At 32.9% G+C, this 71,490-nt stretch overlaps 6 protein-coding genes and 1 long non-coding RNA gene across 8 annotated transcripts; 3 read left to right on the top strand and 4 right to left on the bottom strand.

Moving 5' to 3' along the window:
- The first annotated feature begins 28,434 nt into the window (after nucleotides 1-28,434).
- On the top strand, nucleotides 28,435-30,456 carry LOC108482292 (pirin-like protein). The gene is made up of 6 exons (XM_017785415.2): nucleotides 28,435-28,770; nucleotides 28,866-28,915; nucleotides 29,029-29,067; nucleotides 29,160-29,188; nucleotides 29,358-29,524; nucleotides 29,778-30,456. The coding sequence occupies exons 1-6, from the start codon at nucleotides 28,448-28,450 to the stop codon at nucleotides 30,280-30,282; spliced, it is 1,113 nt and encodes a 370-aa protein (XP_017640904.2). The 5' UTR covers nucleotides 28,435-28,447; the 3' UTR covers nucleotides 30,283-30,456.
- Nucleotides 30,457-33,178: 2,722 nt separating this feature from the next.
- LOC108480423 (beta-1,2-xylosyltransferase) lies at nucleotides 33,179-36,292 on the top strand. 2 transcript variants are annotated; one of them, XM_017783420.2, is made up of 3 exons: nucleotides 33,179-33,974; nucleotides 34,464-34,613; nucleotides 35,214-36,292. In XM_017783420.2, exons 1-3 carry the CDS (start codon nucleotides 33,228-33,230, stop codon nucleotides 35,937-35,939), a joined length of 1,623 nt encoding a protein of 540 aa, XP_017638909.2. In that variant the 5' UTR covers nucleotides 33,179-33,227; the 3' UTR covers nucleotides 35,940-36,292. The 2 variants fall into 2 exon arrangements, with proteins under 2 accessions (XP_017638909.2, XP_017638910.2); XM_017783421.2 differs by lacking the exon at nucleotides 34,464-34,613 and having other exon boundaries at nucleotides 33,181-33,974.
- A 3,990-nt stretch (nucleotides 36,293-40,282) lies between these two features.
- Nucleotides 40,283-42,228, bottom strand: LOC108480556 (40S ribosomal protein S8-like). Its single transcript, XM_017783592.2, has 5 exons — nucleotides 42,079-42,228; nucleotides 41,899-41,971; nucleotides 41,153-41,489; nucleotides 40,775-40,944; nucleotides 40,283-40,601 (listed from the first exon to the last, which is right to left on the bottom strand). Exons 1-5 carry the CDS (start codon nucleotides 42,080-42,082, stop codon nucleotides 40,526-40,528), a joined length of 660 nt encoding a protein of 219 aa, XP_017639081.1. The 5' UTR covers nucleotides 42,083-42,228; the 3' UTR covers nucleotides 40,283-40,525.
- A 664-nt stretch (nucleotides 42,229-42,892) lies between these two features.
- LOC128294202 (uncharacterized) lies at nucleotides 42,893-43,674 on the bottom strand. The gene is made up of 2 exons (XR_008284506.1): nucleotides 43,524-43,674; nucleotides 42,893-43,441 (listed from the first exon to the last, which is right to left on the bottom strand). It is a non-coding gene; the product is annotated as an uncharacterized LOC128294202 (long non-coding RNA).
- Nucleotides 43,675-43,739: 65 nt separating this feature from the next.
- Nucleotides 43,740-45,805, top strand: LOC108480553 (probable cytokinin riboside 5'-monophosphate phosphoribohydrolase LOGL10). Its single transcript, XM_017783589.2, has 4 exons — nucleotides 43,740-44,196; nucleotides 44,663-44,791; nucleotides 44,918-45,102; nucleotides 45,181-45,805. The coding sequence occupies exons 1-4, from the start codon at nucleotides 43,984-43,986 to the stop codon at nucleotides 45,581-45,583; spliced, it is 930 nt and encodes a 309-aa protein (XP_017639078.1). The 5' UTR covers nucleotides 43,740-43,983; the 3' UTR covers nucleotides 45,584-45,805.
- A 16-nt stretch (nucleotides 45,806-45,821) lies between these two features.
- LOC108480554 (uncharacterized) lies at nucleotides 45,822-47,001 on the bottom strand. Its single transcript, XM_017783590.2, has 3 exons — nucleotides 46,751-47,001; nucleotides 46,568-46,643; nucleotides 45,822-46,472 (listed from the first exon to the last, which is right to left on the bottom strand). Exons 1-3 carry the CDS (start codon nucleotides 46,772-46,774, stop codon nucleotides 46,072-46,074), a joined length of 501 nt encoding a protein of 166 aa, XP_017639079.1. The 5' UTR covers nucleotides 46,775-47,001; the 3' UTR covers nucleotides 45,822-46,071.
- Nucleotides 47,002-50,084: 3,083 nt separating this feature from the next.
- Nucleotides 50,085-51,865, bottom strand: LOC108480801 (chloroplastic import inner membrane translocase subunit TIM22-2). The gene is made up of 5 exons (XM_017783905.2): nucleotides 51,458-51,865; nucleotides 50,925-50,989; nucleotides 50,766-50,838; nucleotides 50,627-50,680; nucleotides 50,085-50,542 (listed from the first exon to the last, which is right to left on the bottom strand). Exons 1-5 carry the CDS (start codon nucleotides 51,639-51,641, stop codon nucleotides 50,289-50,291), a joined length of 630 nt encoding a protein of 209 aa, XP_017639394.1. The 5' UTR covers nucleotides 51,642-51,865; the 3' UTR covers nucleotides 50,085-50,288.
- Between the last annotated feature and the right edge of the window lie 19,625 nt (nucleotides 51,866-71,490).

Genomic DNA, 71,490 nt, shown 5'->3' with positions numbered 1-71,490 from the left:
TCAAAATGAGTAAGATGAAAATAGGTGCCCCAAATATCGCAGCATGAGCTTCTCTGCACAAACTTCTCGAGGACCATTTTGAGCCTGATATGTGTTTAAGAGATCCAGAGTACTTTGTTAATGCCCTAAGATATAACGTTCTTCCTTTTGAGAAGACCCTACCATCACATGTTTAATCTTCAATCAAAATTTGAGCTGCCATTTTTCGGGTTTTCAATTCAAAACCCCTTTGGTCTCAAGGCCCCCTTTGCGGGTTTTCGTCTTGGCCTTTCATTTTTTAATCCAAATTCATAGGATTGGGCAAGTTTTTTCCACCCATCTCAGTTAAAATTAGCGTTTCTCCAAAAAATGCTTTCTTTACGACATAAGGCCCTTCCCAATTTGGCATCCATTTCCCTCTGAAATCCTTTTGTATAGGAAGGATCTTTTTTAATACCAAGTTTCCCTCATGGAATTTTCTTAGGCAAACCTTCTTGTCACAAGTTCGCATCATTTGTTTTTGGTACATTTGACCATGATAGATAGCCCTTAGCCTCTTTTCTTTGATTAAGTTCAACTGATCATATCGAGACTGGATCCATTCTACTTCATCTCACATTCGTTCTGAAAAAATTCGGAGGGAAGGAATCTTGACTTTAATGGGCAAAATCACTTCCATTCCATAAACCAAAAAGAAAGGCGTTGCCCCGGTGAAGGTTCTGACAGACGTTGATAGGTATAGGTGCAAACGGTAACTTCTCATGCCAATCTTTATAAGTCTCAATCATTTTCCCCACGATATTCTTTAATGTTTTTATTGGCTGCCTCCATTGCACCATTCATTTTTGGACGATATGGTGATGAGTTATGGTGTTAAATCTTGAATTGACTACAGACCTCCGCTATCGTGCTGTTGTTCAAGTTCAATACATTGTCAGATATAATCCTTTCTAGCATCCCATACCAACATATGATCTCTTTCTTCAATAATTTTTTGACTGCCGACTTGGTGACATTGGTATATAAAGTGGCTTCTACCCACTTGGTGAAGTAATAGATGACCATGAAGATGAATCGATGCCCATTGGAAGCTTTTGGCGATATTGGCTCAATGACATCCATGCCTCACATAGAGAAATGCCATGGATAAGTCATAACATGAAGAGGTGAAGGAGGCAAATGAATTTTATCTCCATAAATTTGGCACTTATGGCATCTCTTGGCATAATTGGTACAATCTCCTTCCATAGTGGATAAATAATATTCAAATCTCATGATTTTCCTGGTCATTATAAAACCATTAGCATGTGTTCCGCAAACACCCTCGTGAACTTCTTCCAAGATTCTTTTAGCCTCAACAGCGTCTACACATCTTAGTAGCACCTGATCTTTTCTTCTTTTGTATAACATATCCCCATCTAAGACATAGTCACTGGTCAGTCTTCTCAACATCTTTTTATCATTCTTGGTTGCTTGGTTAGGGTATTCACGATTCTTCACATATCGCAGTATATCATGATACCAAGGGTGATCGTCATTTTCTTCTTTCTCAACATTGTAACAATGAGCCGGGGCCTTATAAATACTCATCTGGATAGGTTTTACATCCTCTTATTTGTTCACTTTGATTATGGACGCTAAAGTAGCTAAGGTGTCAGTCATCTGGTTTTCATCTCGTGGAAGATAGCAAAAGGTGATGTCATCAAATTCCTCAATTAATTCAAGAACTAACCTTCGATAATTGATCAATTTAGGGTTTCTCGTCTCTTATTCACCTTTGAATTAATAGATCACGAATACAGAATCTCCATATTCCTCTAGTACTTTGATCTTACGTTCTATGGCTGCATGAATGCCCATGATGCATGCTTCATATTCTACTATATTATTCATGCAATCAAAATCCAATTTACTAGTAAAGGGATAATGGTCTTCGTTTGGGGATACTAGGATTGCCCCAATTCCGTTACCCACAGCGTTTGAGGCTCCGTCAAAGTTTAGCTTCCAAGGATACCTTTCTAGAGAGTCTTCTTCAGTGGTTGCAACATACATTAGATCTTTATTCGGGAAATCAAAGTTCAAAGGCTCGTAATATTCTAGAGCTTTACTTGCCAGAAAAATATGTGATTGCACTCCCTTTTATAGCCTTTTGATTCACATAGACTATATCAAATTCAGAAAGTAGAATTTGCCACCGGACTATCCTTCCATTCAAAGCAGTCGACTCCATCATGTACTTTAGAGGGTCCAGTTTTGAGATGAGCCAAGTTGTTTGGTTCAACATATACTGTCTCAGTCTTTGGGTTGTCCAAATCAAGACGCAACACAACTTATCAATTGGTGAATATCTTATTTCACATTCAATGAATTTCTTACTGAGATAGTATATTGCTCTTTCTTTTCTTCCTGACTCATCATGTTGACAAAATATGCTTCCCATAGAATTCCCGGATACTGCCAAGTACAATATTAGCGGCTTATCTGGACTAGGTGGCATTAGTGCTGGTATTGGACATGTAATGTTTAACCTTGTCAAAAGTTTTCTGGCACTCCTCATCCCATACACCAGGATTGTGTTTCTGAAGAAGACGAAATATGGTAACACATTTCTCCTTTAATTGTGAAATGAAACGAGCGATGTAATTTAACCTTTCTAAAAAACCTCGAACTTCTTTTTGGGTACGTGGCAGAGGTAGCTCCTGTATAGTCTTGACTTTATCCAGGTCGATCTCAATCCCCTTTTCACTGACCACGAATCCTAATAATTTTCCCGATTTAGCCCCAAAGGTACATTTTGTTGGATTGAACTTTAGCTGAAATTTTATCAACCTTAAGAACAATTTCCTTAAGACTTGCACATGCTTCTTTTCTGTTTTGGATTTTGCAATCATGTTGTCGACATAAACTTCAATTTCTTTGCGCATTTTGTTATGAAACAAGGTTACCATGGCTCTTTGATACGTTGCTCCCATATTTTTTAGTCCAAATGGCATAACCTTATAGCAAAATGTTCCCCACATGGTCACAAATGTGGTTTTCTCCATGTCTTCAAGCTGTATGTTTACCTGGTTGTATCTCGAGAAACCATCCATGAAGGAAAACAGTAAGTAAACTACCGTGTTGTCCACTAATGTTTCAATATGCGGCAACGGGAAATTATCCTTCAGGATGGCTTTGTTTAAATCTCTGTAGTCCAAAAACATTCGTACTTTCCCATCTTTTTTTGGGACGGGGACAATATTGGCTACCTATTCTGAGTATTTAACCACTTGTAAGAAACCAGCATCGAATTTTTTTTTAACCTCTTCTTTTATTTTCAGCAAAACATCAGGCCTCATCCTTTGAAGCTTCTATTGAACTGGCTTATACTCCTCCTTTATGAGGAGCCGATGTACCACAATATCAGTACTTATCCTAGGCATGTCTTGATATGACTATGTGAAGACATCCTTGAATTCTTGGTGTAACTCAATAAGATCTCGCTCTGTCTCTACGGCAATGCAAGATCCAATCTTCACCTCTCTTTCATCTCCTAAGCTCACAATTTTCACTACCTCTTTGTAAGACAGGATTTGTTCCTCATCTTGTTTTACCATCCTCAACAAATCAGGAGATAGGTTACAGTTTCGATAATCTTCAAAATCCTGAGAATCCTCCATACTCATATCTTACTCAATAGGAGACTCTGAGTCATAGCAACGTCGCTCATATCATTGATATATGGAGACCTATTATAGGGATGAAGGAAGATTTAAAAAACAAAAGAATCTAAGAATAATTATCTGTATGGTATGGTTATGAATGAAATGGAATGATTAAAAGAATATTTGCTCGAGATGATACCTAAAAATGCATTTTATTGAAATAAAGATGTTTGGACATAAGCCTATTTTACAAAAGGATTCTTATTGCTCCAAGGTTTAGAGCAATAAGCGTGTTTTGAACATTACTCTAAATTAGCTCTAAAAACTACAGAAATCTCTTCCACGATCCAATTGTTCAAAACACTTCCAAGTACATAGGGGCAGATGCTTGATAAATTTTCTCCTCCAATTTCTTCTTCGGATATGGCGTTGATGTTCAGATTTCCTAACATTTCTTCTGCGGTTTCTTTTCTTGACATCTTTCATTTAGAGTGACTAGTTCCTCTTGACATGAAAGTTCTCGATATATAGGGAAAAGCTATCGGTTCCCATTTGACTTCTTCCCCACTTAATCACATTCTTCTCTTTTCTTGCTTCTTTTTCAACTCTTTCTTTCTTTGCTTCGCATCTTGCTTATATCCCAAGCCAAAGTAATCTCGTTTGTCCATCAGAATTGGTACCTCGACTCTCCCTTGGAGGTATTTCCCGAGTCCCCTTCCAGGCAAGGCTCCTTTTTCCAACTGTCAGTTGTAGGCCTATCCTCGTAGTTTTGGATATTTTGTGTAACACTGCTAACCCGTATTCATCGTTGAAACAAGGTTTCAGATCATTACCAAAACTTTCAAAACATTTGACAAATAATTTATGTAAATTACTATTCATTTATCGAGATAATTCAAAATTTCCTTTAGTTGAACCAATACGAGCATTAGAATCGAATCGAGACTTAATCGGGAACTTTAAGAATTTTTTGCAAAATTACAAAAATTTTCCAAGGTGTAGGGCTCACACGCCTATGTGGTCCAAGGGACACGCCCTTGCTAGAAACCGTGTTCGACCCTGTGTAACTCTCTGACTTGTGCACACGGCTATGCCATACGCCTATGTGCTAGGTCGTGTGGTTAATTATTTAATTCGAAATTAGGTACAGGTTTCACACGGCCAAGACACACGCCCGTGTTCTAGGACGTGTAGCACACACGGCTGAGACACATGCCCGTGTGTTAAATTCTGAGCATTCTGTTTCTCAAAATTTAGGTGCAGGGGACACACGGCCTAACCACATGCCCATGTTACCGTGTGTCACACACGGTCTAGTCACACGCTGGTGTGGACAAAATGAAGCCATTTCTAGCTTCATTTCTCACCCAGAATTTCACCCAATGCCTGCACTTGAGACACACAACCAATACCAACCATTCCAAGCATTCAAATTTAACAAACTTCATCATTCAATAAGGTACATCATTACATGTATACATGTTTATAATCTTACATTGGATTAACTAGGCATTAACATCATTTAATCACATGTACTTAACATAACACATATGAATATATATATATATATATATATATATATATCATAATAACCTACTTAATCATACCAAAATAAGCCATTACTAGCCATTCCAATGGCTAGGTTACAAAACATCATTATCAAGCTACTAATGGTCAAGTTGTACTATACATGCCATTGTACTAAAATGATTTTACTAAGTATACCCAAAATGACTAGTTGATAGTGTGATGATGCTCTAGTGATCTCCAACCTTCGTGAGCTTCCGAGCACTATAAAACAAGGGAAAAATAAATGGAGTAAGCATTGCATGCTTAGTAAGTTCATATAACGGAAACTAAACTTACCAATCCTATTTATTAAATCTAAGCATACAATATCATGTTTTCCATCCATTTGGCTAAATTGTCTAAACACATACATTCAATCAAACATGTTAGTCACCAAAAATCTTCATATTAATTAAGTAAACATAGATGAGTTCATCATACAATAGTCCTTCAAGTCATTATCATTTCATTTCATAATTTTTATGCCATGTCAAGAGTTTTGTGTTCGTCGAATCATTAAAATTCTGATGGATACTCAAGTAGTACATTTGAGGTGTACAATTCCATAATCCCTCAATTCTTATTCAAGAGTACCCATTAGGACACTTAATCAAGGAACACACTCTCGAGCCACATATCGTACAACAGGATTACCAATCCAGGCTAAATCCTTTATATAACGAATGCTCAAAGAGTTCAATTAGGGTTACTAATCTAGTCAAAACCCTAATCATAACATATACTCGAGAGGTATTATATCAGGATTACCCGTCCGGGCTAAATCCTTTCTATAACAATGTCAATAGGATTACTCGTCCGAGCTAAATCCCGTCCGTAACAAATGCAAGACCTTATTCGTTTCGGCAAAGCGCATATATTGATTGGAATTCAATATTCAATCGGAACTTAACCCATTTTCACCATATCAAGCATGTATTAAATTTCTCATTATAGCACTCAAATAATGTACATCAATATAAGTCACATTCCATACAACACAACATTCAATTAAACATGTTTACATGCCCGATTAAGTTACATGAACTTACCTCGATACTTGTTCGTGTATATAATCTATTAATCTGAAATCTTTTTTTTTCTTCGGTCTAACCTCGAATTAGTGTTGTCCGGATCTATATAAATGAATTTAACCATCAATTTCACACATTTCATATTTAAATGGACTCAATTTACATCCTAAGCAGAATTACCATTTTATCCCTAACTTTTCCATAAATTTTGATTTCGTCCCTAGGCTTGGAAAATAAAACTTGTGCAATTTACTCCCTATTCCAAGCCTAACCAAAATCCCATTACAAATTTTACAGCACATGTATTCATAAAAATTAAGATTTTTTTCATAAATTTCACAAGTTTACATTTTAGTCCCTAAATCATGTTTTCATCAAAAATCACTTTGTAAAAGTTGTTTATCTATCAACAACCTTCCATTTTCTACCATAAATTTCTAATTTTCAGCATATACATCCTTGACCCATTTTTCATACTTTGATAACTTTTCAAATTAATCTCTCAAATAGAGAGATTAAGCTATCCCAATTAAGCCTTGGAAGTTTCCTTTCTCTCTCCTAGGGTTTCCATAGAATTTTAGGTTGAAGATGATAAAAATAAGATGATATTTTCTTTTCATCTTTTAATTAATTAAGTATTTTATAATTTCCAATTTAGTCCTTGCCCGTTTTCTATATTTCCATGGATGAGTTATCAAAAAAAATCCATATACTTTTCTTTAATGGTCTAATTACCATATAAGGACCTCTAGTTTTGAATTCCATAGCTATTTGATCCTTATAGCTAATAGAATTCAACTTTTTCATTTTATGCGATTTAGTCTTTCTCGTAATTAAACACTTAATCTATAAAATTTTCATATCAACATTTTTACACGAAATGCCTATTATAATACGGACCATCTCATAAAATAAAAGTAAATTTATTTCTGATTCGGATTTGTGGTCCCGAAACCACTGTTCTGATTTCACTGAAAAATGGGTTGTTACATTTTGGGCACTGGTTTTTTGTTTCCTTCAACAATGAATGTTGCATTCATAAATTCAAGCGATCAAAAGAAACATTCTATTGCCTCATCATCCGCTCCTATGTATGGTGCGTCACTGGTTACGTGTAACGCCCCCTTTACCCGAGACCGTCGCTGGAGTCGAGCACGAGGTATTACTAAACTTATTTGAGCACTTAAACAAATTCAAACAATTTATATCACACTTTCCAGACAAGCTGTCCAACTGTGTCATAGTTGCTAAATAATTCATATCTCGAGTTATAAAACTCGAAATCCAAATCCGTAAATTTTCTCTGAATTTATACTCATATATCTACTTACCAATTTTTTTCTAGAATTTTTGGTCAAGCCAATTAGTACAGTTTATTATTTAAAGTCTCCCCTATTTCAGGGTTTGACTACTCTGACCTTTTTGTATTACGAATCAGATATCTCTCTGTACAGAGCTTCAATGACTATAACGTTTGTCTATAATAAAACTAGACTCAATAAGGAATCTGTACATATAAAGTATGACTTCTAATTATCTTTGTAAAATTTATGGTGAATTTCCAAAGTCAGAACAGGGGATCCAGAAATTGCTCTGGCCCTGTTTCACAAAAATTTAAACATCTAATAAAATATAGCTCATATACCTTTTTTTCTTCTTCCATATGAAAATAGACTCATCGAGATTCGATTCCATAATTTATTCATTATTTAATTCCATTTCTACTATTTTTAGTGATTTTCAAAGCCAAACTACTGCTACTTACGAAAACTATTTTAGTACAAATATTGTTAACTAGTTTATAACATCTTTACTTCAATTCATTCAAACTCTATACATGCCATATAAATCTTCAAACATAAAACAAAAGCTACCGGAATTGATCGGATAGTGTGCTTTGTTGTGTTGATCCGATCTACCCACTTCACTTCAAGTCAATCTACATAAAATATTAAACACACACAAGTAAGCTTATTGAAGCTTAGTAAGTTCATAGGTTAAAAGTAATGCTTACCAAACATAATATTTCCAAACAATACCAAAACATTTACTAAAGTTTCCTGCGATTCACAACCATTGTTATAATAATTCACATAGTTGAGCTCAACAAGAACAACTACTCAATCTCTTCCATTTGGATCACTTCTCTTTTATTTCTTATAATCAAATTAGGAAGCGGCTTACGAAATTGAGTACGTCGTTGCTCAATGCCACGATTCACAACTCAGTATGGTTTTCCTCATTGAAATACCATACCTACATTTTCAACTCGGTATGGGAAATGCCATACCTACATTTCTTAACTCGGTATGGATTTGATAATACCATACCTACATTTCACATTTCGGTATGGATAATACCATACCTACATTTCACAACTCAGTATGGATGATACCATACCTACATTTCACACTTTGCCATGGAACAACCATGGTCTTATCCAATCAATTCATCACACGTCACGATCTGACGTACTCAATCCTGCGTTTTCCTAATTTGCATTTCCACATTTATTCTTTCATTAACAAAATCTACACAATCCCACAACAAATTCGTATATAATAACACATTATATACTTCAATCATTCACAAATAAACATCTAATTTCAACCATATGAACTTACCCGGCTAATTTGTAGAAGATATTGAAATTTTGGGACTATTCATAACTTTTTCTTTTCCTCGTTCTTCTTTGGATTCTTGATCTATAATATAAAATATTTCTACCCATTAGCATTTATTTGATTTCTATTTCACTTCACAATTTATGCTGTTCAAATTTCAAAATTACACTTTTACCCCAAAATTTACAATTTTCACAATTTAGTCCATACTCAATTCACCCATCAATTGAACTAATTTTTCTCAATTAACACTTTATTTTATCATTATAAACTATTTCAAAACCTTTTATATTCTGAATTTCAACAGCAACCTTCAATTCACAACTTTTTCACAATTAGGTCCTAAATATCATTTCCTATCAAAATCACTTAATAAAACCACCTTAATATGAAATTAGAACTTAAATTTCATAATAATTCATCATAAAATTCCCTTATCCATCCAGGGTAACTTCCAATTTCACCCATAAAATCAAAAACTAATGAATTCTACAAGTGGACCTAATTGTAAAAGTCATAAAAACATAAAATTATCAAGAAAAAGCAAAATTAGACTCACATGATGTAAAAATATGAAAACCAGCTTTCTCCAGACCTTCTATGGCGTTTTGGCTGAGAAATTATGAAGAAAATGTCTAGATTTTTCAATTACATCATTATTTAACTATTAACTTTTATCTATTTCCAATTTTGCCCTTGTTCACATTGTTTTCTTGCTTATTTCATACCCAAACCGTCCAGCCATTAACCTTTGGGTCTAATTGCTCTTTAAATCCATCTTTTAAATACTTAAGCTATTTACTCACAATTTAACAAATTTTGTGCTATTTTCAATTTAATCCTTTTCAATTAATTAGCCATCCAAGCGTTAAAATTTTCTAACTAAACTTTAATACTAACTCAATGACACTCCATAAATATTTATAAAATATTTATAGCTCGATTTTCAACTTTGAGGTCTCGATACCTCATTTTTGACCCGTTTGACCTAATAAATTCTTTTAATTCACTAATTTCACCATTTCACAAATTCTTCTAAATTCTTACTTGACTCATAAATATTAAATTACTATCTTGTTCAATCTTATTTGTCAAATTTAGTGATCTCAAATCACCATTTCCGACACCACTGAAAATTAGGCCGTTACATTACGGATGCAATAATAGCTTCTTCCGCGTTTATTGTAAACAGTCGACCCTCTGTCACCAACTTTAGCTTTTGGTGTAGTGACGACGGCACTACAAAGCTGAGTGAATCCAAGGCCTCTCTAATAATCAGTTATAAGAGAGCTTGATATCCATCACCAAGAAGTCTACCTCATATGTGTTCGGACCAATTAAAAGAGGTATCTCAATCCTTCCAATCACTCTCATTTCTGTACCATCGAATGCTCTCACTATGTTTTGGCATGTCTTCATATGAGAGCTATCCATAAGCAACCTATTCAGTGTGGATAAAGGCAAGACATTCAGTGCTAATCCATTGTCAATTAACACCCCTAGGAATGTATATCCATCGCAGTGGGTGGTGATGTGCAGAGCCTTTTTAGATCGCATGCCCCTTGGCAGTATTTCATCGTCATTTAAAAAGATGAAATTATCAGTGCTTATGTTATTAACTAGACAATCTAGCTTGTTTACAGAGATATCATCAGCGACATAAGTTTCATTTAACACTTTTATCAATAGGCTATGATGTGTCTTTGAGCTTAAGAGTAAAGCTAGCACTGATATGCGAGCTGGTTGTTTGTGTAGCTGTTCTACAACACTATACTTACTATGCTTTAAGAATTTAAAGAATTCTTTAACCTCTTTCTCAGCTACCGGCTCATTAACAGGTGATTGAAGTTTGGTTGTCTTTTCTTTCTTTTGTTCAACCATCAAGGCTTTTTCATTTACGGGCTCAGATCTTACATTTGATGGATCATAGCGCCTCCCACTACTCGTGTAAAAACCTACATTCTAGCCCTCTTCTGAAGTGTTAGCCGGGTTTTTTTCCCCCGCGATCGTCGCATTACAGTTATAATTCCATCAAACCCTTTTGTTGTCTTTGTAGGGAAAAGCTACAGCTTTCTGAATTATGACCCTTAGTGCCATTTGTACTCCCACTTCATTACTTCTTGGTCGTGAAATAATCACCACCGGGTGCCTTGTGGACTTTCTCCATTGATTCTTCTTCTGAAGCATAAAAATCTTCTCCTACTAAACCCTTGACATTCTCATAAAATTCAATTTCCTTATTATCTATCAGATTTTGCACCAGGGCCCTAAACTCAATGCACTCTTGGATCTCACATTCTTCATCATGGAACTCACAGTAGTTCCTCACTTCTCTGAGTCTCTCCTCTAAATCTTGCACGATTAATCCTCCCTCTACCATCTTTTTTCAAACCCATCTTAGTGGGGTTTTTATTTCCATCATATCAATCTTGGTTCTCTTACCTCCACTCTTAATTATCTCGTTTACCCCTTGATCTGAATGACTGGGTAACGGATTTCCTGCCACATTAGGTCCCTATGGGTTATCAAACCTTACAATTCCCATCTTAATGTACCTTTCAATCAATTTTTTTAAATGCGGTGTAGTTCTCAATTGAGTGCCTCGCTATCCCCGCATAGTACTCACATTGAGCGTTCGCGTCATACCATTTGGAAACGGAAGTTGCATGGGTTTTAAGTCGAATGGAGATACCACATGTGCATTGAACAAACTCAGATATAGCTCCCTATATATCATCGAGATAGGCGTGAATTGGAGTCTTTCTGTGTTTGGCATTGGGTTGGATTCTTGCATTAGGGGCCCCTGATGGTTGGTAGTTACGGCTCTTAGCTGGCTTACAGTGATCGATTTGGAATACCCTTTATTATATTAGCTCGCGTTATTCACTCTATTTCTTCTTCCTTGGGGCTGATCTTTTGGCGTTTTCCCCTACATCTATCTTCCCACTTCTCACTGCATTTTCAATCATTTTACCGGACATTACTATATCTAAGAAGCTCTTGGTAGCGCTTCCTAACATATGGTTAATGAACGGGGCTTTTAGAGTATTGATGAGTTGTTTCTTTCTCTAAAAGAGGTGGCTGGACTTGCGTTGCCAACTCTCTCTATCTTTGGGCATACTGCCTGAAGCTTTCACTTTGTTTTTTTTCCTTATTCTACAGTGTAATTCTATTAGGTGTCATATCTGTTACATGGATGTATTGCTTTATGAAAGCTTATGCCAAGTCTTTCTATGAGTTGATTTTCGCACGGCTCAACTGGTTGTACCACTTAGCAGCTGACCCAATTAGACTATCCTGGAAGCAGTGGATTAATAATTGGTCATTATTGACGTATCCCGTCATCCTTCGACAGAACATTGTGATATGAGCTGCAGGACAACTAGTCCCATTATACTTTTCAAACTTTGGAGTCTTGAATTTTGGAGGGAGTACTAGATCTGGGACCAAACTCAAATCTTTAGCATCAATCTCGCAATGGTAATCAGCATTTTCCATTGCTCTGAATTTTTCTTCCAACCACCTGCACCGATCTTCTAGTTGTTTTGGTAGTTCTACCTTTACTTTATCCATTTTTGTCATATCGACTAAATCCGGAACAACCAGGTTGGTTGGGTTATCCCTTGGATTGGAACCCAGACCTGTTGGGTAGCTTATCAGTGCTGAGGTACCAGCTTGATACTGTTGGAGTCTGATGGTGACGGATACCCTTCGTGGGTACGCATCCGGTTGGGCCTGGGCATTTATCAGGGTAAAACTTAGGGGATAGGCAGAGTCTTCATTGTCATCCCCTGAGTTGACCACAGTGCTATTTCCTTTTTCAATTCCTCCAGCCAGTAACTGCGTCAATTGGCTTAACATACTTCTTTGAGATCCCTGTATTTGATCTCTCATGTCCTGTTGTACTTTCGCTAACTGTTCTTGCAGTTGTGCTTGCAACTGATCTTGCATATCTTTTTGAATTTGTTCTAGCCTTTCTAATATTTGATCCATTACTTTGGTTTTGCCACGAGTACTGTAACGATGTTCAGTTGGTAGATTCTTGTTGGTTTCTAGAGTAACTATCATAATTTTGATTAATTAGGGTATTTTTATGAAACCTAATGCATATGATGAAATATAATGTAGATGAATGCATGATAAACAGTAAATTATACATATTTTTACCCCATGTTTAATACATTTTATAGATGATTTCTCATTAGAATTGGTGAATTCGATGCTCCTAATGCTTTAATTTCATGTTTTGTACTCAGGAGAGCACCAAGAGTCAAAAGGAGCCAAAAACGAGCCAAAAAGGGACAAAACAGACCAAATCGAGCAGATGACAAGGCTTAAGCCTTGCCATATGGGTAGCTCACACGCCCGTGTCTTTCGAGGGTGTTGACCAAAGCTTTCACGATTCACACGGCCTGGCCATTGACCCACACGGCCGTGTGCAATTTAACGGATCGAACACGGCCTGGCAATTATGTCACACGACCGTGTCACATGGGCGTGTCCCTATTGAGCCCAAGTTAAGTCCAATTCGGAAAAGGCCACTTTGGAGGGTTTCTAGGCATTCCAAAGCCTATAAATACGTACTAGAAGAGGAGAAAATGAGAGACGGAGAAGGGGGAAAAGAATTACCCCAAGGAAGCCGATTGATCCATCTCAGAAGCCAGATTCATTATCAAGACTGAAGATCTCTCCTTAATTTCCCTTCAGGAGTTTTTGGTTTTCTTTATGTTTTATATTCTGTATTCTTCTGAGATGTTTTCTTATTTAGTTATGAACTAAATCCCCTAAACACCCAAGGGGAATGAAACCTAAGACGAATCTTGTTATTATTTTCTGAATCATATGATAAATATTTAACTTATTTTTAATTATGTGTTCTTAATTCTTGTTTTGATATCACAGGATACTGATTCAAGGCACGCTGTTATTCAGAGGAGGAATAGACCCTATTTAAAAGTTCATTTGCCATAATTAAGCGGAGTTGATTGCGCGCCTAGAAATAGGGTGACAAGATTTTGCCGGATTAAGGTAAAACCTAATAAGAGGATCTATATATCGAGTTAATGCAACCCTAGAGCGTTAATTAGAGAAAAGTCTGGTGTAGAGTAGCATCAATGTTGTCAAATCATTGAAAACACTGTTGCTCGAATCGGGTGAGGCGCTTAGAGATGTCAGCATATGCAGATACCACATGAACTGGACGAGAGGGTGATGGTGGCTGAGTCGGTGGGTCCTCGTGCTATGGGGGACATCATCTATAGATCCTTATTTATTATTTTATGTTTTAAATTTTTATTGAAACTATTTTTTATTTTTATTAGATTTTAGAAAGTTTATTTTTATTTTATTATTAATTTCAGTTATTTCTTTTTAAGTAATTATTCTTCCTAGTATCCTCTAAAAAGTTTCTGATCTTATCACAGTTATATAGAGCTTTTAAGCTCATCATCACATAGGAACTAAAACTCTACCGGAAAAGGTTCTCCACGACTGCTATGTCCTACTCAACCACGACCATAGCCACCACTAGATATAATATTCTTTTGGCGCAGGACTTATGGCCTAATGAACCTCTACGACTGCCAGAGTATCCTCATCTATTCTTAAACCAATCACTCTCCAAAACTCTAAGTTCGAGGAATTCATCATACAGGAAGTTTCACTTCTCTCCCTATCTTATTTTTATTATCAAACATCTATCTTCGTACATTGAGGGCAATAACATCTATCTTTGTACATTGACGGCAATGTACATCTTAAGTGTGGGGGTATTTATTTCACTATCAGAAAAAAATCCCTGAATAGTCACCTTGTTCTCATGAAAAACTCTCATATCATATTTAGGATAAATTTTAATTGATTATGATTTTGATTGATATATCTTGAATTAAAACATAGGGATTTGTGCATTGGTTAATCAAACTTTAAGATATTAGAGAATCAAGCATGATAAGTTGATTTTTAAGAAATTAAAATTATAGGTTGTTTCCCCAAGTCTAGGTATTACTTTGAATTAGAATTCATGAGTCTAAACATCAAAAAGCCATAATTTTTGTGAGATTTTTGAGCCTTTTGAGCATCTATTCATCCTTTTATGCTCACTTTTATTATTGCTTTGAGTACGTCAGTATTGAACTCTTATTCTAGAACTTGCTTGATTATGCACGTGGAGACCACACCATTTGATTTGATATGTCAAAATGATTAAGGCACTTAGGATTAACCCACTCATGCCATGAAAAGCCTACCTCCACGATTAACCCCTAGTAAACCCCCTTAAGCCTAACAAGCCATTCCTTGTATTACTCTTAATATTAACCATTAACCTATTATTATTGAAATCCTCCAAATTAATTTGATCCTTATTTTTGTCGAGATCTGAGTTGGAAAAGTTGCTTAGCTATGTTTTTCTTATTTATTTAACTTGTTCTTTAAAAAAAAAACTATGTATACATATTAGTAATTCCATATTCTGAGAAGAAGCTCTGTTGTACGCAAGTGAAGGTTAACTCTTTTTCTAGTTAGGAAATTTTTCAATTCAATATCGATTCTAACCCTTTCTTTCAGCTTGTGACCACACCCCCTAACCAAGCCTCATTGCAACCTCTAAAAACCTTTTGATTGATGTATCATCTTAAATTATAATGGTGGAGATTTGATTTTCATGCAAGCTTATGGTAATGACTTTTCATTATTGACTATTGAGTGCTTCATTTATTATCCTTAAACACCCCGAGTGATTTGAGTAAATCTTTAGTGAGGATGTGAAACTCTGTGATATTCTGAATTAAATGTAATCACTTAAATGGGAGGAGACACCCACGTTTGCATGAATAAAATACTCAACTTGGAATGTATGAACCTTTCATGTTCTTTTAATTAAATTCTCAATGTACGATTACCTATGGATTAATTTGAGATATTATTGATAGAAATTATAAGTTGAGAAGGATTTATTCTGACTATGAGTTGAGAATTTTGCTTGAGGTCAAGCAAATGCTTAAGTGTGGGGGTATTTGATAAACCGTAAATTATACATATTTTTACCCCATGTTTAATGCATTTTATAGATGATTTATCATTATAATTGGTGAATTTGATGCTCCTAATGCTTTAATTTCATGTTGTGTACTCAGGAGAGCACCAAGAGTCAAAAGGAGTCAAAACTGAGCTAAAAAGGGACAAAACAGACCAAATCGAAAAGATGACATAGCTTAAACCTTTCCACACGGGCAGCTCACACGCCCGTGTCTTTCGAGGGTGTCAACCAAGGTTTTCATGATTCACATGGCCTGGCTATTGACCCACACGGCCGTGTGCAATTTAACGGATCGAACACGGCCTGGCAATCACGTCACACGGCCTTGTCACACAGGCGTGTCCCTATTGAGCCCAAGTTAAGTCCAATTCGAAAAAGGCCACTTTGGAGGGTTTCTAGGCATTCCAAAGCCTATAAATACTACTAGAAGAGGAGAAAATGAGAGACGGAGAAGGGGGTAAGGAATTACCCTAATGAAGCCGATTGATCTATCTCAGAAGCCGGATTTATCATCAAGACTAAAGATCTCTCCTCAATTTCCCTTCAGGAGTTTTGGGTTTTCTTTATGTTTTGTATTATGTATTCCTCTGATATGTTTTCTTATTTAGTTATGAACTAAATCCCCTAAATACCTAAGGGGAATGAAACCTAAGACGAATCTTGTTATTATTTTTTGAATCGTATGATAAATATTTAACTTGTTCTTAATTATGTGTTCTTAATTCTTGTTTTGATATCCCAGGATACTGATTCAAGACATGCTCTTATTCAGAGGAGGAATAGACCCTGTTTAAGAGTACATTTGCCATAATTAAGCGGAGTTGATTGCGCGCCTAGAAATAGGGTGACAAGATTTTGCCAGATTAGGGTGAAACCTAATAAGGGGATCCATAGATCAAGTTAATGCAACCCTAGAGCGTTAATTAGAAAAAAGTCTTGATTATTCAATCTAGGGATTAGACGTTATTAGTCTTGAATAGGGATAATAACATAATTTAGGGATCTCTACGGAACAAGTTGAATGAATAAATTGTCCGATTTGGAGTCAGAATAACAAGTAAAGTCTAGGTGGATTTTTTCTTAGGTATTGTCTCAAGTCAATCGATTTTTTAAAAAGCAATTCCCGAATTCTTTTCTCTGTGCGTTCTTAGTTTAAATAATTAGTTAATTAAAACAAAACCCCTTTATTCTTAGGCTAGATAATAAAAAGATAGTTAATACTAGTACTTTTGGTTCCCTTAGGTATGATATCCCGGTCTTGCCGTTACTATACTATTGTTCGATAGGTACGCTTTCCTTTTCGTCGTGATAATAGTTAGTCTAGGTCTGATCTTCATTATAAATATTTATTACTTGTTACGAATCACGCGATCAATGCAAAAAGAGACATTGATTCTGATTCAATTCTATTAGAACAACTTTACTAGAAAACAAATTTCTTTACATAAAATGGATTACATATATGACTTTGCCCTAATACTCAAAACCTTAACTTTCTTAAGAAGCCAAGCTAATTCTCGGCCCCGGTCTAATTCTGATTCGTATATTCAACTCAAAAAGTTGGCTTGAACTGCTAGGGTTTGCAAATGATCGGCCATCTCTTGTATTTGAGTCACGGCTTCACCCATGATGGGATCTCTATCCCTAACCTGACTTTGAGAATGGTGGAGTTGCTCTTTCCAGTGTTTATTATTTACTTCAATAAACTTAACTCGAAGTTCATAATTTTACAATGCGGTCTCGAGCTCTCCTATCTTTCCTATCAGTTCTTCGATTTTACTAAAGCTTGCTTTCAACTTAATTACAGAGTTGCAACTACGATATTGGTGCAGCGACCTCTCTAATTCTGCTACCTGAGCTCTTAATCCTGCCTTTTCATTTCGGCTTTCCAATAGGTTTCTTTCTAGAGCATTTTCTCAAACTTGAGCATCTTGGAATTTTTTTCCCATTGATCGGCTCTACTCTTTTCTTCTTTGATTTCTTGTCACCATTGTTTTGATTTTTTTCCAACCTGACAGTCCTCATCGACAAGCGCAACTTCTTATAATTCATTTTTAGACTGTCCAAGCCTTTCTCAGCCTTATTCTTACCTTTTCTCAATTTATTGGCCTCTAGCTTTTGGACGTCGACGTCTAATCCTAGTTGCATCTTTTCCTTCTCCAATTGTTCTATCTTCTTTTCTAGCTCCAAATTCCTCTTTTTAAAATCTTGCTTGATCATCTCTAGCTCAGATGAGATCACTTGTAGGTGTTCTTTTATCGGTTGAGTGTTTTCTTGACTTGGCATAAGGATGTTGTCATTGACTCTCTTATTCCTCCACCAATCATATTCAGGGGTTATCAAGGGACTTGCAGTAAATCTTTTCATTCTGTCGGTTTAATTCCAAGCGTTCGATATTTCACGAACCTTTTTCTTGTAGTTATCACCCTTGTGTGCAAACTCACACTGAGCTAATTCTTGTGTTATCGGTATGAACTACCTCGATCTATATTGTATCAATATGAGTAGAGGTTCATATCCAATAGCTCCCAATATCCCAAGTAGAGGAACCCAGTCAAATTCCCCACATCGATACAAAATCTCATCAAGGATTATCTAAGTTGACGTCTTCGTTTTAGAGATTCTACAGAATCGCCATCCATTTTTCTTCTGAAATATTGTCTTGCCTTAGTGTAGCCGCTAATTCTTTTAATGGAGAGTAGTTCTCAGAGAATACTTGATAAGAAACTTTTTCTGCCTTCCAAAAGTGGCTATGAAACCATGCTAATAAGAGTTGCGCACACCCAATGAAACTTCATTCACCTGCTCTTTGACATGCACTTAAAGATCTAAAGGTTTCAGCCAAGATTGCCGGGACAGGTGTGACCCTTTTGTCAAGCCGGTCAAATAAATTTGAAACTACTTTATCTAAGTGCCCTAGTGCTTTGAAGAAGATTACTAACTCGTAGATACTCAAGGCGAAGACATCGACCATTTTCTTTGTGTCTAGATGTGCCAAAATCAAATCTCGCAAACTTCTCCAATGGATATATTTACTATATCATTTTTGCTTGATCTGGGCCGTGACCCATTGCTCACTCATCCCTGTGATACTCATTAGCTTCTTTAAGAAAGTTGAGACATTGACGACTCTAGAATGAGTTTTGTCGGCTTAAATCCTCGGGCATCAAAGTAAAGTTACACACTCCTCCACAGTAGGTACTAAATCTACCTTTCCAAAGGTGAAGCAGCAATAGGCGAGATTCCAATACTGGGCAAGTGCTCGAAACAAATACTTATCCACCTTAACATCGAGTAAATAAGGCAGATCACGATAATTACAGTAAACTACCTGCTTGATCTCATCATCCCATTGGTTCCATATCTCTTTCAACTCTTGAAGATTATTCTAAGTCACGCTGATGCGAATGAAATCTCACAATTCTGAGACATACTCTTTTGTCAGACTATCACCTTTCTCTAGTTGCGTTTTCTCGGACCATATTCGGACAACCACATTATCTTCCACTTTATCAAGAAATCCATTTTCCATGGCAAGCTCTCTATTTAGTAACTGAACGTGAATCAATGCCTTTTTTATGATGAAAATGTCATGCAATCACAGTTAAAATAAAGCAAGTAAATACATTTCATACCAAGCTAAAATTCAAAGCAAACAAGAAATAATAAATAGAGAACCTATTCGGGTGACGACTAGGGTTCGATGTAGTTCTACCTAGGGTAGGCTTTTAGGGCTCATTATATGTGGTTCGGTTCTAAAGTAAGGGTACCTGAACCAATAGATTCCTCAATCCTCACCCATTATAGGCTCATACGAGCCGAGTTCAGTTCAAGGAAATACATTTCCCTATAGCTATAGGGAGATGAAAATCTCACGAAGACATAGGTACGAATGTATCCCGAAAGCGATCCACTATCCTATATAGAGGTGAAAACCTCACGAAGGAATAGTTTCTCACTCCACTTAAAAGGGTATAATTGACCGGTTATATAATGTAATATGCGAAAATATATCCAAAAACTCGAACCAATAAAGCAAACATATCAAAATGATGAAGACCATAAAAATGAAATACAATGAAAGGATCGTAAATTTAAACCAAATTATCAATTTTTGACAAAAAGATAAGAAGTAATCAACTTGTGGCTTGACTCTCTTATTTTGTCCCCAGCGGAGTCGCCAAACTGTCGAAACCCTTTTTTTTTGGAAATCGTTTTTTTAGTTGAAAAAAAATGAAAATAAAAATGGGAGTCGCCACCAATCATTTTTATGAGGTGTGATTGGGTCACCTCATAATTTGATCGTTTTAATAAACAGTTTTGATTTACTAAAACAACAATTTTGGTCTAAAAAATTCAAGAAAATGGGTTCGGGAGTCGGTTACGTACGAGGAAGGACTAGCACCTTCGTAATGCCCAAAATTGGTACCTAATTGATTAATTAATGTCTTAGTGTCGAAAGTTGAAAACTTGGGAAGAGTTTAAAATATGATCCCTCTTTGTATTAATGTTAATTTTACTAAAAAAAATTCATGAATAAATCGAAACGAATATTAAAGACCCTCTAGTCTCAAGATAACAAAATGTCACATCCCGTAAGTTAGGACGCGACACCTTGAGTCCTTGAGAATAAGCTTGTCTTTTATTTTTTATTTAAATCTCATGTATTTTAATTTTAAAAGGATATTCGGTCATTTAGGTTCAACGAGAAAAATCGAAACCCTGTAAGTTAGGGTACGACTTCTAGAATCTCAAAATACGGAACATTGCCTTATTTTGAATTTTTTTTGAATAATAACAAGTGTAATATTTAAAAGATATGTATTTCTCTTATTCAAGGTATAGTATAAAACGATCTATTATGGATAAATATGTTTAAACGCGATTTTTGGCGTGATTTTAACGAAATGAGATAAAATGGTGATGTAGAAAATGGAACGATGATATACAAATGAAATGTCGCGTCAATAAATGACAATAATATAAATTACTAATAGAACATTTCATAATGCACATAATATATACTATTTTAATACTAATATGAACAATCAAAGAAAAAATAAATAATAAATTAAATAATAATAATGATAAAATATGCACATGAAATGACAATACCATTTTTAAATATAATAAAGACAAATAAATAAATAAATACATAATTGAATATTGAGGAAAATAGTTTATAAAATATTGAAAATAAAGGACCAAATTAAAATGTAAATGAAATTTGGAGTGCAATTTGTAATAAGGTACATAAATGTATAATAATGGATGGCAAAACAAAATAAACAAATAGATACCAAAAAAAAGAAAATAAGAAAACTGTTTAAATAATAATAATAATAATAATAATAATAATAATAATAATAATAATAATAGGCTAACAAGTAAATACATAGGGAATTAAAATGAATAAAGGACCCAATTGTCACTCAAATCAAATTAACAGGATAAATTAAGATAAAATAAATAAATGGCGGACTAAAATGAAAAGTGCGAAAACCAACGAGGACTAAATGGGCAAATAACCCGATCCTTATGACATACGTCCCTTCTCTAGGAGATCAGCGAACCAAGGACCAAATTGAAACGCATAGAAAGCATGTGGTAAAATTTCTAAAAATTAAAAGAAAAGGATTTGGACCCAATTGTAAACCATTCGAAAAGTGAAAGGACTAGGGTTGAAATTATACCCTAGTCTAAAAACACGCGAACATTGAGGCTTTGGGTGGAGTCAGATGCGGGTTGGCCAAAATGACGCCGTTTTGGCCTATTGTAGCCAGCCCTAAACGACGTCATTTAATGGGGCTTATAGAAGTTAATTTAAAAAAAAATCATTCTCTTCCCATTTAAAAAAAAAAGCTGAGAAACTCTCTCAGTTTCTCTCAAAACCCCTAGGCCGCTGTCCACGGTGGTCGAAAAATAATTAAAAAATTTCTTTTTTAGCTCTTCGTCTTCCCGAACCTAGATTTGGGAGAATATTCCCCAAAAGTCCCTCAAAAATAAAAAAGAAAACCCAAAACTCTTGGTTTTTGGGGTTTCGAAAACCCTAAAAAAATCACCAAATCCTCCATCCGCGGTAGTGAAGTACAAACGTCCGATGAGTTTTTTAAAATCTCTCTCTTTTCCTTTTTGTACTTTTATAAAATGAAAATAAAATGAGTATTAAAATCGCCTTTCTTGAAGTTTTTGTTTTTTGTTTTTATTGCTTTTCAGTGTATTTTTTCTTTTTAAAAAAATGAATAACAGATAAAAAAAAAAGAAGCAAAATCACCTATTTTCTGTTTTTTGATTCTCTAGTGCGTGTAAAAAAAAATACATGGTCTGTTATGGCATCTTTTATAGCCGAAGTTACAAGATTCCTTTTGTTTTTTGGCTTTTGTTTGCTACTGCTCTTTTGTTTTTTTCTTTGTTTTTCTCTACTGCCTTGTGTGTTTGTTCTTTTTTGCAAGTGACAGTGGCAGAAGGCGAGGTCAACAGTGGTCGTAGAGGGGCGTCAGAGGCACGACTGCCGACGTGGCACGATGAGCAGCGCTAAAGGACCTTTAGGGTTTCAAGGTTTCTAAATTAGTTTAGGTTATGGGCTTTAGACTTTGGGTTAGGGCTTTTTTGTTTTGAGCTGTTTAGGCTTGATATTTTTTTTTAAATGGATCCTTTTTAATTTGGACTTTAAAATCCTTATTTTATTATTTGGTTTATTTTTATCTGGGCCGAATAAAATTGGCCCATTACACTAACATTATTAGATTATTCTATAAAGAGTTACTGCAAAAATTCTTTGTAGAAATTGAGTTTCTTGTTATTCATTGCTCAGTGCTTAGTAGACTATTCTCGTCGATGCAAAATGCAAATAGTCATTGGCTTTATTGTATCCTCGAGCTTAATTTGCTTGAAATTTTTTTGCACACTGAAGATAGGTGGGGGCGAATATAACTTTAAAGATAGTGGTTTGATACACGCCTTTGAGCCTTGTCTTATTTTTTCTTTTTTTGTTCGTTCGAGATTTTCCTTATCGAAGATTTGTACTAACAATAGACTATAATAAAATATGTAGTATTACATAATATTATAATATTTAATTATTAATGCATATATATAAACTATTAATATATTATATATGATATGATATAATATAGTAAAAGGATTAATTTTCAAATGTACGGAGAGAATAGTTATTTAGAACATATTTCAACCAATATAATAATAAACAACAATATATAATAATTAATATATTATACATTACTTTTATACTATGTGATATAATATTATATAATGTAATAATATATCTTAAAACTATTAATATATATATATGACTACTAATTGGTCCAAAATCAAAATTGAATTTACCATCCGATTTACTTGAATTAGCTCAATGTGATTGATTAAGTCGGTTTTAACAACTAACTATAATAGATGATATACTATTATTATATTATAGATTATACTTAAAGATATAGTATCAATAGTTATTTGTAATTTGCTATATTATAATACATGTCTATAAATAGTAATATATAAATTATTATTAAAAAATTAACATTTTAATAAAATATTATTTTTATCAAATTAGATTTTGAATTGGGTTTTAACTTTTATAAATTGTATTTGAGTATTGAGTTTAATTTCATTTCATTTTGTACTTGAGATTTGCGGTATAAATAATTTATTTTTTCTTTGGATAATAATAAATATATTGTTTGAGTTTGGGCTTAGTATAATATATTTAAGTTTTAGAATAAATATTTTAGAATATAAGTATTAAGTTTATAAATTTAATAAAAAAGTTATTCAATTAATCAATATAATATTTCTTTTTGTATAATTAAGGTTTCCTCTCGTCCATTTTACGGTCCATAAAGATTAACCCTTTCAAGATATGTGGTTGTACCTTCCAAAAATATAGCTTTCAAGATTCAAACTTTGCAATGTGTCTTACCACTTCATACAACATTGTTAGTGTCAATATAATATAATAATAAATAATAAAAGATATCTTAGTCAAATCAAATACGTATCATATAATAATAAATTTTACATCTAATTAGCAATTTAATTATTTTATATAAAAGAATTCTATTATATATATATATATATATTATGTTTTTAAGACAAATATGAATTGAGTTGTTATCATATAAAACAAAATGAATTATTAAATTTAAATTTAAAATATTTATAATTTTTAGGTTTCATCAGTTTTTTTTTTTTTAAAACTCGGATCAGGTTCTAAGATTTAAATTCTTTTGAGTTGGAAATTTTTGTTAGTTTAAATTTTTTTAGATTAGTAAAATTTAAAATAGTGAGTAGAGTATAAATGAAATAATAACATCATCATCGTTTTGTAATCATAAAGCATCATAGCGAAACATGCTGTCATTATTTAGGTGTTTAGAAAATCTATTGTTAGAAAGTCTTACACGTTGTTATGTTGGCTTACAGACAATTTACTTGTTAAACTTTACAACTATAATTAACTTCTTCCTTGTATTAAGGTTCTGACTTGACTTTTCATTTCTTTTTTTAATTTCTCTACTTATCCAATTTATAATAATATCAATAATAAACCCAAAGCAGATTTTTGGTATTCTGTCATGCTTTTGTGTTAATGATGTCATTACACTTTTGAACCTATGACTAAAAAGTCCAAAAACAATATGTATAATGATTTTCCTTGTCCTCCAGCTTTACAAAAAATTCATTTTAGCCCTTCATTCAATTTTTCTCCTTTAAACTTACATTCTTTTGTCAAATCACCAAAAATAGATGAAAAATTTAACATTTGTTAATTTTGCTAACGTGACATATATGTAGATGGCTATACGGATAACATATTATCATTTAATTAATTTTTTAAATTTTAAAATTTTTAAAATTTTAATAATTCTAATTTTTTTGAATTTTTAAATTTAACGATTGTATCCATATCAAAAAGTTAAAAATATTAACTTTTAAATCTATTTTTAAATGATTTAATAATAAACAAATAAAATTAAAAATTAAAAGATAAAAAAATTAGATAAAAATTAAAATAATATTTTTATAAAATTAGAGAATATTATGCCAAAATAAAAATCCCACCTTCCAAACTGTAAGCTCCACAAAGTACCAAAATCCTATTGGACCCTCTCCCACCACGTCCATGGTTCACCACTATGAGAACAATTATCATTAAATATCAACTTAAATTTCATGGTTCATCATGATCATACAACTATTTTAGCATTTAATTTGAATTTTTGGGGTAGGGCAGTGAAATCTAAAATAACCCAAAAAGAAATATATATATTTTTCGTTTTATTTAATAAAATCAACTAAAATTATACAACTTAATTTTGGTCTCAAAAATTATAAATAAAAATTATTAAAATGATGAAATTATAATTTAATTCATATAAAATTATAAAACTTAATTTCAGTCCCGAAAAAAATTTCTAACTTTATCATTGAGAATCAAACCCTTAACCACATAATTAATGGATAAGATAAGAAACCACCACACAACACTTTATAATTAAAATAACTATTTAATATATAAATTAAATTCTCATTTGAAACAAGAAAATATTAAGCATAAATTAAAAGAGAACAATAAGAATATAACAATTTAATCAAATTGTAATAGTTGATTTTTTAAAAAATATTTTTTATAATTCCCATTAATAATTAATCTTTATTTACAAGCCCAACAATACATCTTTTATTAACAATTCTTTCCTTCTAGAAAGTATATAATATAATTCCCATTAATTATATACATTTTTTTTAAAAAAAGGCACAATCAATCATTTTCTTATTTTTCCAAAATAATTAATTTTAAAATTTATTGCATATGTTATAGCTGGCTGTTATAAAAAGGTATGTTGGTTATTAAAGATGATTCAAAGTTCTCACAAAAAGAGAAAAAAAATTATTTAGAGTTTTGCCAGTTAAATTTTTCTAGAGGAAGCAGTATATCTTCAAGTGTGATTAAATTTTAAGTTATAAAAAAGGTATAATAGTACTTTTAAATCTCAATGTTTTAATTTTTTCAATTTGGTCTTTACTTTTAAAAGTACATAAACAATTAAAAAATATTTTTTTTTGTATTCTCAATAAATAACTATTTAAAATAAAATGAAAATAATATGAAAAATATAAAATTTTCCAAAAATTCAAAAAATATGTTATTTGCTCCATAAATATTTAAGCTATAGTATAATCTCACTTAAAGATGTATTGTAAATAAAAGATGATTTGGTGCTAATTAAAATTATTTAAAATGATGTTTTAAAATTTTAATTTTAAAGAGTTTTAATTTTAAAACATTATTTTATAATTTTTATGTACTATAAATATTGAATTCTAAAAGAATTATTTTATTTTATAACAACCACGTAATTAAAATTAACAGATATATTTCATTGTATTATGATTCAATTTCACATAAAACAGAGACATAAAGTGATTTGTGGTATGGACGCGTGGGAGAAAATTTTCACAATATATATACCACAAATTAGAATCTAAATATTTTTATGCTGTGTGGGACTTAATTTCGATCATCAATTTTAGTAATAAGGAATCAAAATTTACATAAAACATATTCTTTGCTTTAGAATTTCCTTTTTCTTGGGTCCAAAAAGAGTGAACAAAAAAACATTATTCCAAGTTGCCTCATTTGAATCTTTGATGGACTTCCATGTTGAATATTGATGTGATTAGCTAGATATTTTGGCTACCCAACCTTCCAAATTCTATAACAAAAATTATTCAAGTTGATACAACAATTTTAAGTTTATTTAATAATAAGGTATTTGTGTGTTTTTTTTAATTTTCATTTTACTATATGTATTTAAAAATCGTGATTGTCTTGTTCAATAATATTATTTTCAAAAACTCAACACTTATTTATTGGTATTGTAATTTTGTTTAAGCTTAATTATAAATTTGGCCATTAACATTTACATGTTTTGTCAAAATGACCTTAATTGTATTTTTTAGTTTTTTTGCCATCAATTTTGTTTTTTTTTCAATTTACTTTTTCTAATGATTTAATGAATAAATTCAATGTTTCAAATTTTCTTTTCTTTCAAAAGGTTTCAATTTTTCATATGTTTGTCTATTGAGAAGATTTTCTACTAAGTTAATTTTTTAAATAATTATGTTTATTTTATTTAAATTAAAATTTATTTTTAAATTTAATGTATTATTTATTTTATTATTTTCTACATATAATTATCTTATTGGGTTATTTAAGTAATAAATTACATCTCATTAAAAGTATTTCACATTTGAAATTTCACATCATCCTCATTAATTTTTTAATGATGCTTTCATTAAATCTGTTAGAAAAAGTAGATTGAAAAAAGAACAAAGATCAATGACCAAAAAAACTCAAAATACAATTAAAACTATTTTAACAAATCAGTAAACGTTAGTAGTTAAATTTATCGGTTTATATTAAAACATAAATGCTTTTATTGTAGGAATCCAAATTGGTTGTCTTTCATTATATGCAAAGATGCGATAAGATTGTTTTTATAGTAAAATAAACCTACAACTATTCTAGTGAAAAATTCACACATAGAATTTATAATAATGACAAACTTTTCATTTATTTAATTTTTTAAAAATTAAAATATATTTGAAGAAAACATTTGCCATAATTCCACCCTATTGGTGCAATTTTTAGTTTGATACAGAGCAAAAGAAATTTATGTTTGCAAGCTGGGTACATCTTCATGGTTGGCAACAACATTATCAGACTAAAAGATCAAAAATGAATAAAGAAAAGGGGAATTTATAATGGGCATACATCTTTCCAAAGGTCTGATTTTTTATTATTATTTTATATAATGCAATAAATTCCTAGCATGACAGAGTCTTATTTATGTAGAGTATTTAAAAAAAAAAAAAAAAAAACACCTTATTCTCTTCTGGATTGATGAGAAATATGATCATAAAACCTATAATCCAATTCACATACCAAAGCTTGTTTTGGAAGGAAAAAGAAAAGCAATTCATTGTACCGAAAAATATCAACCTAATAAATGATTCAACTCGTTTAAGGGTTTTGAAATTTGAAAAAGATAAAAATTGGGTCCAACTTATTCCCTTTTCCGCAGGGGAATAAGGCAAAGAACAGCCACTCCCCTAAAATACCACCACATGTTGACTTGGGCGGTAATAGACAAAATGTAATGTTTATTTCATTTCATTTAATTTTAAAATTTTAAAATATAAAATAACAAATGAATATGGAAAGGAATATCCTCCTATCATATTTGTGGACCAATCATCATATTCATGCTTTAAAACTTTCAAATTGTCCACCAAAATCTATTCCCTCTCCCCTACCTCCTTATTATTCATAGATAGTGGACCCTTTAGAGTCCATTTACGATAATCATTGGTCCAAGTCATACCATCAAATGGACCCTTATTCGACACGTGTCAATCATCTAATGGATGTGATCAAAATGGCATCATCCCACTTCATGGCCACGCTGTGCTGACGTTTTTCATTCAAAAAAAAAAAAAAAACCCCAGTTCCCCTTAAGCTCAAGGAAAGTTCCATGGCCCATGTGGGTCTTATTTGGCCTCCAACACTTCCCCTTTGACCTTCCAAAATATTTTACTATTAACAATCTTGATTTCACTATCAAAGTTTCCCTTTATATATTCATTCGAATTCTTCACCTTTTCCTTCACAAACTTGTAACTAAGCCAAAACAAGCTTTCAAAACTCTTAGCTGGAAACAAACAGACAACAAAAAAGAAAGGAAAATGCCTGAGAAAGAGGGTTCATGTGTTGGTTTGAATGAGCCAAGATTGGTGGTGAGGAAGTTTTTGGCTAGGCCCCAACCTGAAGGAGTTGGTGCAGTAGTGAGAAGAAGCATAGGCCGGTAAGCAATGAAGGAAATTTTTTTCCATTAAAATGAATGAAAATTTGATGAATTTGAGATGTTTAGATTAAAAGGTATCTTTTGTTTTTTTGCAGGTTTGAGTTGAGATACTTTGATCCTTTCCTTGTTTTGGATGAATTCTCAGGTTAGTCTCTCTGTTTTTTCATAGAAGTGTAATTTCCTCTGCTATATATATATGTGTGTGTGTATGTATTTGTATAGGTACATATTAAAAGGTTTTGGTTTTGAATATTGCAGTAACAGCACCTGCTGGATTTCCTGATCATCCACACAGAGGTTTGATTCTTCTCCTTCTATTTGAATTTTTTTTCTCTCAAGAATATGGACTCTGTTTTTTATCCTTATATCCTCTGTTTTTCTGTTAACAGGATTTGAGACAGTGACCTACATGTTACAGGTACAGAATTTATATTTTCTTTTTAATCAAGAACTTGGGTATAAAGCGATTTCTTTATTTGTTTGTATATGTCAAGTTTGGATAGATTAGACATATTTAATAAGGTTTACAACTTGTATAAAAACTTACCTTAAAGAGGCATTACAAATGGTTGATATATATATATTAGGGGGCAGTTAAGCATGAAGACTTTGATGGGCATAGAGGGACCATTGGAGCTGGTGATCTACAATGGATGACTGCTGGGAGAGGCATTGTGCACTCAGAGATGCCTGCAGCACAAGGAACCCAAAAGGGTCTACAGTTATGGATCAATCTCTCGTCCAAATATAAGATGTAAGTTTCAAGTTTGATTCATTCAACTTAGGGCTTTGATGTCAAAGAGGTATTGAATTCAGCATCATAGCTTTGCTAATGGTGGATATGGTCAGGCTTTTTGAAATGTTTGAGCCCCATTTTTGAAAAAAAAAAGAAGAAAAGAATCTTTAATCATGAAAAATGGCTTAATGCTTGTTCCACTACCTTTACACATGCTGTCAAAAAGTCCTCTGGTTTAATCTTTATGTTCATTTATTTATTTATTTTATAGGATTGAGCCAAGGTATCAAGAAATATCAAGTAAGGACATTGCAGAAGCTACAAAAGATGGGATCAAAGTTAGAGTTATAGCTGGTGAGGCTTTAGGAACTAAGTCAGCAGTTTATACCAGAACCCCAACAATGTACTTGGACTTCACTCTCGAACCGGGAGCTCACCTTCAACAGCCGATACCGGAATCGTGGAACGCCTTTGTTTATGTCTTGGAAGGTGAGGGTATCTTTGGCCGGTTGAAATCGTCCCCGGTGAACGCGCACCATCTGCTGCTATTAGGATCCGGAGATGGGTTAGAGACATGGAACAAGTCCTCTAAATTGCTGAGGTTTATTTTAGTAGGAGGTGAACCATTGTGTGAACCTTTGGTGCAATTTGGACCTTTTGTGATGAACACTCAAGAAGAGATCGACCGGACGATCGACGATTTCGAGAATTACACGAACGGGTTCGAGAAAGCAAGGCACTGGAGATCTGAATCTGGTCTTACCCTGGATTTCTGATTCTTGTTTTTTATTTTGTCCCAAGAACCAATTGGTTCATTTTGGCAAAGAGTATGGGGGAATTAAACAAAAAAGAATTATTGATATCTTAATTATCTAAATATGTACATTATAGATTATGCTTAGTCAAGGAAGTTTCAATAATTTACTCAATTTGAAGCACTTATTTTATCATCCTACATCCAGTGTGGCCTTGCCATTTTCCAACATCTCTTATCATACACTGCCATTTCCTTTGCGAAATAAAAAATCCAGAAGCCTTAGCTGTTAGTCGAGGTGTTAATGATTCCAATTCGCCTATATCAACCTTCTTTATCCTTCAACTTTATCTTGCTTAACTTTACTTCTATTTTAAATCAAGTTTCTTAAAGTTAACCCATATTTCTTTTATTTTTATTTTAAAATTAAGATTTAATAATTTAATATATGTTTCTTTTCCTTTTATTACAATTTTAGATATAGACAATAATATCTTATTTTAAATGTTAGCATTATTATATTATATATTTTATTTTGGGATGATTTACTTACATGAGATAAAAACTGAAGTAATTTTATACACTCCGTAATTATTTAATTATTAATATTTTAATCATTCAACTGTTATATTTTATGGCCTATTCATATAGATCATGCATGTCAAATTTAATGTAAATTTAAAACTTTCATGTAGATCAATTCAAAGTATTACATGAATGACAAATACAATATTAATATATCCAACGGTTGGATCATTAAAATACTAATAATATCAATAGTTACGAAAGTGTGTAAAAATCTCTCCCTTAAATTTTTTATGTTACATAAATAGAGAACGAGCCAATTAGATTTCAGTCTTGAATTTTGAAACCTAAATGTGATTTATATTTTAAATGAATATAATTTTTTTATTTAATCTCATTTATTCAGCCTAATATTTTCTTCTAAAATTTTAAAATAAAACAAACCTTTCTTTTTCTCCAAGCCATTTGTTTCTTATATTTTGTTTTGCTTAGCAACGGTACTAGTCTCCGGGCTGGTTATTGCCCGCCTTTTTCTTCTCCCATCAACCCTTTATTTCTTTCTTCTTCTCATTCACTACACATCTTCTCTCTTTTCAATTTGTAAATCTATTTTGTGGGTATATTTGTTGTCTTTCACAAGTTGTGATGGATAGATGACGGTACTTGTTGTTCACTAAAACTCCATCGACCACCAGTAGTTTTTCTTGGAAAGCGGGTGGCTCTTCATCAACGTCTTAATTTATTTTTTTTCAAGTATTTTAGAATAATAAATGATTTCACATGTCGATTTGGACCCGTGTTGTCTTAAGTTTTATATTTTTTTGTTTATTTTTCCATTGTTTAATAAGTCTTTAATTTTAGAAGTTTTTGTTTGCTCTTATAGCACGTTTTTTAGTCTTGTTTATACATATAATCTTAATTTTACAATTAATTTTAGAGATGATTTTGTTATCATCCTCTCTAGTTTGGTAAATGCTTAATTCTTTTGTCGATTTTTGCTCGTCGCTTTGGACCATCCGGGGCTGATTTTCTTATCGTATTAAGTGCTTACAATCACTCCAGATATGTCATGCTTGAGTTGTTACTAAGCCAATTGCTAACGCGTCATAATGTTTTATTGATATTGAAACTAAAAGTTTTTGTTATATTGATAAAGATTGTCCTTCATCATCTTCACCATCTGTAACGAGTATTTAATATTTTTTTTCTCTTAATTATATAATTTCATTCATCGAATAAATTTACCTTTAAAAAAATAAAATAAAACAACCTTGTTTCCTTATAAATTAGAATTAATAGTCGGCAGTCAAACAAGGGCAGCTTTGATTATCAGGAGCTAGGTCCATAATATAAAAAATTAGTGACTTTTTCTTTAACACATTCAAATTTCACATTAACTATATATATATATATAAATATATATATATTCTGCTTTTAGTTTAAAAACAAAATAAAATGAAAACGTTTATAATGTGATAACTAATAACAGATAAAAAACAGCCCCTGCAACAATTGCTGCCCAGCTATTCAAAAATACTTAGAAATTAAATATAGCAGTTAGGTTCAAACTGCTGTTCATTAAAATTGCTAATTATCTTTAAAAGCTTAGTTTATAGTTTATAAACCATAGGCACAAGCCAGACTTAGGCCAAACTATAGTTAATTCAAGGCTATTTCTCATTTCCTTTATTTTTAGTTTTAAATATTTCGACAACTCAATAAGTACAACTTTAAGAAGAATAAACACAACTTTTTCTTTCTTTGTGTTGAGGACCATGTACCCTTATTTGGATTTTTGTTTTCCGCTTTCTACAGGTTTTGATTAAGAAAAGTTGGATTTATTTGAATATGGTATATTTAACAAAATTAAAAGTATTGGTCTATTAAGTATTAAGATTTCTAATTAAATTTTTGACATAATTAGATAAACATGAAAATCTTATTATTAAAATGTTATTTTTAAAAACAAGTATCATATTTATTTAAAAGAAGACAGATTTATGAAGACTTTTATTTGAGGATAATTAATAAGATAATTTCAACTTTTAAATAGAAATTTAAATCCTATTAAAATATTGTTGATTGGTCACTTGAAGAGGTCTATTTATTTTGTGCCATATATAAAGAGCAGTTTTAGAGACAACTTTAGTGTATTCTTGTGGTTATTTGATTATATTACTTTACGTATTTATAGAGTATTGGGACTACAATTATTTAATTTTTTTTACTTAAATTAATAGATAATTTAGATCATTATTGAATAAAATTTGAATATAATAAATAACTAAATAAATAAAGATAAAAGTTAAAAGAAGAAAACAAGTGTATCTTGTGGGGAAAATGATCCAAATATAAATAAAATTACCCATCTTAAATTTTTTGTTTAAAATTTTGGTTTTCACATTAAACATTGACAATAATAACAGAAGAAACTACCGAAACATGTCAGATAAAAAACACAAAACTCTTGCAAAGCAAAGAAATCTGTTTTGTTGTCAAACGAAAGTCATCGAAACTCAATCCCTTAATTTCTCAGACATGAACAAGAAACACGCAACTCTTTTCAAGATCCTCTTAGCTCTCTTTGCTTTAAATTCCATCACACTTTACCTTTACTTCTCCTCCAGCCACCACCACAACGACAACCGCCGGGACACCACCGCTGAGGGTTTCCCCGCTATTATCCCACACCGTGGGCCTCATCTCTCAAAGCCCTGGCCGATCATCCCATCCTATCTCCCTTGGTCTTTGACCTCAAACGTACCTTCGAAGTCATGTGAAGCTTATTTTGGGAATGGGTTCACAAAGTCAGCCGATGTTTTGCCGGCAAAAGCCGCCGTGAGATCCGGGTCAAGCTGGTTCAGGTGCCATTACTCGGGGACTTTAAGGAGTTCGATTTGTGAAGGTGGGAAGATAAGGATGGATCCCGGTAAGATTAAGATGTCGAGAGGAGGTGAAAAGCTGGAGGATGTTATTGGTAGAACTGAAGATGAAGAGATGCCTGAGTTTGAAGATGGAGCTTTTGAGGTCGAAGCTGAAGAAAGAGGATCCAGGTCAAAGACCAAGAAGCTTGTCGGGGAGGAGTTTTTGAACGAGTTCTTGCCTGTTGGGAATGTTATGAAACATACTATGAGGGAATTGGTGAGGTCAATTGTTGTTGTGGGTGAAACTGATTTCACTTGTCAAGAGGTTAGATTCCCTTTGATTTCTGTTCTTCGATCTTGATGAAATTAATATTTCTGGCTGTTAATGGAGGCTCTCAAAGTAAACTAATGTTTGGTGCACATATGGAATATGACTTAATGCAAGTCTGTATGTCAAAACACATGTTTAGGCTATTCTGTTTGTGCCTGTTCCAAGGGGAAAATTAGCTTGTCTTGTCTGGTTTTAGTAGTTTTAACTATTATATGTTTTCCTTTGTTCTAATGTCTGGGGATTTTTAGATTAATTGGCAGCATTTCAATGCCACTGGTTGCGAGTTTACCGGCAAATACATGAACTGAATTTTGCAACTTTGGTTTGAAATAAGTTGGTTAGGAAGTAGAACTTTGATTTAATTTGTAAGTAGATACTAGTTCGGTTTGCAGAGTAGTTGATTTGTTCATTAGCTACTAATCCGATTGCTGGTTCTTGGTTTTGTTTCTCTTTGGATTCTGATTTGGGAAGCTTTGATTTCAGTGGGTAGAGGAGCCTATACTTCTAATAACAAGATTCGAGTATGCAAACCTTTTCCACACCGTGACGGATTGGTACAGCGCTTATGTGTCTTCTAGGGTTACCGGCTTGCCGAACCGGCCGCATTTGGTCTTTGTGGATGGTCATTGTGAGGTTCGGTTTCTATTAATGTCATATTTCTTCAACTTAGAATACTATCATTCTTTCGATACCATGTTATCGGCTTCTTTTAATGTCATATTATCCTTTCTTGTCTGAATGGAATGGAGGAGTGGTTATAGATAGGAATAGGGAGGAATGTTCGGTTAGTGAATAATGAACCATGTATAGTAACCTATCTTACAGGAGGTGAGATAGTCATAGTCCACCTGAATTCCCAATAAAAGGATGAATCCCAAGATACGAATACAATTCATATACATAAACTGTAACCTATACTCACTGTTTAGTTTCTCAACACTCGACTACGAGGAATTTTCTGTTTGCTATGATTGTAGAGTTTCTATTACATGATAGCCACTGCCCTGCTTTGATACTCCTTGTGTAGAGCTTTTCCTTTTAAGTTGTCCCCCGAGGGTGTAGCATGACATCTGCGATCGTCGTTTTCATTATGCTTGCAACAAGAAGTCACATTTTATGGATATTTTGAACATCTGTTTAGTTTAACTATTTGTGTCTATTAAAGGCTTTATTATCCTACAATGGCTGATCTTTTTTTTTTTTTTTTTCCTTTTCTTGGCTGAATATTTGTAGACACAATTAGAAGAAACATGGAAAGCATTGTTTTCAAGCCTTAGATATGCGAAAAACTTTAGTGGTCCGGTCTGTTTCCGCCATGCTGTTTTATCACCATTAGGATACGAGACTGCATTGTTTAAAGGGCTTAGCGAAGACATAGATTGTCAAGGTGCTTCTGCACATGATCTATGGCAAAGCCCCGATGACAAAAAAACTGCTCGGTTATCTGAGTTTGGAGAAATGATCAGAGACGCTTTTGGATTTCCTGTAAACAGACATCATTCTGATAAGGCAGTCTCGGATCATTATAACATCCTCTTTGTCCGTCGAGAAGATTATTTAGCCCATCCACGCCATCGAGGTAAAGTTGAATCAAGACTAAGCAATGAACAAGAAGTGTTTGATTCACTACAGAAATGGGCATCTGATCATCAGGAATGCAAAGTAAACCTTGTCAACGGGTTATTTGCGCACATGTCCATGAAGGAACAGGTCAGAGCCATTCAGGATGCTTCGGTTATTATCGGTGCTCACGGTGCTGGTCTAACACATATAGTGTCTGCAACACCAAACACCGTGATTCTCGAAATTATTAGCAGCTTTTTCAGACGGCCTCACTTTCAATTGATCGCCCAATGGAAAGGATTGGAATATCATGCCATTAACCTTGACGGATCGTATGCCAATCCAGGAGTTGTCATCGATCGGCTTAACAAGATAATGAGGAGTCTCGGGTGCTAAGAAATTATTATTTTTTCCAGATTTTATTTCCAATCCGGCACTTAGGGAAGAAACTTAGAAGAGATTGTTTTCCTTTCAACAGACTGTTTTCATAGCCAAGTTAACTGAAAGGAATGTTCTATAGGAACAGCAGAAAGGAGACGGTGAAACCATTCCGGTTGGTGATTGATTTCGGCATTGTTCATTTGTTGGTAGATGGAAAATTTTTGGGTCTGATAGGTCATCTTTGAAATGTAAGATTACAGGTTCAATTTTCGATTCATTTAGTTTGAGACAATTCCTGGACACATTATTTGTTTTCTATCATCTTAATCTGTGAATGAAATGGGATATTTAAGATTATTGTATTATAACACTCCTGATGTATCTTGCAATGAATTCAGGATGAAATTCTGAATTTCTTAGCTAAGATCTTATACGTAGCATATTATGTTGCTGGGAATCGTATATGGGTGTTGCGAATACGTCTCTAGATGTTCAACTCGTCAATTGAATTAAACTCGACACTCGAGATATGTCACAAAAAGATCCAAAAAGAGGATACTTGAGAAGCCTCCCCTAAAAGTATCACAAAATCTCTTTGTATTAGACTTTAATTTATTTATTAAAAAAATAGATAAATTAATCCTTGTACCTTAGATAAATAAATAAAACAGCTTCTCCATCAAAATTTGATGTTTATATATAAGATACGATAACGAGTTTAATCCTCAACCTATACATATTTATTCTATTATTTTATTAGAAGCAAATTAAAAAAATTTGAAACTAATAAAACTAAAGAGTCAAAAGATCTTAATAAAAATTTTAAAAAAAATTAAATTAAGCCTTTTAAAATTTAAAAGTTTTTAAAAATCATAAAATTATAAACAAGATTTATAAAAATTATTATTGGGTCGGTATTGTTATTTTTAATAAAATTTTATATAAAATTTTGTAATTTTTCTTATAAATTGCGTTTATAATTTGTATGGTTTTTTAATAATTTTAAAATTTAAAAGAGTTTAATTGAATTTTTAAAATTTGTTATTAAGATCTTTTGGGGCAAAATTAGGCTAATATGCCACTTAAAAAAAAGTATTTAAGGTTTTTTGTTGTTTTGTTTGAAATTTCAGTAAATAGGTTGATTTTTGGACAAGTGACAAAAATATTTTTTGTAGGAAGCGTTTTCAGATGACATGGTAGGAGGAGGAGGAAACTTGGGTGACATGAAAAGAGAGAGGATGAAAGCGAGCTTAAAAAAGATTAACAACTAGATTGAATTCTGAAAAGTCGAGAATCTTGGGATAAAGTTTTCTGAAAACCCAAGAATCTTGGGATAAAATTTACATTCCATCTTTTCCATGGCAGATGGAATGCTATCTTAAAAACTTTTCAGACAAAAAATGTTTCTTGTTAGAAGTGTTTTTTTGACTTGTCATGTCTGATATTTTCTAACATTTTCAAATCTATTTCATATTTGGTGATAGAGTTTCTTATAAAATGAAGATTGATATGAGGAGGATTTTGTAGTTAAATTTTGAGCAGAAGATTTGAATGTTAAGGAGAAGATTGTTAATGTTCAAAATCTGAAGTTCAAAAATCGACTCAACAAAGTAAATTAATTCAAGTAAGTAACTTTGGTGTCGTTGTTTGAATTTGGTTAACGAGTATTTATTTTTATGTATAATGGTTTTGTTTTAATTTTATATTGAACATGTGAAACAAGTTTTTTTTGGTAAAGATGAGTAGACGAATTAGAGCCATTATTTATTACAATGGTCAAATTTGTGACATTAAAATTGAGATTATTTTTGTATCAGCCCAACCTACAGAATTGGCTTTCAAACAAAGCATCAAATTAAACGAGCTTCTGTCAAGAATTAGAAGAAAAGTCTTGACTTCAAGCCGAAAGAGAATTTAGATCTTGAAAAATAAATATCTAACATCAATGAACCCTCATTAATATAATAGATTTGAGCTCAAAGGCAACATGGATGTCAAGTTAATGCTTGATTTGCATTGCTCAATTGGAAATGATATATTAGAGTTATATGCCCAATTTTTCGATTTAGAGGAAGGTGATCCAAGTTTGACAACAGTTCCAGTTAATTTGTTTCGGGAACAGGAAGTAGAAAGTCCAACCACACAGTTGTGTGGTGGTTTCACAGCGTTGTTACAAAGCTCGTATTAGGGAATGGCAAGATCATCGATGGGAAGACATTTCTCGATTTCAACCATCGATTTCAAGTTTGGCGTATAGTCAAGGTTAGGTGGTAACCTAAACATAGAGACCTCTACACGATGTTCTATGAGTGCTTTTGACTTCATCTTCGGAACATTGATGATCTATGCTGGAAGCACTTATGCGAGTATGCCATCAAGTTATTTAGGTGGACAATTCGTAAGTAATGTTGGTTTTAACCCAGGGTTGATGAGAACGGATGATGTTCTCCCTACAACTTGTACCAGCAAAGGGACATCCAATCTTGGACATGAAACTACAACTGGGTTGATAACGAAGAGGATGTTGAAATAGATAATGATCCAATCTAGGAGTCCAGGCTGCTTCAAAAATTGCATTATTTTCTAAATCAGAGACCATAGCTACTAAACCAGAAGAGAGTGATTCTGATAGTGATGGTTCAGACAAATCTGGAGGAACCCAATCAGATTTTACGACGTATGAACCTCCACCCTACATATTGTCAACATTGATGCTAAAAATGGGTTAGGATTTTTAGAACTTCCTCATAGAAGACTGAGTCATGTGAGTTCTACAAATTTTGACAATTTACAAGTTGGAATGGAGTTTTCCTCCAAAGATGTTGCTACAATGAAGCTGTATAACATGGAGCCACCTTAAATGTACCAGATTTTGAAATTTATTTGGCATTAGAAGACTCTCGATCAACCTCAGTATGAATGCTCGAATGAATTGTTGTCTTTCAACCGCATTAGAAGAGTTTTTGAGATGTGAGAAATTATCTTCTAACCGTTTCATATCTATTCGTTGACTACTAAACTTGTCTGACACAATACTAATAGTTGGTGGCAAATGGTGCCCTAATCAGCGGTACGCACTACCCTAAAACGATGGACACATCAACGATAGACTGAGTTGTAATGTCTCATCCTCGAGTGTAATTGTACACTTATAGCACGAAAGATGAAATATGTATGTCTCGGGTTTCCATCTTTCCAACAAAGCATTGATAAGTGCAGGCTCCAATTTAGCCTCGCTAAGCATAACATGACACATTTAAGAACCCCATATCTTCCAAATATTATTCAATAACATGCGTTACTCTAATAGTTAAATTGTGTATATATGTTTTGATAATTCAATGTCCATCTGATTAATATAAACATAAAAATAAATTTATATATTAACAACTTAATAATGATATTAATTAAAATAAAAACATAATAATATTTTCTTACCATTTGTAATTAGACATTGAAAATGTGTTTGTGATCTAAACAAATTAAAGGTATTGACATTTTTAAAATTTTTAAGATGATGAAAATTGAATAAAACCTAAGAAATTACAAACGATTATGTTAGAAAATTGAGAGATTAGGATAGAAAATTAAAAGTAAAAGAATTGAGAGTGAGTTGAGAGAATAGATGAATAAAGACTAAATGAAAAAAAATTGAAAGTATAGAGGGTATATATAGGAAAAAATTTTAATTGTTGGGGAATTTTTTTCAATACCTATTGGTTGCAATGGTTAGAAAATCAAGGGCGATCCAATGGTTAACATATATACATTTTTTGCATTTTTTGTTTTTGATTTAAATAAATCGTGTTGGGTGCCACATGGTAAAAGTCACGCCCTATAAGCACGCTTTTGCCATGACATCCGCATCTTGCCAAAAAGGCTTATTTCACTAAATTAAAAAAAAAATCTAAAACCCTAAATAATTTTTTAAACTGACATATATGTTTAATTTTCCCAACTTTTTAATCTTTTCTAATGGGCCAAATTGAATAAATATATAAAATTAAATATTAAATTTGTTATCATATTGTATATAAACACCAAATCAAATATTCAACTGTACAAATTTAACAAAAAAAAAAAACTGTTTGCTCCCTCATTTAACATTCAAAAGCTAATTTGCTCAATTTTTCAATAGATAGACTAAATGCAATGCAAGGTATAATAAGGCGATTTAGGTACTTTTGCCGAAATGCAGCTTATCCATTTCTTCATCAATTTCGTACCATCATGATTATATGTAAATATTTATCCACTCCATGTCTGCAACTTTTGAGTTCCTTGTTTGAATTATGTCGAGTTAAGAGCTAATCAAGCTTTAACCATCAACTAAATTCATCCTATATGATAATACAAAATCCCAAAACAGGCTGCCATTTATATTAAGTTAAATCTCAACTAAATTCCAAGTACAAAAAAAAAAAAAAAATGCAGCTCAAGGTATATGATAATACTGTTGAATTACGACACAACTTCACTACTTGAAAATTCATACTAAATGTGTAACCACCATCACAATCTCAAAATCTACTGAAAATGATGAAAGAAAGGTTAAAAAAGGGACATTTGGTCTGAAATATGATATCTCAAGTAACAAAACTTTAGGCAGCTCCCTTTCCCTTCCTTCTCTGGATCTTCTTCATGTAGAACTCTAGTTCTTTGCCTTCCAAGATATACCTGTAAAACCCATTTCACACGTTAGAATAAGTGGTATAATAGTGTTATTGTCACTTGTCCTGTCCTAATTATCCTCCAAAAGATTAGTGAAAGGAATTTATCAGCTGTCTATAAATGATTCCTTTAACGAAGCAATTGTGCATTACAATGGTAAAAGTCATGAGGTTACATACCCGTCAGCACGGCCGCACTGACCAGGCCGTGAAGAGATACAAGCCAGTAAACGACCACTACTGAATTGATCCTCAATATGTGGGTCAAGCTTGCGGTTCTGCTGACGCTTTTCCAACTTCCTTAAGACATGGTTGCTCTTCTTTGCCTCCTCAGCAACAGTTTCACCTTCCTATATACAATATGAAGCCAAAAATTGTAAGATCCGATGCCCTCAGATTATAGTCAAGTGAACTTTGTAACTGACACCGATATTAAACAAAGACACAGCAAAATAACTAACACTTCCAAAAACAATTAACTCAACAACAAAGATACTAATCTATTATTGAAGCAATAACATCCAGTTGAAAAAGAATATTTAAAAAAATTCCTCCTACCTCTCCTTCTTTCTTGGTAGCTGCTGCAGGTGTTTTCTTCTTGCGACCAAGGTCGACACCATAGTGCTGGAGATACCATTGCTTGAATGGAGCAGCATCAACTTGAACAATAGCACTCTTCACCAAAGTTTGAGTACGAACAAGCTCATTGTTAGATGCATTGTAGACCACATCCAATATTCTGGTTTTACGAGTCACAGCCTCACTTCCCCAGGAGTAGTTTCCAGTGTCGAGCCTCAGAGCGCGCCACTTCACATTTCCACCACGAACCCTAATCCTCCTGACTGTCTTGTTGCTTGACAACTTTGTGTTTGCTGGTTGCCTTCCAAGCTCATACCTTATAAAAATTAAACCATCAATAAGGTAGGATAAACTAAGATTGAAAACCAAGTCAAACAACCCCATAGTATAATAGATGAAGTGGATTACAACTCTAGCCTCCAATAGCATAGTTTACGGTAATGAAATGGTGAGCAACTTAAATAATTTAATCAAAGAAAATAAACCCCGATAAAGCTCAATAAAATTGCTCCAAAATCCTCATCTGACAATAAAATGAAGCTAAATCTAAAACGAAAGGCCTAAAATGGAATATCAGTTCAAGTAAATTTCAAGAACAAAAATTGATTTTTTTTTTCAATAATCCTAAATCAACTTTCTAAGCAACCAACCAGATCAAAAAATGATAAAGAAAAGGTCATCAAAGGATAAATAAGAAACAGGAAAAAGAAGGGTTTGCAGATTACTTTCTCTTCTTCCTCCAAGCCTTCTTTTTGCCACCAGTGGCACGCCTCTTGTGCACCGAATCACGAGAAATACCTATCAGAAAATTTTAAATTGAACACCAGTAAGCAAGAAAATCAAGCAGAAAACTACATTATTTAGAAGATATTAATGAAGAAAAATCGTATGAATTTGAGAAATACCCATTTTGGCTGAAAGCTCAAGCCTTTTCGCAGGGGGAACAGAGGGCGGGGGTTGGAGCAAATCTGTGAAGAAAAAAAGGCTAGGATTCAGAAGCAGTGATAGGCGGAAGTTAGAGCCCGCATATACACAAAAACCCTAGTTTTTGTTTAATTACCATAATGTCCTAATTTGGGTTGGGTTTTTGTTAGGGTAAAAAGTAATCATGGGTAAATTAGATTAATGCTTTCTTGGCCCAATTAAATGTTTGCGTTCATGATTTTATCCCTTAGAAAGCCCAACCATTATTGGATGTTATATTTGAAATTTGGGCAAAATAAATGTCGTTACTTTATAAATAAAATAATTATTTAAATTAATTAATCCCATTAAATTATATATTACTCATTAACAAATTATTGATGTAACATATTAATCTATTAAATAATTACAACATGATGATTTTTTATTGATTTTCCAAACTCCAACAATCCTTCTCTATTCTTCTATTTTTCTTTCTCAATTTATATTTATACAAACTTTAAACTTATGTAAATTAAGAATGAGATTGGATGGATAGTAGGATGCACTGCAATGTTATATATTTAGTTTATTTTTTGTTTTATGCTATAGTATTTGATCTCACTGTCACTGTTATTTTTATGCTAATTACAACTAAATACACCTCCAATCCAAATTCACTCTAAAACTATTAACCAGGTAGTTAAGAGATCCAACGGACTTAGCATATTGTTTAAAATTTGTTCCATCAATTATAAGAATCAATTAAAATTGTTGAAAAGGTTGGATATTCTGCTCGGCTCAATCAAACCCGAATTTAATTTAAATAATAAAAAATATATTTTTAATATGTTATTAATTTTTGAATAGTAAAATGAATTTTTAAAGGGTTGAATTATCCAAAAACGAGCCTAAACTTGAACAATATTTAAAAAATGGGACCTCAATCCAACTCCAGCCATCAACACCTAATCTGAAATATATAATATCCCTAGAAACACTGTAATCTCTAATCTTGAAGGACGCAACCAACCAGCCACTTGTGACTTGCCTTCCTTCCATGGTTCATACTGGTACATGACTTTGTTGCCAGACATAACAGAAAGAGCAAAGTAGGAAAAAGAAGGCCAAGTAAGATAATACCATGGATATCATCATTTGATTGCAAAACTCCCCCACATGGTTACACTGATTCTTCTCCATATCTGCCGATATACCACACCGCCGCGCATCCAGATGTCACCAAGCCCATAATCACCTGCAATCAATGTAGTGATGAAAGCCATGTTCAAAAGCAACAATTCGCTTACCAGATAGAAGTAATACTTCAGATCTGATCCCGAGAAGGCGCATTGAAAGTAAAACCTGTAACATATCCACAAAGAAAATGGAGATTTAATAAAATTAATGAAGGAATGAAACCCAAAAATAGTGGGTGTTTGTTTACCTCATAGCGGACTGCCTCACAAACACATCAGATAGAGATAGAAGAAGAGGGAAGGATTGTTAAGAGTTTGGAAGAGTCTAACAAAAAAATTTCACGTGTCGGTCTTTCAAATGAGCTAATTAAATTAAAAATAAAATAAAAGTGACTAAAATAGGATAAATCGTATTTTAGAGTGACTTGCGTGTAATTTAACCTTAGTTGTATAAACATTTTGTTTCTATCGGATTGGAAACAAAACAACTAAAGCTCCCAACTTTGCTCAACAATGGAAGCAACAACCGAAGCAATTTGGGATAAATTATTCCTTCTCTCTCCAAAGCCCCCTTACAACTTGCAAATTTTAAGATAACAATTTGATTCCTTCCATTCCCTTTTCTATTGTTATAACTCATAACCCACTTCCTTGAATCCATCAGTGTATGCAAAAACCTAGTCTTGGATACATTTGGAGGGTATTTTGATGGGGTTTGCGCTGTTGGGTTCATTGGGTTCTTATGTTTCTGTGAGAGATTCTCATCACTGGAATGTCAGGTTTCAGTCTTTCACTTTGAAAGAGAGGTTTGTTGTTGGCTTCAACTTGGCTAAAAATTTCAGGGCTTATAAAAAATTTGGAAGAGTTTCACTTTGCAAGAGTGAATTTGTGGACTCTGAAGAAAGAACAAGCCCCGATGAGGTAATCCTAATCTTCACCTCTCAAACTTTTCAATCTCCTTTGGGATTCACTTTTATTCTTACTAAAAACTTAATTTTTGTCTTGATTTATGACTCATGTTATAGCCTGGAGAATGCTGATTATATTGGATAGCCATGGATTTTGATCCTAAGTGTTGCTTTATAGAATTAGACTTGATTTTATGTTATTAAAGTAAAATCTCTGAGCAAATACCTATGTTGGTTATATTTTTGGCTTTTTTGAACATGCTCTGCTGATAATTTGAGTGTGCAATGCACCAAAGTAATGGGAATTGTCTTGGAGATACAAAGTTGAATTGCTGCCATTTTTTCATGGATGTGTAATTTCAATTTAGTTTATGGATGCCATCTCCTTGTGCTGGTACAATATAATTTGGGGATATTATTTTGATAGGTTTTGTGTAAAGTGAGAAGCTTATTTGCTATGTTCTTTTCTCGTTTGAAAGGTTAGGAAAGAGATAGAGCAATGCTATGAACTCATACACAGACTTGGGAGGGGAGTTGTGTACTTGGGTTCTTCAAGGATGGGACCTGGCCATCCACATTACTCACAAACACTGGAACTGGCTAGGGAGGCAAGTTAATTTATAGAGCTTTTCTCTCTTTAAATGCATTTAGCAAAAGTCTGTACACTTTGGACTGATTTCCCCTAGTGGCTTGTTTTGATTCTTTTCATGAGACTAGTTTTTACTGCATGGCAGATAGCTAACCTTTTGGACTGTACCACATGGACTGGGGCTGGTCCTGGCCTCATGGATGCTGCTATTAAGGGTGCTCAGGAAGCAGGAAAGGCGGTTGGTGGGTTTAAGATAGGTAAGGAAGCTGGAGAATGGACGACCTCGAAATTTCATCCATACCTGCCCTCAGAAACTTATCTTACTTGCAGGTGAAATTTAGTGTTTCTAAAGGCTCACAGACACCATTCTAAATCTATGCATCTGAACAATCATCGAAATAAATGCAGGTTTTTCTCTGCTAGAAAGCATGGGTTGGTTGATGCTGTGGTCAGGAGTTCGAGCTCTGATAAGACAGCAGTAGTTGCTCTCCCAGGTGGTGTTGGTACTCTTGATGAGATGTTTGAGATACTGGCATTGATTCAGCTTGAAAGGATTGGATCAGAGCTTCCGGTTCCCTTCATTGTAATGAACTATGACTCATTCTATGCGAAGCTCTTAGATTTTCTTGATGATTGTGAGGATTGGGGTACCGTCTCTAAGGGAGAGGTTTCGTCTTTGTGGAAGATCTGTAACACTAATTCTGATGCTTTAGCGTACTTGGCAGAGTTTTATGATCTGCCATTTTCAGTGAACAAATGCATGGAACAGAAGCAAGAAGCGCACGTAAACAAGTCCCTTAAGATGTTTTGAAGCGGATGGATATAGGTATTGTGTGCTGTCATTCACTGTGAGATTCGGAAAATTGAAGTTTTGAGAATCTGGAGCAAATAGAATACTAACTTGAACGAGTTTCACGAGTAAGCAAGATACGAATTCCTTGGATATGTATGAACTAATCTTACATTGATTTGTGAATCTGTCCATGGTTTTTCAGAATTCTACAATGAAATATGAGAATCAATGGAAAAATAAGAGGTAGTTTGGCTGATTTTATGCATATATGGTTCCATTTCCAATCAAGATGATCTCATGATATGATCATGATGTAAAATATTTATCAAGCTAATAAACAAAGCATCAAATATTCAAAGGGAAAAAAACAGACAAAGATCAAATGTCTAAATAACCTAACAGCTACATATGAATGTCCATTGCATAAAAAACTAGGACACGTTATTGTTTACTAAAATCCTTAAGGTTTCCAACAAAAGAACATTAGGTCAAATAACTAATGTCTTTCACATTATGGTGCACCACTCGGGGTCACCATTACGAAAGCTGTCTGGTTGCGGTGGCGGCTGCGGGAAGTACTCAGCCTGTGGCTCATAGACAGGTTGATTCTGATTATAATGCAAGTAATGTGGGTAGTTTTCATATATGGGGTGCCAGTTTCTTTGCTGAAGAGGAGGATAGCCATAATAATACTCTGGTTTTACATAGGGATTATATCCATAGCCACCATAGTACCGGTAATCATAACAATGTCTCGAAGGAATATTCGTCTCTCCAAATTGGGATCTCACCCGAGAGAAATCTGCGTGTAACCCTACTTCCGCGAGTGTCTTCATCAATTGTCTAGGGTTTATTCTTCCTGTTATTTGGACAATTCCCTTTTCTCCATCTATTTTATAAGTGATACCTAAAGAAAACAAACCAGAACAGAAAGTAAGCATGATAAAGGGACTTGTTCCTCAAGAAATTAACAATGTAGCAGAGAAATAGAAAATGAAGAACCATCAATGCTGTCCAAGACTCTGACAAGCATCACACGCCATCCAAGGAACCGGGTATCGACTCTTAGAACACAGTTCTGATCAGAAAAAACAGAACCCACAAAACACAAACATTAGTGAGTATTTGAAGAGAAATGTGCAAATCTATTGAGAGAAATTAGGATCACAAAGTTTTGGAGCAAACCATGTCTTCAGCTGGGTAATCCATAACTGAGAATGTTCTTCGTTTGGCTAAAAAAGCTAATGACAGAGTTCTTGACAGGCAATGGAAAACAAAGATATATGAAATGAGCCAAAAGGATGGATAAATTTAAGAATGTGGATTAATAATGTTAAGAAAATTAAGTAGCCTAATTAAATGTAGCAAAAGATATCAAGGAGGGATTTGGGAGAAATTTACTCCATTATTTGATAAACAAGATTTTACATCAAATCAAACCTGTTATTGCTTAATCCCATTATATAATATAATTATGTTTTTGGCATCTAAAATCTCAGAATCATTAAAATAAATAATTAGATATCTTGCCATTTAACATATACTTGATTTTGTGGGTGTTTTTGAATAAATTTAAGAATGTGAATTAATAATGTTAACAAAATTAAGTAGCCTAATTAAATTTAGCAAAGGATATCAAGGAGGAATTTTGGAGAAATTTACTCCTTTATTTGATGAACAAGATTTTATATCAATATTTTAGAAATCAAACATTTAACCCCACAGCATAATACAAATATGTATTTTAGCATTTAAAATCTTGGAATCATTGCAACAAGTAATTGGAGACCTTACCATTTAACATACACGTAATTTTGTGGGTTTTTTTTTATAAGTAATTGGATACCTTACCATTTAACATACAAATGATTTTGTGGGTGTTTTTTTTTTTTTTTTGATAAATTTAAGAATGTGGATTAATAATGTTAAGAAAATTAAGTAGCATAATTAAATGTAGCAAAGGATATCAAGGAGGGATTTTTGGAGAAATTTACTCTATTATTTGATAAAAAGATTTTAGGTCAAAATATTAGAAATCAAACTAGTTATTGCTTAATCCCACGATATAATACAATTATGCTTTTTGGCATCTAAAATTTCAGAATCATTGCAATAAATAATTGGATACCTTGCCATTTAACTTTGTTGACCTGATATCGTGGCAGTCTATATGTACTTAATCAAAGTAAATAGAAGAGAACAAAAATGATCTTTTCTTTTTTATTTTTTTTTTAAATTAGAGGGCGAAATAAATTTTTAGGAGTATAATTTTTTTTCGGATAGCCACAGCCTTGTTAAAGTCTTCTTCTTTTCTTTTTTTTTCCCCTTGTAAAGATTGTGAAAAGATCACTGTTAAGCTATGCAAGTTTTGAATAAAAATTGAAATTCAAAATTTTGCTAATGGGCTGACTTGTTTTACATATATATATATATGTATGTACATATAGTAACTTAATTTGCATAGCAAATAATCATTAACACAAAGAAAACTAAACTAATTTTCTGAACGATTTATTTATTCATAAGATCAAGGGGGAAAAAGGACATTTGAAAAACATTAGATAACTGATAATTGTTTTAGCTGCTTACAAACATAAAACTATGTAAGCAGCCTTAGAACAAAACAAAACCATAAAAAAGAAAATACTATGTTTTCCTCCATTAAAAATGGGAGAAAAACTTCAACACTAACTACTTAAAGAACAAACCAAAGATTATATTACATCAAACAGCAAAAAGAATTTTTGGGTTTGGAGCCAAGAGCTAGATTGCTGCTGTTCTCATCCTTAGCCACAGATTGTTTACATGGATCATGTTCACATCCATAATATAACCAGCAAAGTCGAGCTCCGTTTGCTTCAGCTTTTGCTAGCAACTTCAACTGTAACACAGGGCTTATTTTTCCAGAAATATAAGCCTGCCTTGTAAATGCGTTGATGGTGAATGTTACACCTAATAAAAATTACAAATACCCCAAAATTAATTCAGCATAAAAAGGAAAATAAGAAATTAAATGAAACACACACCTTGCATTGGCTTGAATAAAAGACGCATTGCTTTGTGCCAACCAGGAATATCAGTATCCACTAGCAAAACACACGTCTGCAGGAATATACTTTCAGTGAAGCAAGAAAGTGAAATTATTAAGAAATTTATAGTTTAGTTACCATTGTGGGTTCTGATGTGTGTTTTGGAAGACTGATCCCATAGTTGATTTGATGAGTAAAAGCATGTGTTTTGGCTTTTGCTAGCAACTTTAGAAGAAGCTCTTTGTCAATTTCCCCAGAAACATATGCAAACTTTGTTTGTGTATCAATGGAGTACGATACATCTGATAAAAATAATTAACACCCCCAAATAATAAAAATCAAATCTTAATTAATTAATACAGAAAGAAGAAAAAAGAGACAAAGAACCTTGAATAGACTTGAAAAGTTTTGTCATTGCCAAGTGCCATCCTGGAATATCAGTATCCAATTGCAAAATACAAGTCTACAACAAAACTGTGAGCCATTGTTAATTAATATGTTTAACAGGATCAATAAAGAAGTAAATGATGATTACCATGCCGATTGGTTGTTCAGCCATTGATAGAATAGAAGACGGAAAAAGGTAGATAAGTTTTTATGTCAAATAAGTTTGCTAAAATTTAATTGTTTGGAGAGGTAAGAATTTTTGTTTTTTGTTTGTTTCTTTTTCCTTTTATTTGATGATATTAATAAAAATGGATGGAGAACTTAGAAATGAAGAAGGATTTGGAAAGTTCTTCACAACTTGATTTTCGGGATTTTCCTATATTACATCATTTTGATCAGAATCTGCCTTTGATTGCATATGTTTAATTGAAAGTTCAATTAGTTCTCTTGGATGTCTCTTCAACTATTCAATGGCTGTCTAATATTTACCAACATTATTTCAAAAAAAATTTATTTAACAACATTATTTAATGAATCGAGGTATGCAAGCAGTTCGATGTTTAATACTTACAAACATTTGATGAATCGAAGGAAGTTCTCAAGTTCAAATCTTGTGAATGGACAAAAACAATGCCCAGAGAATTTTATTTCCCATTTAAATGTCCGAACTAGCTCGACTTCAAATTTAAGCGAATTGTGAACGGATCCCAAAGGGTTTTAGACCAATAAAAATGATTGCTTAATATTTTTGGGTATAGTTTCTCAAACATCAAACGGTGAATAAAATTTTTAGACCTAAGAGAACCACAGTATAGTTTTGTATAATTAGATAATAGAATTATTATAAGAAAATATACAAATGCATATATTGTCAAGTACTACTTTTTCATCGTGTATATATGTGTGTATAGGGGTTATTCAACATTTATTTTACAACGTTAAGCTTATAAAATTATGCATTATATCAAAAATTTTCTTTAAAGTAGGAAAGAACCTGCTACAAACACAAAGCTTGATCTATAATCTACTTAAGCAAGTGGATCAACCCTTCACTGGAACCTAAAAGATAAGTCATCCAAGTTTTTCAGGAGTTTGGAGAGACATTGATCTTCAATCAAATATTCTTTATTTTGATCCAAAATCAGGCATTAGAAATGGAAATGCAACATAGGACAAAAAACAATTTCCCATTTCCTAGCTCTCAGATAATTTTGATTCTACATTCTTACATTGTAACTCCCAACACTCGCAACAATCAACAATCTACATATAACAGACGATTAACACTGATGAATGGCCCCTTCCCATCAGTTACCAGTAGAAAACTTGCCTTCATTTGGTTTACTTAAGGACTTGCAGAAAGAAGAAAAAGCTCCTTTCAGCTCATCTGGAATAGGGAGTGAAAGAGGGAGCGCTATAGGATGAGGCCCCTCATAGTGCCCGCTCTTGTTTCTCACAGAAAATGAATGTGCCAATGCTGGCTGCTGCTTGTTAAGCCCTTCAACGATAAATGAGAATGCCCCAAATGTGAGACAGCTCTGTATAAGTGCCTGGGGTGCACCTGCATAATCATTTCAAGTTAAAATAAGGCTCAAAGTGAGAACTGTATTTTACAGCAATTAATTGAACCTTAAGATTCTTATACCTGGGAAACTTAGAGCAAGCCCAGTGCAACATCCAGCTACCCCAGCATTAATAACTGCAGAGAAAGATAACATTACCGTATATCAACACATCAAGCACAAAAAACAGGCAGTATTTACACTTATTTTCACAAGGTATACCATCATCTTTTCCCCGCAACCTCTTCAAGAAGCAAACGACCAAACTGTGTACACCCGACAAAACTGCAAATGTCTATAGAAGGAAAAATATAAGAGAAGTTAGAGATTTGTTCAGTCAAATGGGGAAAAGCTACAAGTTAATCACTTAATTCTCAAAACCTTGGCATAAGATCCAGCCTCCACAAAGGATCCTTTAAAACCCTTCTTTTTAATCAATCCCGAACCTGAAACAAATGCAGAGAGACAAATGAGAAACAAGAGAATGTTACTTAAGAAACCCAAAAGGTTAAGGCCTAAACTTGAAGTGCCATAGAAAGAATAAAAATCAAGGCATTGAACATACACTTCATGCAACCTAAAACCTGATAGAGAGCAGGGGATCCTAATTCCCAAATATCAAAAGCCCCATCTCTTAAAGGTAACATTCAAGCTTAAAGAATTCCAAGTCATCAATACCATTATCCATTCAACTATTGCTATTATTCCATAATGCAAATTGTTCTACTAATTTTCAAGTTTCAACTCATATTATAATATAGCAAAGAACCCCGGTAACACCAGACTAACAATTAAAACCAAGAAATTCAAATAAAAACTTCCAAAAGTCTCTTCTTTACCGAAATTAACACAAGAAAAACCCACAAAAAAAAGAGAGAGAGAGAGAGAAATTTATGAAAGATAGAAGATAATACCGTAGCCGAAGATGGAGCCCATGAAGGCACCAGCGGTGGAGTCTCCTGCGAATTGGAGGAGGCATACGGCAGGTGAATTAGAATTGGAATTGAGAGGATTGGGGATTATAGCTTTTGACGAATTAGGATCAGAGTTTGTTTCAATATCTTCAGAGGAAGAGCTTGAAGAATCCAAATCAGCCATTTTTTTTCCTGCAAAATGAAGGATTTTTTTTTTTTTTTTCACTTTGAATCCCTGCTTGCAGCTATTCCCGGATACCTAGTTTTACTTATCTGCATACGACGTCGTTTACCTCCTAGAATCCTTGAATTTATGAAACTTTACAGGCAATGAGTAAATTTAGGGCATAAATCAAATTAGAACTCGACGTCATTGAGAACAAAAACAGAAAGAAAGAAAAGTGAAATAAATTTTTAATATTTTAACCGTAATTATTTATCAGTAGTGTATTTTAGTTCACCAAATTTAAGATTACTAGTACTAATTTTATATTTTATAATCACATTTATCATGTTTGGACTAAAAAAATTTGCCTTATGATATTAACCATAGTACTAAGGTTTGATCATATAAAAGTAATTTCAATATCATAATCGAAATAATATTGTTTATTGAATCTTAAGTTGGTTAGTATCGATATTATTGTTAGTATAAAAGGGTGTAAGTTTTATTGCACTAAAACATATTTATTCTCCTATTTAAAAGTTGGAGAAGGACTATAAGTAGTGTAGACATTATATAAAAAATAATATATTGATTTGTATGAGTTAAAACTCTTGTCAAATACTTATTTGACATGAAATTTTAAAAAATTAATTAAAATTTCCAGGATAAATATTTCATAAGTTTAGAAGATTAGCATTTTGTCTATTATGTAATTTTTTTTAAAATGTTATTATCTTTATTCAATTCTTATTTCTATCTATAAGATCTTCCCCAATCCTTAAAATGAAAGAAAACGTATCACTAAAATCTTCATCATTTTAATTGCTACAATAATAATAGGCCAATTAAACTAAAGTTCAATCGATTTTTATTACATTTTATATAAAATATTATTTTCATAACAATTTTGTCCTTCCTTATTAATTTGTCCTTTTTTTTCCTTAAACCATAACAAATAACATATTTTAATAACAAAAATACTTTTCTCTTATCTCTCAATGGAACAACAAGATTTTACATTCTAACAAAATAAAATAATATGACATACTTAATAATATGCTAAACAATCTTTCATTTGGATAATTTTATTATCAGAAATGGCAACTCAACTACAAATTTTAGTCCTCTTTATTTTATGGTTATAATAAAATAATTATATAGATAGATAAATAAGGATTAGTGTAAAATCAAGTCTGTCATCCGAAATAGAAATCATGTTTAGCAATGAAAATCAAAATCTTTCACTAAATTAAACTTGAACTTTTAGTTGGGTCATCAGCCTAGTCCATGAAAGCTGTGCTCACAATTATAAATTACAAGCCCATTTGAAGCATCAATATTCAATCCCACATTCAACATAGGATTCCCAATCCAAAATGTTAACAAGTATCCACCATCATTCACCATTACCCTCTGTTGTCTGACAACTACCAGTCAACAAACCAATATAAAAGCTCTACTCAATATCATAATTCTACAGTCAGGGCAGGGCCCTATGGATCTGACTTCTCTTGTCTTGGAATCTCTCCAATTCAATGCCATCATCTTTCAAAGTAATAAAACCTAAAGTTTTAGGGTGTCATAAATGTTTTGAGACCTATGGGGACCCTTTGTCAGCATTTATGGACTTTCTCTTGTATGATGGGTATCAAGATAAATTTTAAAACTTTTGAATGTGAAAATTAAAATGACTTGAATTAGATTTTTAACTTTGGGGAGTGTTAAAAATGGAAAATTTTCATTAACAAAAAATCATATTAAATTATTGATCTTAATTTAAAATTATACCATTTAACAAAGAAACTAGCAAATCACACAGGATTAGTTAGAACCCACAAGAATGTTTCATGTCTCTCAAATGTTAGCAATAAAGATAAGTTTTATTTCCAATCATATACCCGAATGGTCACTTTTCTCAATCTCAATGAATGTAAGAGTTTCCTTCAAAGGGTTTTACAAATGAATTAAGCTTGTTGTCAGGTCATATTGCTTGCATAGCATTACAGCCTTTTAGATATTGCCCAAAAGCTCAGCTTCCACTTGCACTGGCTTCAACAGTTTGATGGTATTTCATATATCAAACCTTTTAATGTCAGTGGGAAACTGATTGAAATGATTTTAGTTGTGGGACAAATGAAATTTCACATTCAAGTTTGTTGTAGTTTACAAATTTATTAAAAGTTTACCTAAACTTGCTTCAGTTTATTCATAGGGTGATGGTTGGTTTTTTTTTCCTGGTCTCCCCTTTAATTTCTTCCTTGTTGTAAGGTACAAGTTAATTCCTATTTTCAGCTTCCATATCTTTTAGGTCCCAAAGCAATTATGAACAAAATATTTTCACCCAAATTGAGAAGAAATCAAACTTCACTCTCTTATCAAGGATCAGTTAATTTGCAGGTAGGGTTGAACTCAGTTCACATGAAAATATTGAGAGTCAATTAGAGAGGTTTAGGTAATTTGAAAGAGAAATAAAAGATTCTTTGATCAATTAGCAGAAAGTTGGATTATAATGGTGTCTTGGAGTGATCCAATTAGTAGAGAGAGTTTATATAAACTAATGCCAGATGTGTAGCTCTATGTGAGTCCAATGCGACTTGAGAGACATATGTTGATGAAGGATAAATACAATGATCATGTAATGTTTGGAAAAATGTTTCTATAGGTGATGTGGCTTTCTTGCTACAAATAGGATGAGCTTCTCCTTTTTATCATCTTCTCTTATCAAAATAGATGTGGCTTGAGTGTGTGTTTGCTTAGGCACTTAAACTTATCTAGTCATTAATTAAAAATAAAATTGAAAATGGCACTCGACATGAAACCCAAAATTGTCAAGGTGAATGATAATGTGGTTAAGTAGTCGAGTGCATATGCATATTATAATTTGAAAGCTCAAAACATTTCATTGCCTAACAATAGTTTATTGTTAGTGACAAAGGATTATATATAATATGCAGAAAAAGCACCCAGGATGTTCTAAAATTTTGTCTAATTTGTACTTTTCTTTTTGCCCCATATTTAATTGGAAAACTATGGGGTGCATGTGTGTTTGACAAGGCACAAGGTTATAAAAGTCAAAGACAAGGGCTTAATTGAACTACAGCAAGAAAAAATAAGTCATGTAACAGTAATTGAAAGGGCCAAAAGGGGGTGGGGGTAGCAATTGTCAAATTAAACCAAGTCTTTTTTTAAGTTATCTTGTGATATAGTTTCAAGAAGAGTCAAGCTTTGCTGACAATCCAGTAAAGGAAATTTATATTAAATTGGTGAGAATATTAAAACAATGACCAATGTTCTAGGCATCCCCAAGTGAAAAGTCTCAAAGATTGACAATATTTTGTGTTTTCTTTGATGCCTTGAAAAAGGATCAAACAACAAAACAAAATGTTTGAGCCTTTGGGTATAAAATATAGTTAATAGATTTTCATGATATTGGTTTTAATAAGACCCCACCACCCCACCACCAAAAAGGTTCTTCAACAACCTAAATATTGCTCATGCTAATGGGCTAATAAGGGCTAATAAAGGGGTTTTTTTTTTATAGAATGTTTTGTAGTCTGTGTTAATGGGAATATATCAATAAATGTATAAATGTAGCTAATCAAAAAAAGAAAAGAAAAAAGGTGAAATTTTTTAATATAGGGAAATTATACTCAAATTGTTGTCATATTATCTCTATCCCCTTAAAAAAGCCAGAAGAAAAGAGAGAGAGAGAGAGAGAAAGCTCCATTTCTATCCCTGTCATGGGAGACTTTTTTTTTTCTTTTAAGGTAAATTACATTTAAGGTGACTAAAATATTAGTAAATTTATATTTTAGTCATTCGACTTTAAAAAGTTATAAAATGATCATTAAACTATTTGGAAGTTTTTTATTTAAGTCATTGGACTATTAAAATGTTGTTGTATGACATTCTCTGTTCACACTGCCTATACCAATTGAAAGCTACTATTCCCTTCTATTCTATAGTTTAGTTTTTTATTTTTTATGAAACAACTTTGAATGTCATGAACTTGTGAACAAAAATCCAAACAACTTTTTTCACTAATCTCAAACATTGATTATCAAATTGACTTGGATCTAAGGTATGTTTGTCTACTTGTCGATAGGTACTAATCCACTATATCAATCATTGAATCGTCGTTTGAAGCTCGCTAGCTAGGTTTAAAAAAAAAAACTTAACAATCCAGTGACTTAAATAAAAGTTTTCAAATAGTTTAGCTACTTAAATGAAAATTTTAGAATAGTTTAGTGACAATTTTATAACTTTTTGAAGTTGAGTGACTAAAATGTACACTTACTAATAACTTAATAACTTTAGGTGTAGTTTACTCTTTTTTTAGCCCATTAATGACAAAAAAGGCAAAAGAAAAATAGGGTGTTTGGTTAGAGGGTTTAGTAGGACATGTTATCGAAAATTCTAATATTTTGCTTATTTAGATTTACATTTTCTTTCAAAGGGATAGTTGATTATCATTAAATATATTATACCTTTTAAGTCATTTGGATTCAATTTTTTTTAAATGAAAAGAAAAGAAATTTCCCTACCATATTAAATTTTCCTTTTGATCTTTTACCATTTTAAGTTTCCAAATAGGGATTTTTAGTTTTAATAATAATAAAAGATTTAGGAAATTTCATATTAATAAGGGTCATCAATAACAATTTTTAGTTAATGCTAATGATGCGACTATTATTCTGATTCCTAAGACGTAGAAGCCTTCTTCTATGAAGTACCTTAGACCAATTGTTTTATGTAATATGGTGTAAAAGTTAGTGGCAAAAGTGTTGGCAAATCGAATGAAGCTTATCTTGCCCAATCTTATTTTTCAGTCACAATCTGCTTTTGTACCGAGGCGACTTATAACGGATAATGTGATGGTTGTGTTTGAGCTTATTCATCATATGAAGAATAAAAGTCGAGGCTCTATGAGAGAAGTGGCATTGAAAATTGATATAAGCAAATCTTATGACAAGGTGGACTGGTCTTTGTTTTTTTTTAAGATTTATTATGGAGAGTATGGACTTTTATCCTCGTTAGGTGAATTGGATTATGTTCTATATTTCTTTGGTCAATTATGTTGTTTCTTTTAATGGTAGTGAGCTTAGGCCTGTCATTCCTCATAAAGGTTTTCGTCAAGAGGATTCGCCTTCTCTGTATTTGTTTATCTTATGTACTGAAGGCCTTAGTTATTTGTTACGTAAGGCTGAGTTGAGTAGGGCTTTGCATGGAGTTTCTATCTGTTGAGGTAACCCGATGATCTTCTATTTGCTTTTTATTGATGATGGTTTTCTTTTCTTTTAGGCTAGTGAGCTCTGCTAAAGTGGTGAAAAATGTCTTAGGCTTAGTTTAGCATTGCTTCTTAAAAGTACTTATGGGCCAAAAAGCTTTTGGCTAAAAAAGTGCTTTTGCAAAGTATTTTTTGTCCTAAAAACACTTTTAAAAGTCTCAAAAAAACTTGTTTAGCCATGCTTTTATCATAAAAGTGCTTTTTACCCCAAAAGTGTTTCTTAGAAGCAATGTTAAACTAGCTCTTAATTCAATTCGAGGAAGTTTCTGGGCAAGCCATTGATTTCACTAAATCCAGTATCATTTTTTTGCTAACACTAAACAACAAGTACCACATACCATTTCCATTGCTTTTGAAGTTGCTACACCACTTAATCATGGAAGGTATTTGGGTCTTCCATCTTTAATTGGTAAAAAAAAAACAGGTTTTTGCTTTTACTAAAGAATGCTTGACTAAGCGTATTCAGAGTTGGAAGAACATGTTGGCTTCTAGAGCTGGAAAGGAGGTGGTGATTAAAATTGTAGCTTAAGCTATTCCAATGTAACGACTTGGTTTTTAGTGATGTTAAAAATAGTAGTTTCGGGACCTCAATTCTGACATGTGAGTCCGTAAATATTAAATATAATATTTACGAGTCAATATTAGTGTTATATTGAATTTTAATCTAATAACTTTACTAATTGGACAGTTAGTTAAAGTACAAGTGGTTCGACCCTAAAGTTAGTGGTTTTGGAAAATGAGATATTGGGACCTCATTTTTATAATATTTACGGAGTTTTTATATAGCTGAATTGAATACTAATCTAAAAATTTTAGTGGTTGGATGGTTAATTAGAATATAAAGACTAAATTGTAAAAACTACAAAGTTAATTTTTATTAACTTAATTGACTAAAAGGCTTAAATAATATTTAAACAAGGCTTAAAATGGCAATTTGGCCATTTGCTATGATGGTGGGTAGCTAGTGGCTTTTGATGACATAAAAATTTTATTCTAATTATTATATGTTATTATTAATAAAACAAAAAGCTTCCATCATCTTATTTCTACCTTCTCCACCGAAATTACCAAAGAAAAGAACAAGGGAAGCCATTTTGGAGCTTGTAACATTCAGCCATCTCTTATCCTTCGTCAAAAGGGAAAAGGGAATGCGAGAGTCAATGACGAATGAAGCGAGCTTTTGGTTAGGATATATTCAAGATACTGAATTTCGGTTTCAACATCCAGAAAAAATCTTAGACTCAGCAATGTTGGTCTATTTACATTTTTTAATAGTTTGGCATGTACCTACAATCTCGAACTCGATGATCGGCTCGAGTATTCGTATCTAAATTAATTGTAGTTGCACTAGCAACGAATATGACAGACTGTAACTCGGACTCGACAATTGGGTCGAATATGGGGTGTTACATCTGGTGTATAGTATAAGTGTTTTTTTTTGTTTCCTTTCAATTCTCTCGACGGTTTGTAGAAAATGATGAAATCATTTTGATGGGGGTCTAGTGAAGGGTAGAGAAGAGTTCATTGGGCGTCATGAGACAAGCTATGTGTTTTGAAGAAATTTGGTGGTGTGAAAAATAAAATAGAATAAAATAAATAAAAATAAAGAACACATAAATTTTACGTGGAAACCCTTTCGGGGAAAAAACCACGGGCAGAGGAGAAGAAAATTCACTATGTCGAAAAATTTTTACTCAAATACAAGAAGAATAGACTATGTCTATTTATAGGCTTGCAAAGCCATATTCTAGTAGGATTGAAACACCTTATCCTAATCAATATAAAATAGATGGAGTTTAATAAGGTTTAAAAACCTTATTCTAAAATAAAATAAAAGAAGTCTAGTTCTATATGGATTTTACTTTTATTTTATTTTCCATCGTATTTTATTTAAATAAGAATTTGGGTCACTTAATTCTAACAATCTCCACCTTGACACAAATTCTCAATGAACAAGTTCTTCATCGCGAACTTTCAATAAACAAGTTCTTCACCTCTTCCAAAAAACCCCTTAAGGGTTTAACTTCAACAATGAACACCAACCAAGTCTAAGCAATGCTCAAACTTGGTTATAGGAAGTGACTTAGTCATCATATCTGCAGGATTTTCATGAGTGCTAATTTTGCTCACAACAATATCACCACGAGCAATAATATCACGAACAAAATGATACCGAATATCAATGTGTTTTGTTCTCTCATGAAACATTTGATCTTTTGTAAGAAAGATGGCACTCACCGTCACAAAATCTTGTCTGATTTGAAGGTCTTCATTGAGTTCACTAAATAGTCCCTTCAACCAAATAGCTTCTTTACAAGCCTCGAGAATCGCCATGTACTCGACTTCAGTGGTAGACAAAACGATCGTAGTTTGCAAAGTGGCTTTCCAACTAATTGCACAACCTCCGATTGTAAAGACGTAACTCTGTGAGAGATCTTCTTCTATCAAGGTCTCCAGCAAAATCAGCATCAACATACCCTATAACTCCATCTTTAGTTCTTCCAAACTGTAAGCAAACATTAGTAGTGCCTCGTAAGTATCTTAAAATCCATTGAATCGCTTTCCGGTGTTCTTTACCGAGATTCGCCATGTATCGCTAATCTGACCGATCGCATATGATAAATCGGACGTGAACAAACCATAGCATACATGAGAGATCCTCTCGCACTAGAGTATGGAACATGTGACATGTACTCAATCTCATTATCGATTGAGGAGATAAGGTAGATGAAAGTCCGAAATGGTCGCTAAAGGAGTACTAACAGCTTAGCACTCTGCATATTGAACTCAAAAGAACTTTCTCAATGTACCCCTTCCGACTTAGGTACAATTTACTTGCTTTTCTATCTCGAGAATCTCCATACCAAGTATCTTCTTTGCTGGTCCTAAATCTTTCATCTCAAATTCTTCACTTAGTTGGGCTTTAACCTTTCTTATCTCTCTTTATCTTTTCTTGCTATCAACATGTCATCAACATAAAGAAGTAGATACACAAAAGAACCATCACTGCTTTTTCTTAAAGTAGACACAACTGTCAAAACTACTTCTTTTGAAATCATGAGAAGTCATAAAGGAATCAAACCTCTTGTACCACTTGTCTTGGTGATCTGTTTCAAACCGTAAAGGGACTTTTTCAAAGAAGCAAACATAGTCCTCTTTTTACGAGACTATAAAACCCTCTCGTTGTTGCATGTAAATATCTTCCTCAAGTTCTCCATGCAAAAATACGTTTTTACATCTAACTGCTCAAGCTCCAAATCATGCATGGCAACAATACCAAGCAAAGCTCGAATCGAACTATGCTTAACAACCGGAGAGAACACATCATGAAGTCCACTCGAATTTGATCAGTAACCCTTTGCAACAAGCCTTGCTTTATATCCGGGTTCTTCAACTCCTGAGTCCCTTCTTTCTTTTTAAACACCCATTTACAACGAATGACCTTTTTACCTTTAGGAAGTTTTACAAGATCCCATGTTCTGCTTTTTTGTGGAGTGATTCCATCTCCTCTTGCATAGCAAACATCCACTTTTCGAGTCTTCACAACTAATCGCCTCGAATAATTAAATGGCTCTTGATTCGCATCTATATCTTCACCACATTTAAAGCATAAGCAACTAGATCAACCTCGGCATACTTCTTTGGAGGTTTAATTTCTCTTCTTGTCCTGTTTTTGGCGATAGAGTATTGCGGTGAAGAAGCAACTCTATTCTCAATTTTTGTCTTGGCTTGAGGAGTTGATTCGTATTAATCGATGCTCCACCGCTTTTGGTTTTCTTTATTGGAAGAGTCTTTAAGAGATAAGTTAGGTAGCATAGCGTTTCATCAAAAACAACATCTCTGCTAATCACAACTTTTCTATTTTCGGACACCATAACTTATAGCCTTTTACACCACTTTATAACCAAGAAAACGCATTTAATGGATCTCGGTTCCAATTTTCCATTATCAACATGAGCATACGCAGGACACCCAAAAATCTTTAAATCGAATAATTAGCGGGATTACGGACCATACCTCTTGTGGAGTCTTTTTCTCAATGGCAGCGGATGGAGATCGGTTGATCAAAAACATGCAAGAGAGGTCGCTTACGCTTAAAATGACTTGGTAAGTTGGCATTTGACAACATACATCGAACCTTCTCCATGATCGTTCGTTCATTCGTTCGCAACGCCATTTTGTTGTGGAGTATGACGAATCAAGTGTCTCATGATCCTTCGACTTGCACAATCTATTAAACTCATCGTAACGTAACTCTAAGCCATTATGCATGCGGAGGTATTTTATCTGCTTTTCCGTCTGTTTTTCAATCATAATTTTCCAAGACTTAAATGTGGAAAACACATCGCTTTTCTGCTTCAGGAAGAACGCCCAAACTTTTCTGGAAAAATCATCAATAAAGGTTAGCATATAATTAGCTCCACCTCTCGAAGGCACTCTGGACGGCCCCCACAGATCAGAATGGATATACTCCAATGTTTCCTTCGTGTTATGGATTCCTCTAGTGAATCGAACTCTCTTTTGCTTCCCAAAAACACAGTGCTCACAGAAATTCAGTTTGCAAATTCCTTGCCCATTAAGAAGTCCTCTTTTGCTTAATTCTGCCATGCCATTCTCACTCATATGCCCTAGGCGATATGCCAAAGTTTAGTAATATCATCATCGACAAGGAAGAGGAAGCGAAATTGCATCACCAAGATATGATAGAACCACAGAAAACATATAACTTGGCAATCTTTCTTTGCCCTTTCATCACAACAAGGACCCTTTGAAATCTTTAAAACCCCACTTTCATTGTGTATCTCATACACTTTTGAATCAAGAGTACTCAACGAAATTAAATTTCTTTTCAATTCGGAACATGCCGCACGTCACTAAGTGTTCGACAACTCCATCAAACATCTTAACTTTAATTGTTCCAACACTGCGATTTTACATGAAGCATTATTTCCCATCAAAACAACACCTTCAGAATCTTGTTTCATAAGTTGTAAACCAATCCCGATTGGGACTCATGTGGAAGGTGCAGCTGAATCAAGTATCCACTCCTCGCTTACTTTAGAATCATTGATGAAGCAACTAGAAGTTCACCATCGTAGTAGTCTTCTACAACATCGCCTTCACCGAATTTTCTCGTTGTTTTCCCTTTTGATTCGCACCTCCCTTTTAATCTTATTTTGTAGCTTATAGCACTCAGATTTAATGTGCCCTTTCTTCTTGCGAAGTTGCAAGTTTTACCTCTGTTTGAAGATTTCGATCTACCCTTAGATTTACCACGAGGATTCCGTTCTGTGTTCTACCACGATCATCATCAACATTCCGGTCTTGTCTCCCACGAACAATGAGACCCTCTCCCGAGAGTTGGGTTTAACCACAAGATGCTTCATCTTATCATACGAGGTTAAAGAATCATAAACCTCATCAACTGTGAGAGACTCGCGGCTATATAAAATCGTGTCTCTAAAGGTTGAATAAGGCGGGCAACGAACAAAGTAGAATCAACCCTAGATCTTCCTTATCATCTTGAACCTCTATGGCCTCCAAGTTTGAGAGAATTTCTTTAAACACCATTAAGTGTTCGTATCTGACGCACCTTCCTCCAAACGATGAGCATAAAGACGCTGCTTCATATGCAACTTACTTGTTAGAGTTTTCGACATACATATTTGTTCTAGCCTCTTCCATAATGCAATGGCGCTTTTCTCTTTCATCACATCCTGCAAAATTTCGTTGGACAAATGCAGATGTAATTGTGTTAATGCCTTTCGATCCTTACGCTTCTTCTCTTCATCTCGTTAATGTCGAAGGCATCTTATCTATCCTAGCAGGGCATCCTCTAAATCCATCTGCAAGAAGCGCTTGCATATTAATTTGCCACAACGCAAATCGGTGTTGCGATCCAACAATGAATTTCATACTTCAAAGACGCCATTACCGTGATCGAGATGAATAACCCTAAGCTCGATACCAATTTGTGAAAATAAAATAGAATAAAATAAATAAAATAAAGAACACATAAATTTTACGTGAAACCCTTTCGGAAAAAAACCACGGCGGAGGAGAAGAAAATTCACTATGTCGAAAATTTTTACTCAAATACAAGAGGAATAGACTATGTCTATTTATAGGCTTGCAAAGCCATATTCTAGTAGGATTGAAACACCTTATCCTAATCAATATAAAATAGATGGAGTTTAATAAGGTTTAAAACCTTATTCTAAAATAAAATAAAAGAAGTCTAGTTCTATATGGATTTTACTTTTATTTTATTTTCCATCGTATTTTATTTAAATAAGAATTTGGGTCACTTAATTCTAACAGGTGGGATAGGATTCTGTAATCTATATTGTTTTAATCTGGCGTAGCTTGCTAAGCAAGGATGGAGATTCCTAACTATGCTTGAGTCTCTTTTGTGCAGGATTTTCAAAGCTAAATATTTCTTAACAGGTGGGTTTCTCGATTCAATGGAGGGTACATATCCCTCTTTTATTTGGAAGAGTTTTCATAAGGCTAAGACAATGATTCTCGAAGGTACTAGAAGGTGAATAGGAAACGATAATGTTATTAATGTCTTTCACGATCCTTAGGTTAATGATGAATTTAATTTTTTTGTTGACATTGCTCCTATTGAGTGATGTGATAATATGGACGTTTGTGATTTCTTTCTGCATATTGGGGGATCGTGGGATGAGGAGATGGTGGAATGGTTGTTTGAGCCATATGACACTGAGCGGATTCTATGTATTCCTTTGAGTTGGTTCCCAACGGAGGATGTTTTTATGTGGCACTTTAATTCTAATGGCCATTATTTTGTTAAGTCGGGTTATCAAGTGGCTCTTTGTTTGTTTACCAACATTACAAATTTTTATGTGAATGGTCATTAGCAATCCCTTTGGAATGAGGTTCTTCCGCCAAAGATTAAAGAATTTTTATAAAGATTATTATGTGGTTTTATGGATTGTATTAGTCAGTTTTTAACTCATGGGGTGAATACTAACATTATAGATTTTCATGTGAATGGTCATTAGCAATCCCTTTGGAATGAGGTTTTTCCGCCAAAGATTAAAGAATTTTTATAGAGATTATTATGTGGTTTTATGCATTGTATTAGTCAATTTTTGATCATGGGGTGAATATTGACCCTTATTGCCAGGGATGTTATCAAGCTAATAAGGATTTAGACCATATCTTTATACATTGTCCTTTTGCATTTGTTGTGTGGCATGAACTTAGTTTAGCACCAAGTGTTTTATTAATTGATGAGCTTGTTCATAGGAGTTTGTTGAACAACAAGATAATCAAAAGACACGTGTTTTAGGAATGCTATGGGATATTTGGCATATCAGGAATATAGTGGTTTGGAAACAAAATATTATGACGAAAGACCAACTTGTCCAGCTTGTGGATGAATTTATGCAATATTGGTTGGGAGCGAGGTTGGTTTAAAACTCTTAGGCTACCATGCATACTTCGATAGAGATGGGAAACATTTGTTGGCGGAGGCCGAATATGGGAAAGATTAAATGTAATGTTGACAGTTCCATCCTTGCTGATAGTGAGAGTATGGGATGGGTGGTAGTTGTGCAAAATGATTCAGGTAATTTTGTGTGGTGTATTTCTAGTTTCATGAAAAGCACTCTCGATCCTTCTCGGTCAAAAATTCTTGCGGTGCGGAAGGCCCTTTCCTAGCTCAAGCCTTTGCATTTAGACAGTATTGGAATGGAGACTAACAATCAAAGGCTTTGGCAAGCTTTTCATCTTAATAGAGTGGATGTCTTGGATTTAGGTTTGTTTTTAAAGGATTGTATTTCTATTGCCTTGGATTTTGAATCTTGTTTATTGTATTGGATTCGTAGATACGCTAATAAGGTTGCTCGTGTCTTGGCAAAGAAAGCTTTATTGAAAGCGAACTACATTGATTGTATTGTTTGTTTGTTTGTTATTGATAATATTGTTAATGCCGAGAAATTGATTATTTTGGATGATAACGTGGGGAGTTAATATTTGGGTGTATTAGGTAAGTCAGGACTTGTGTGTGTTAGGTAAGTCTTATGGCTTGGATTTAGGTGCTCCATTTATTTTATCCTTGTTTGATTCTAGCTTTTGATTTATTAATGAATATGGTTTTTCCTAAAAAAAATAATGCTTTTATCTCTCTTCTTCCCTTACTGAGGGTATATTTACTCTTAAAATAAGAATTCTCCTAAATTCTTGTATATTATTTTACCATTGATTTCATTTAGTTTTAAGGAGGTTGAAACAATTTGACAGCGAAATCAAGTATTTTGTATTAAAAACATTTAAGTTGAATTATTAATTTTTATAGAGATTAAAAGTATAGATTTTCAATTTAACTAAAGAGTTAAAAATTTTAAAATTATTAATCTTACGAGGAATAAAAATGTAATTTTTTTCATTTGATAAAGGATGGTTGATATTAAAATATTAGTTTTATAGAAAGACTTCATTTAACTAAAAATGCCAAAGCTCTAACCTCCTTTGGGTTCCCATGATTTGATCTTACTAACATTTATTCATTTAATAAACAAAACATTACAATTTATCTATACATATATACTAATCTATACCTATTTATTAAGGTAAGGTCGAAGAGATTTTCCCCATGCTGATTAATATATATTAATATATGTATATATATTATAGAAGTAGTTAATTTTCAGTTTTGATCATTCTAATGTGCTTAAATTTGATATTTAATCCTTATACTTTAATTTTAATACATTAAAAGTGATTATTTTTCAATTTCGGTCCTTCTAATATGCTTAAACTTGAGATTTAATCATTATGCTTTAATTTCAAACATAATTTGGTCTTTATATTTGTATAATGTTATTAATTAGTTTAATATTTTTGTAATGTAATTAATTAGTTAAACTAGTTAATATCTTTAACTTTTCAATTAAAATGTTAAGTGATTATATATAATTTGAAAGTTGATTCATAAATCCCAAAAGTAGAAGGATTAAATTCTTGAAATAAAAGTTGGAGAACTAATTTCCAAATGTACGAAGTGTAAAGACTCAGAGTCATGGTTGTTTGAATCGGTTGGGGTATCAATTCAGATAGAGACATCAAAGCAGTTGACCTGCAAACCAATATAGACCAATTGAACCAAGCTAAAAAACGGATTGAAATGGTTTTTTTAATATTTTTTAATGGTTTATTGAATTGAACCGTACGAATTAGTAGCCTGACTGGTTAGATCACTGGTCCAGTTTTAAAAGCCTTGCTTGAAGTATATTTTAATTTTCAAAATTTTACTCTATAATTTGATATAAACAAATAATCAACACAATGTGAAGCATAAATAAACCATACTAGTATAAATTAAAAATTTTATGACTATAACTCAATTGTATCAAAATTTCATAAAAAATTCATTGAACTCACATCATGAAACCAAAATTCATAAAAAAATTATGCAAAAGCATTTCTTCTTTTATGTGTTTGGTGAAATGAAATTACAGTGATTCTTAACTTTTAGGTATTCAAAACATAGAAAACCTGTAACGCCCCCACGCCCGAAACCATCACCGGAGTCAAGCTTGAGGTGTTACTAAACTTATCTTACCTTTTAAACAACTCTAAATCACTTATTTTAATTTTTGGAATAAACTATTTTTCTGCATCATGGTTACTTAAAAATTCATTTCTCGAGTTTCAAAACTCGAAATTAAGATCCGTAAATTTTTCATGAAACTAGACTCATATATATATCTACTAATTTTTTTCTAGAATTTTTGACTCAGCCAATTAGTACATTTTATTAGTTAAAGTTTCCCCTGTTTCAAAACTCGGCTGCACTGACCTCTTCTTACTACAAACCATTTTTTTTCCTGTACAAAATTCATATGACTAATTTGTTTGTTTCTCTCAAAACTAGATTCAACAAGAATTCTAACCATATAAATTATACCTTCTAATTAGTTTTGTACAATTTATGGTGAATTTCCAAAGTTGAAACAGGGGATCCAGAAATCGCTCTGACCCTGTTTCACTAAAACTCAGATATATCATAAAATATAATACTTTTACCTGTTTTGCTTATTCCATAAGAAAATATACATAATAAGCTTTAATTTCATATATTATTCATCTTCAAACTATGTTTCTACAGTTTTAGTGATTTTTCAAAGTTACATCATTTCTGTTACTTGAATCTGTTTTAGGTTACTTTCACATTTTCATAATTTTCATGTGATAATCATCATTCAATCATACATATTAATAAACATGTATATCATCAGCTATTTTCTTAGCTAATCACTAGCAAGTATTTACACATCATTCATTATTCATATTATACCAAAAGTAGCTAAGTTTCTATACATGCCATACCCAAAACAAAACGTCTAGTTATACCGAGTTATTTCTTTGATCTTGTGATCGGCCTCCGACATTTCCTTCGATCCCCGAGTGACTAGATAAGTACTATAAGAAGAAGAAAATAAAGAGATTAAGCACTAGGCTTAGTAAGCTTACAAGCAAATAAATCACAACATTCAACATAATGGATAATTATGCATAATATCATTTAACATCATAAATTTCTTTACTTCTCAATTTCTATCTTCTTCTTTATTCCCTTACCTTCTTTCTTACGACCTTTCCTTTTCATAAGTATAATATACTTTTCCTTTGCTGTTAATTCACTGTAATTTAACTCGTATCCTGACCCGTTGAACCACTCGGAATACTAAGATACTAGGGTCGTTCTCGCTCATCAATATCTCGCCAATGCCATGTCTTTGACATGGACTTACATGAATTATTCTGTCTCCAATGCCATATATAATATGGACTTACATGGCTCAATCCTGTCTCCAAAGCCATATTTCTAATATGGACTTACATGGCTCATTTCGTTACGTCTGTCAACCCTAATATCCTAACATTCCTAGGGTTCAACCGGCTTTCTAACACTTTTCCTCTGTCACTTCACCTTAAATTCGACTTTAAATATTTTCATAACATAAATATATAAATGCTGAAATTGACAATAATAATGTAAAATAAAAGAATATTGCATTTATTTACTGTAAACTTACCTTGATACAAAATGTGACTAAACCTTACAATTTAGTCCTTTACTTTTTCTTTTCCTCGTTCTTCTTTGGATTCTTGATCTATAATATAAAATATTTCTACTCATTAGCATTTATTTGATTTCTATTTCACTTCACAATTTATGCTGTTCAAAATTCGAAATTGCACTTTTACCCCAAAATTTACAGTTTTACAATTTAGTCCCCGCTCAATTCACCCATCAATTGAACTAATTTTTCTAAATTAACACTTTTATTTTATCATTATAAACTATTTCACAGCCTTTGATATTCTGAATTTCAACACCAACATCTAATTCACAATTTTGCTCACAATTAGGTCCTAAATACCATTTTCTATCAAAATGACTTAATAAAACAACCTTAATATGAAATTAGAACTTCAATTTCATAATAATTCATCATAAACTACCCTTACTCAGCCAGGGTAACTTCCAATTTCACCCACCAAATCAAAAACTAATGAATTAGATGATTGGACCTAATTATAAAAGTCACAAAAACATAAAAATTACTAAGAAATAGTAAAAATTGAACTTACATGGTGCAAAAATATGAAAAACCAGCATAGGAGACCTGCTACGGCATTTCTGGCTGAGAAAGATGAAGAAATGTCTAGATTTTCAATTACATCATTTTTTTAACTATTAACTTTTATGCTAATTCCAATTTTGTCCCTTGTTCACATTGTTTTCTTGCTTATTTCATACCCAAACCGTCCAGCCATTAACCTTTGGGTCTAATTGCTCTTTAAATCCATCTTTTTAAATACTTAAGCTATTTACTCACAATTTAACAAATTTTGAGCTATTTTTAGTTTAGTCCTTTTTAATTAATTAGCTATCCAAACATCAAAATTTTCTAACGAAACTTTAATACTAACTCAATGACACTTCATAAATATTTATAAAAATATTTATAGCTCGATTTTCAAATTCGAGGTCTCGATACCTCGTTTTTGACCCGTCTAACCTAATAAATTATTTTAATTCACTAATTTCACCATTTCACAAATTCTTCTAAATTCTTACTTGACTCATAAATATTAAGTTACTATCTTGTTCAATCTTATTTGTCTGATTTAGTGATCTCAAATCACCATTTTTGACACCACTGAAAATTAGGCCGTTACATTCTACCTCGAATTTGTGGTTTCGCAACCACTGTTCCGTTTAGGCCCTATTTTGGGATGTTACAAAACCACTGATTTATTTGTTGCTTACCTATCATTACTATTATTCTTTCCCCAAAATAGAGGCTTTTATTATTACTTAGATTTATTTATTTAATTGTTTACTTCTCTTTCATATATGTGTTAAATAAATTTTGAAAATGGTCTCATTCCACCTAATAATTGACTCATTCAAGGAATGAATTTGATGATTATAATTAGTTTTGATTCAATCCCTAAAAGATCGATTACCCAAAAACATGTCATGTATAAATAATAAATTAGTTAGTGTGCAAGATATCGAATATGTCATAATTAAGATATATCAACAAACTTTTAATAAACATACCAAGTCACAATTGCTAAAGATTATTAAAGTTAGATCATGTCATTTGAAAATTATAAATGAACTAAAATATTTTAATTTTATGCTAAATATCACATTTTGATTGTTCAGTTATGGATTATTTTGGGATAAATTTCAAAACTACACATTTATCTTGGTTTGATGTGTAATTTTATACAAAATTTTGATTTTGTGTAATTTTATATATAAAATTTTGATTTGATTTTATTCTCACAAACTATTAACACAATTATCGATATAGTGTAATTTTATGTTTATATATCGCATACATAAATAATTATTTTTATCCAATATAAAAAGAAATTAATGAATTTATTTCTTCAAAAATGTGTAATTGAATTTAAATTAAATTTTCATGTAGAAATTTAGGTCAAAATTGAAGTTTCATGTGTATAATTGTAACAAAATAAAGGTAATGCATCAAGTTACACATTAAAACAAAATTCATGTATAAATTTGAGACTTGCCCTTATTGATACATTGATACAACAAGAAAGAGGTACAAATGAGAGAGTGGCGGTAGCTGTGAAAGTCGGTTTACCTAGTCGAGGCAAAGAGCCTGAGGTTAGAAAAAGTGAAAATGAGAGTATGAAGTCTAAGAGCTAAAGGTAAGTTAGCAGAATATATGATTGTTGTCTTTGAAAGGCATTCATTTCTTCATCGTTCTAGAGGTATTTATAGGTGAGGGTCTCATGTGAGGTGATATTAAAAATGTTAGACTTGCTATCTAACAATTGTTAAGGAACACATGGGGTGGCTGTCTTTGATGGGACGAGAATGCTTGTGATAAGACAAATCTTGTCATTCATTCTAACTTGATGGTATAGGGTAGTTGAGCCCACATGGTGTTCGGTGACCAACAACTTCATGTTCTCAATGAAAGCTTAAGTATTCAAATGTCGGATGGTTCACGATTATCTGGATGGCTATTTCAAGTGAAAATCTTAATGACAACCTTTCTATTTACTGGTAACTAGCTTACTATTTGGGTGTCCTTTTGGTTTTTCATGTGTCCTCATGTGGATGAAGGTATAACAAAATTCCCTCATTTGAGTCGAGAGGAGAGTTACAAAGTGGCCTTCCTCGAGGCATCTTGATATGCTTAGTATTTTCTCTTCAACAACTTGTTTTGGATAGTGGCATTGCTTAATGGTGAATCATTGTATGAAAACCTTTAACATTCTGTCATAAATGTACTTTGAGGACTGCATTTTTAGGGAGTCATGATAATGATGAATAACTTTTTGGAACGGGTGGTGAGTTGCTATTGGATGTCGTTTGTCCTTCGAAATGATGTGTTTTGGGAGATAGGTCTATATATTCTTCGAGTTTTCTTTGTTGAGATTACTTTGCCTCTCTTTTGTTTGGAAATTTTTGCAACTATTGTTGGCGGTTTTCTTGCTTTTAATGATTTTTTCAATAATTTCTTCATTTTAAAAGTTTATTTGTTTCAGTTTGTCTTGTGGTTTTTCTTCTTTGCTATTCTTGGAGTTATTTTTTATATTTTTACTAGAAAAAATGGCTAGGGAAGATAAACAGTCTAGTAAGAATAAAAATAAAGGTGGTGATCGTACAGGTCATGCCCTACTGAAAAAGGCGACGAAGAATCAGAACACAACCATAGCCAAGTTTGACAGAACTACTACAACCAAGTTTAAGAGGAAGAATTATGAGTCTATTCTCTAGTCTTAGCTATCACTTATCTAGAACCTATTAGGAGATGGAGAACCTATTAATGTGTCGCAGGTTGCTTGCAAAACATCATAAATATGAATTCAGTATCCTGGGAGAGTCACATCATCTAAGCGAAGTGTTTGACCCAGATTCAAGTAGTGGGAGGCTTGGGTTCTATTGTCCATTGTTTCTTCTAGAGGCGGGCTTTACTTTACCCTTCTTAGATTTCATCTGGGATGTTCTATAGGATTTTAACGTAATATCAATGCAACTAATAGTTC

This window comes from Gossypium arboreum, chromosome 1, assembly GCF_025698485.1.
Source record: "Gossypium arboreum isolate Shixiya-1 chromosome 1, ASM2569848v2, whole genome shotgun sequence".
Classification (NCBI taxonomy): domain Eukaryota; kingdom Viridiplantae; phylum Streptophyta; class Magnoliopsida; order Malvales; family Malvaceae; genus Gossypium; species Gossypium arboreum.
This window is presented reverse-complemented; position numbering and strand designations above follow the sequence as displayed.

Excerpts from the sequence above, each read along its gene's own strand:
- LOC108480423 (XM_017783420.2), top strand. The coding sequence starts at position 33,228 with ATGTCAGATAAAAAACACAAAACTCTTGCAAAGCAAAGAAATCTGTTT. Across the intron at positions 33,975-34,463 it reads CTGATTTCACTTGTCAAGAG|TGGGTAGAGGAGCCTATACT; the intron begins GTTAGATTCCCT and ends CTTTGATTTCAG. Across the intron at positions 34,614-35,213 it reads TTGTGGATGGTCATTGTGAG|ACACAATTAGAAGAAACATG; the intron begins GTTCGGTTTCTA and ends GAATATTTGTAG.
- LOC108482292 (XM_017785415.2), top strand. The coding sequence starts at position 28,448 with ATGTGGGTCTTATTTGGCCTCCAACACTTCCCCTTTGACCTTCCAAAA. Across the intron at positions 28,916-29,028 it reads TGTTTTGGATGAATTCTCAG|TAACAGCACCTGCTGGATTT; the intron begins GTTAGTCTCTCT and ends TGAATATTGCAG. Across the intron at positions 29,068-29,159 it reads TCCTGATCATCCACACAGAG|GATTTGAGACAGTGACCTAC; the intron begins GTTTGATTCTTC and ends TTCTGTTAACAG.
- LOC108480553 (XM_017783589.2), top strand. The coding sequence starts at position 43,984 with ATGGGGTTTGCGCTGTTGGGTTCATTGGGTTCTTATGTTTCTGTGAGA. Across the intron at positions 44,197-44,662 it reads AAAGAACAAGCCCCGATGAG|GTTAGGAAAGAGATAGAGCA; the intron begins GTAATCCTAATC and ends CTCGTTTGAAAG. Across the intron at positions 45,103-45,180 it reads GAAACTTATCTTACTTGCAG|GTTTTTCTCTGCTAGAAAGC; the intron begins GTGAAATTTAGT and ends AAATAAATGCAG.
- LOC108480556 (XM_017783592.2), bottom strand. Across the intron at positions 41,490-41,898 it reads GCTTGGAGGAAGAAGAGAAA|GTATGAGCTTGGAAGGCAAC; the intron begins GTAATCTGCAAA and ends AATTTTTATAAG. Across the intron at positions 40,945-41,152 it reads CTACCAAGAAAGAAGGAGAG|GAAGGTGAAACTGTTGCTGA; the intron begins GTAGGAGGAATT and ends TATTGTATATAG.
- LOC108480801 (XM_017783905.2), bottom strand. The coding sequence starts at position 51,641 with ATGGCTGATTTGGATTCTTCAAGCTCTTCCTCTGAAGATATTGAAACA. Across the intron at positions 50,681-50,765 it reads GTTGCGGGGAAAAGATGATG|TTATTAATGCTGGGGTAGCT; the intron begins GTATACCTTGTG and ends CTTTCTCTGCAG. Across the intron at positions 50,543-50,626 it reads GCTTGCTCTAAGTTTCCCAG|GTGCACCCCAGGCACTTATA; the intron begins GTATAAGAATCT and ends ATGATTATGCAG.
- LOC108480554 (XM_017783590.2), bottom strand. The coding sequence starts at position 46,774 with ATGGATTACCCAGCTGAAGACATG. Across the intron at positions 46,644-46,750 it reads ATTACCCAGCTGAAGACATG|AACTGTGTTCTAAGAGTCGA; the intron begins GTTTGCTCCAAA and ends TTTTCTGATCAG. Across the intron at positions 46,473-46,567 it reads AGTCTTGGACAGCATTGATG|GTATCACTTATAAAATAGAT; the intron begins GTTCTTCATTTT and ends TGTTTTCTTTAG.